A 72089-nucleotide genomic window follows, 5' to 3' on the forward strand; every position below is an offset into this window, starting at 1 on the left:
ATCAGGTCGTGAGCTGTCCAACGCCCAGCCGATGCATTCGTGCTTGATATAACAGCCGATGGGCGTAATATTCCGGCTGTCCTCCGTCTGTACACACTCTTAGACTATCCCCGCCCTCCGACTGGGGCGCCAGTTGCGCCCCAAGCTGGGGCGGGCCGCGTACCATTACTTACAGAGCACTTTGCCAAGCTGTGGAAGTAGAAGACCAAGGCACACAGTCTGACACCAGCTGGTGGTGGGGCTCAGAGCGAGGTCTCGTATCAGGGCTGTATAAACCAATGCATGCTTGCCGTGAGATATGGACATTTTTGTAGGATGCTGGTCTTCATTTCAGGCCACGCCAGATGTTGTCAGCTTTCATTCGAACCCTTCACGGGTGAGATCGCCCGTACCCCGCTCCCGCACTTCCTCCACCCGTGCAGATGTACCCACACCCACCCGCCATCCGCTGCATTAAGACGTTCCCCAACGGCTCGTTCACCCGTTCGAACCATTTTTGTTTTGCTTTTTATAAATTTGTCCGGAATGGTTCGCATGGGTGCCATTGGGTTCGGAGTACCTGGTAAGCATAGCTTATTGCGTGTACCTTGAATCCACCACCCAAGTCGTGCCATCCAGTTCAACGGGTAATATTGCCTCCACCCTTTCGCCAGACAGGGTGGAGGCAAAACGCGGAGGGTTTCACGTGCTGCACCATGCTGCGGCATGGCCGCCTGGGCGTGAGTTGACCCTCGTTGGTCAGTGCCGGCTGACCTTTCCATTCCAGTCGGGCCAATAGTGCGCCGCTCTGCGGCTCTTAACCCAACGCCGCTGGGTTACGGCCCAGCATCTTTCCCCTAGACCACGGAGATGGCCGAGTGAAATATTGATAATATTGTAACGATATTACGTCATGCTACGATGCATCTACTCGTTTGCCCACCAGTTTGAAATGCTCAGATACGGTCTCAGCAGTGGTTATTTCTACGTCAAGTACATTCTGGTCACATGCATGATGATTTCATGTACTTATCATCTCTCATTCACTTTCACTCAGATCTCAAACCACGAATATAGAGGGCAAGCAGCACATTTAAGTAGGTGCCAACACATCTAAGTGTTTAAGTTATTCATCAAGTCAAGGAAAGCCGGATTTGGGTTTCTGGCCGAGCCTGGCTTTGAGGTCCTGGGCCTCACAACGGGCAAATGATGTTATTGTGGTAAGGAGAGTACAGCAGTATGCCTACACGTCCCGCCATAATGTTACTTCTCCAGGTGAACTGATGCGAATGGGCATTGCACTTTTCCCTAAAGCTGCAGCAAGTCCTATTCGTGCATCGAGCTGTATATTTCACCTTGGCTAATCCCTCTAAAAAACTAAGCGCAGGGTCATGTACTTCAAACCAAATAATGCCACCGTGGCATTTGTGCGTCCGCTCCAATTATGTGAAGTAGGACTACTTGGACTACACTTGGACTCAAGGCGATACTGGTGAAAAATGTCCTAAAACGCTGCTGCTGATCAGCTGGTGATGACATAAAGATGCGTGATGAGTGACTAATGATGACAGAAAGTGTTACCCTGTTGGTCAGACTACATGGATATTGACATGAAACACCACTGCGATATACATTTCAGTTGCGCCTGAGTAATTTACTTATCAGGAAAATTATACCATTTCTTGCATGCCATTTTGTAATTAGTGTCCATGGGCTATATTCTCCCGATTTTGAACCCATGGGAGTATGCGACTGGCATGCATGCTGTCACTGTTATAAAACACGAAAACAATCGGAATGGTCACTAGCAACGTAATTTATAGTTAGGAAGTGGAAACAAGATGCAGCTGACCTGTACTTCATATGACAAACGTGTGGCCATTGATGCACTAGGTGATCTGCTCACTTGGAAAACCTTTCATTGCAGTATTGCGGGGTGTATTGCAGTGAAAACTACTTTTCTGTCACAAGATAGCTTCTTAGTGCACAAAGTTGTGGACGTGGATCCGTGCACACGTAAAATCAGGACTAAAGGAACTATAAATAAAATATTGATGGGACGCACAGAGTGCTTTCGAAAGATGTCACGATATACAGGCATTTAATACTTATATGTTTTGGCCGTTTTGCATGGAAAATAATGCCGTGGTTGTCATTCACAGTAACTATGCGTTGTTTCACTGTGTAGTTAGTACCAGGAGTTCAATGGGTATGTGCCATACTACTGCGCTTGGGGTTAAGTATGCGCAACACCATCATCACAAGAGGTGATACGGTTTGGAAAGCCCTCGTGGTAATGCAGTGTATAGAAAATGTAGCAACTGCATTGGTATCAGCGGAGTCAAATTGTCCCAAATAAAACAGCGGGAAACTGCCAACTAGAATATCGAAGCTCAGATGCATAAAACACGTTAACGGTCTTTTCAAATCAACGAACGCAATTTCATGCGTGACCGACCGCAACAGATATCATGTCATGCGTTTGCGCGGCTCAGCCGCACGCCTGGTTGGGCGTGATTGGGACAACGTTAGGCTTCAAGCGGTGCCAGGATCTCATGGCATGGTTGAGCACGCCGGCCACAGCAGAAGCGTGAACAAATTAGCAGAGCTGGGCGTGGGTCGGCCACCTCAGCAAAGGCGTTCGCCGCGTACGCATCAACAACCTGACTCGCAGGCATATGTTCAAGAGCGATGATGATGGGACTAGTGACCCGGTGCCATTCCAAAGATTATTTCGTAAGGGTATTCAGGAGGATCTAACCACGCCGCCTGTTTGGCTCAGTTGGAACCGGCGCAGATACAAGTTCGTGTCTTTAATTCCGAAAGAAGTTCAAAAGGAGATGAACGAAGATCAGCAATCCTCGTGCGACTCGTGCAGGGCACTCCGAGCAAAACCACGGGATATCACGCATCATGTGTTGGCCACAGACCCCGGCGTGATCTTTCAGGTCTGTCGTGTAACACTAGCGAGCAGAAATACTGCGCCTGTACGTGTCGACAGGGGCGCCGACGCCAGCGCTGGTACGTATAATGTTATTTATGCTTAACCAAAATGTCCCTGGCTGGTTCAGGTACAGATTTAGTCTAAGCATCAGTGAAGGGGTGAAAAACCTGTCCTATCTGATTCTTCTGCTAAAAAGTGGCCAGAGAGGGCGCGATGTAACGCGAAAGTTCTTAAAGGGAGCATACCAACTTTTTGTGATTTTCACATTTTGTTACATCAGAAGCGTGCGATATGACCAGTATGCCAATTTCCTCAAAATTCTTCCGAAAGGCTCCGAATTTTGAATCTAGGTAGCCGACCCTGGGGGAAATCGCATTTGACTCCATGCTAATCATCATGAAAGTGACACATTTCATTCCCCTTGATTATTCAGCGTGTTTGGTCCGTACTATTTGCAGCACACCTGCCAAAATATTTATGTAATTAATGCTACGGAAGTCTGCAACAATGTTTGGGAAAAATATTTGTGAACATAAGCTATTATCCCGCGAATTAATGGCTGATTTCCTGCCTATGGCGTTTATCACAGTGGCTCTTTTCGAGACGCACTTTGTCTTTGGTGATGGGAGTATCACATCATCCATGTGACGCACTGGTTCAAACTTCAACCAACCAACTCCCCAGTAGCAAGTCCTTGTCCGCTGGGCCAATCACAAACGCTCTTTTATTCGCATCGGTAGAGGCGTGCACGGTGGATGTCATGACGACGGTGGTCGCGACTGCAGGGGTGGGGCGCGGTGCTGCTACCAAGCATTGACAGTGTAATTTGGACTGCAAAATAATTAAGATTGACGTCCTTATTATGTCTGCACAGTGCTACAGTGGCGCTACCCAGTGTCTATTATTAGACTAACTTTTCCCGAGGTTTCACTTAGAGTGTGCTTTTCAAATATACCACAACGGTGGGACGCCCTTTAACTGCGGCCGGCGTGCTCGTAGAGTGACGGCCAGAATGCGGCGACCGAGGAGAAACACCTTTAATCGCACTCGAAGCGTACCGCCGTGTGCATTCGATAACACTGGTATCGGGCTATGAATTGCAAGCACAAGACACTACTGGTCTGCTTGATTTTTCGATTTTGTCCGTCGACCCCCCCCCCCCCCCTTCCCCCGACGCGCAGTGGATTCAGGCCCAGCGTGAACGCGTCCTGACTGTGATGCTGATCGACGATCAGCAAGAGAGGAGACTGTTGGCGGTGAGTCGGAGCTGATCAAGGCTGGATCAGAGATCGCCGGGCCAGAAGAAGACAGGACCAAGCGTCTTAGAACCAGAACAAGAACCAGATGACATAAGACAGCCGCTCATCCCTGACGTAAACGGCGCTACTGAGGAATACGAGATAGTGATTAGTGGGGAAGATGCAAATGTTCTAATCCGGTTATAGTTATGTCAGGTGAGAGCATCGCTGGTGCCGTGGTTGTTCCGTGAACTTCGGAGATCTTCCCTGTCACTCACAAGCAGTCGAAAGTTGGTAAAACGTGACAGAGGCAGCAGCGAAAAGGTGGAACACGCTGGATGTCATGCGCTGATATTGGCTAATCCAGAACCGATCTGGCAGTGACGGACAAAATGGACTCTTACGACCGGCTTCGACTGAACATGGAGCACTTGGATCGGTCCGTAAAGACGCCTTGATGGATATGGTGAGTTGTGTTCCACCATGCAACAAATAAATCGATACAGTTCAAGCAGATGAACATGCAGAGACGTAGTTACGGTCCAAACGTAATTACAATGAGATGAAGGCGATTTTGAGGATGATAATAGCTACGAGCATGGTATACTTTGATGGTTGCCGACTTAATGCACACAGCGGTGGGGCGAAGCCTATGTCCACTTATGAGCTGCACGATGAAAAATGACCAGGATTCACATCGGACGCGTATTACATTCCTATACGCTCCGCCGTAATGAGCGAAGACTTCAATACTTGGTTGGCTGTTTTGTTTGCTTCGGAAACGCTGCATGTAAAACGTTTTACATAATATTCGGGTCCGAATGCTCCGTTGATAAACGTAAACGCGTACGTGTTTTAATCTCTAAGAGAGTGGTTTTATATTTTTGCTCCACTCTTTTGTAAATATAGATTGGGCGCGAATAACCGCCGTAGATCACGCGTTCTTTAAACCCAGTTCTTGCCCCGTCTAGACGGCGAATGACGTCAAAGGGCGGGGCGGGGCGGAGGCGTCGTATTTGAAGACAAAGGGCGTGTTCGGCCGGCAGATCATGTCGGAAACTGGCCGGAATGTTAGAACATGTTTCGGAATGGCGTTCGGCACTGCCAAAGCGGAAAATTACCCAGATAATTGTCCATACCGAGGGAGAATCTCAGAAATGTTTCGGGGTATGGTCAAGACGGATAATCTTTTCCGCTATGCATAGCTCTGATCGTTGACTACATGGTGCATGGGAGAGGAATTTGGGGGATGATTTCCGGACCTGCCGGAGGTAAATGAAGGATCTCCGTGGATGCTTATCAGAGAGAAATCATTCGCTGAATAATTTTCTCTCGGCCGAACGCGCCAAAATCAACAAACGCTTAAGTGTTTCAAGACCACCTGGTTCGGGTTTTTCACTTCCGTTATGTTTGTAAACAAACAGTTGTAAGGCTCGTAATATTTTTAGATGACACCAATACCTTGGAAAACTTTTCGCTCGGTCATTTTATTGATTTAACATGCATAAATCACGCATTAACTCAGCTGCAAGCCTGATCTTACTAATTTATAATCACCAACCTTCATTCATTCACCAATATTTCCTCATATATCACTTGCTAATCCGAACATTTTGTCACTGCATCTGTTTATTCACATGCCGCGACGCCAACTTCTGACGCAGCAATGTTCGTCGCAAGTGCCGATAAATTGCCTCACGCAGACCATCTTGCACCGAAACGAACCCTGACACAACACAAATCATATTCTTAAGTATTATTTCATATCATAGTTTGACACATTGGTCAACACCACGTAAATACGATGAAAAACGGGTTAAATAGCACAGTATTTCTAAATAGCGACAACCTGTTGATGAAATCGGCTGAGGCAGCTGCGCAACACTTTGCCACAATGGCAAGCGGCTAAATAGATGTGCATGCCAACGACAGTGCAATGTTAGTTACAGCAGTACTTTGCACGTATTGTGCTATATCTATACCCATCCCTTCATCATGGCCCTTTCATAGACCTTTCCGCATCCGGTTCGAGTCCTGAGCGTTCGCAGCGTGTTTGCCGTTAAAGGGAGCAGCCCATCCTTTCTATACTTTTCACTTTGGTAGATCAGACGCGACCGATTCGATCGGTAACACAAGTTTTCTCGGAATTCTTCTGAATATCTCAGAATTTCGGCATGAAGTAGCTGCTGAGTTGGAGTAATGTCATTGGGCTTCCTGTCCACCACCAATAAACTAATACTTTTGATTTGCCTGCTTTTTTCTAACGTGTTCGTTCCGTAATGTTCGCAGTAGACTAATTCATGCACATGTTGATGTACTGAAGGCACGAAAGTTTGAACCACTTCATTCAGAAGATATGTACAAAGATGATACTTGTGGCAATCTTAAACGTTTATTTATACTGACGCTTTTCATACCAGAAGAGATGACCCTTTTATGCCTGCAGGCCCGCTATGGTCGGGCTAAATCGGCCCAAATGTGGTACCTCTAGTTTGTGACAGCTGACGACGGCCCTGAAATAGTGTTCCACATTGGCATGCGGTTTTGAATTGAGATAGCCATCTTGAATATAATTCGGTGCAGTTCACAGTCCTTCGCTTATTAAGACCTAAACCCCTTTTGTTTCCCGGCTAAACGCCCGCGAAAGTGCGCAAACCATTGCGGGGAACTATTTCAAGGCCACCCAGGCATCCAAGACGCCATAACAACGTCATTCAAATCCTGCCATTCCATTAACCAAGCAGTGATCAAGGCCAAGAGAAAAATATAATTGTCGACGGTTCACATCTGGCGTTCGTGGGCACGCTGTCCAGATATAACGGTCGTCAGCTGGCTCCCAGTCAATGTTGTACAAATTACGATGATGCAATAAAGCAATGACGCACTGGGGAGCATATTCACTTACCAGAGAAATTGTGATGTCTGGAGCAGTCTTGTCCTAAAAAGTATACCTAAAGTTATAAGTATATAATGAGCTAATGATACTCATTGGTATCATTAGCGTAATTTGTACTGAGATATCATCAGAGTATGCTTTTGAAATATAGCCTAAAAGCGTGACACTCTATATAAAAGACAAGGACATGAGCGTCCGAAACAATAGCTGTCCACCTCTCCCAAAAACTTTACACCTTTGAATTATTATATGCCGTCACCTCTTTCACGTTGAAAGTCTTCCGCAGAACTAGTCAAAATGCGTCAAAAGTCAAGGCGTTCTTACAATAATTTGGAGTCACTATAAGCTGCCTTGCCACGAGCAGGAGCAAATCAACAACGTTAATGGATCCCAAGCGGGTTGAAAATGACTTAAAGGCATGTTAATGGCATGACATATCTCCCTCTCAGTCTTGAGTGCAGCGCCTCTGACAGTTCATTTCAGAGAAGTTCATGTTTCTGATACAAAGAAAACTTCTAGTCGTAAATACCTGTGCATTATCATGTATTGCAGACTTTGAGCTTGGTTGCTGCGGTGATTTTAAAGGGCATTAGTACATATTCCGTCAATTGTCACCGAAATTGACACGTTCCTTCTCACGTCGCTTTTCTGGTATCGGCATCTTGTTGGAAACATGCATCGAGCAAATGAAGCTTGATTTTACCAGGGCGAACGGAGACTCCTGACCTTTGTGACAATCGCAGGCGCTCGGACACGCTCTTCCGCTGACAGCCGCGCACTGTGGCTCAGCATCGTTCTCCCCTAAGGTGGAATAGCTTGGCAGCAGCCAATGTAACCAAGGAGCTCAGATTCACCAAAGATCATATAGTTCCAAGAACGTTTGACGATAAAGCTTGGTACCACCATCGTCCACAAAATCATCCACTAGCATAACGCCTCTTTCATCATCCACCACAACGCCCTACTGTAGTGTCTTGCGCTGTACACAAATAGCTTAATTACTCCAGAAACACCGCCGTCGGATTCCTACTCCACTCATCTCTCTCAAAACCGTGCGCTGTCAAACTGTGCAAAAATGCATAAATCCGAAACCTATGTATCGTTAATTTATTTGGCGTCATTGTGCGTCCTAACAATATCACTCTTAAGTATCTGCAGTCTATCCTGCAAAACAGCAGCTGGCATCACGAAGTCGAATCATCCTCCCTATCCACGCAGTTTTACATGATCGATTGATTGACAGAACGGCAGGCGCCTTTCTCAGCCCGCCTTTTTCAGCACAGATTCTAAGCGTTGCCTTAGCTGCCTCGACGGCATGGCCTTTCCACGTAAGAGTCAGGTTAATAACCAGGTGATAACCAGCTAATAACCAAACCTGACTCTGGATCCCGTTGGAGGATTTCCTATCAATCGTGGGTGCTGGCGTAAGATTTTCAAATGTAATAGAATCAAACGCTTTAGCCACGGTTGTCTTCCATTTGATGTCAAACCTCACAGTAACAGCTGATCCAATCCAACCTCGATGGCTTTCATGTCCATTTGGCTGCAATTCTTTGTTGCACTAAACAAGACTCCCAGAATCTTGCCTTTTTTAAAGGAAGGCGACCACACACAGAACGTCTCTACAGCGCCCTTTCCCCGAGCCGCATGAAATCGTGTTTTTCCCCGTTAAGCCCCAGGCCCGAAAGTGATCCAGTCCTTCATAATTCGATCATCCAGTCATTCAGTCATTAAGTCATCTAGTCATCTAGTCATTTTATGGCGTTATTTCCCGAAGCCGTAGCCCTTACAAACAAGGTCATGACATCGCAACACTGTGGCAGCATAATAATTTACCGGACATAATTACACCTTACTCTGCGATCGCTTATCGTAATTTTATGACCAAAACTTCCACCACCAACGCAAATAACAGTGTCGGTGCTGGGCGCCCCTGCTGTAGGCTTCGAGAGGGTCGAAACCACTGATAGGTCTATCTTTTGTAAATCACCGCCAGCTCTGTTCCAATATGCAACAGGTACACCCAACTAATGGAATTGTCATCAAAGTTGAGGTCGTTCAGGACGCTGTAAGCAAATCCGTGTTCCACGGTTTTAAACACAGTTTAAAATGTGATGCTATGATGAAGCCATTCCATGTATTAGGCTCACGGCAATATATTACATCAGATATAGATGGCAACTTGCCGAAATGTAGATGTCATTTATAAAATCAGTCTGAACAAGTGCCATCATTTGGTCATTGACCGACATTACTCTATCTGAAATCGATTTTGCAACCGTTTTGTATATTATGTCCAAAAGGCATAATACCGCACATTCCTGACATATTTTTGAGCCCCCTTCTTTTGTATGAGCGTCATTACGCCACTGCGCTGAGCTATAAAAAACTGACCGCCTTCCATCGCCTGATTAATGTAGTCTACATCCATATCCCCATAGTCACTTCAAAAAGAAAAATAATGCATTCGAAAATTCAAAGACCGAAGCAGCTTCATTCTTAAGCGTTCCATTCAACACGAACCAACACTATTGATTGACAATCGCTCTTTCACACACTGCCTCATTCCTCAATTTAGCCTCAGTCAACCGTGGGCCAAGCGAGAGTCTCAAAAGCATGCTGACCGCATCCCAGCTCTCCAAAGTGGCTACGTTTGAAGCATAGATACCCTCAACATACGAGTGACAAGCACTTCATATATTTCTGTCATTCGCAACAACGTCACCATTTGTCTGCTCTAGAACACCTCATGCTTTTTTGCTGTTGTTTCTGCTCGCACCCAGTTTTAGGAAATATTTTGTGGACTTCTCTTGCTTCACTCACCGTACACTAGATCGAATGATTGCTAGCACACTATTTCCTACTCTGCGTTATGCATCCTTTTTCTCAGTACAATATACCTACTAATGACGTCATCAGCAGGCTTGCCACACATATCTTGTTCACATGTATCCAGGTCGTTTACTAATATTTCGGATTTCTATCGTCTTTTGTCTAGCTAGCTTTGTCTATCGTCTTTTGCTTGCTAACCTTTATAATGTGAGCCATTATCTTTCGCCTTCAGTTCACCGTAGGACCAATGGCGTATTGTGTGCGTGACGTTTCTGTGGTCTTATACATCCTTGGTTATCCTTGAAATAGTCTGCACGAAAAAAAATCTGCGCAAGTTCGCGAGCGTCTAGCTAAAAAACAAACGGTTTTAAGTCTTAAGGAAGTGCAGGGCTTTGAGCTGCGTTGGATGATCTTCAAGATGGGTATCTCAGTTGAAAGCCTCACACAAATGTGGAAAACTCCCTTGAATTAACACGTGAGGCCTATGGGTCAGCAGGAAAAGTACGCCGTGGAGCGGATGTGCTACCAACGTATTTCGTTGGAAGCTGACTACTGGGTGTCTGTGGACTGGATGTGCACTCGTGAAAATTTCGGAGATGACTGGGTTGTAGAGTTGCATGGTTTCTCCCCTCTAAATTGTGTTCTTTCTTCTGTGACCGCTATTGAGAGCTGTGATGGGTAGCTCGTTTCGTTGTTTTACAAGAACCAAGAGGGAGAGACGGCGAGAGCGCGAGAGGGCAATATATATATATATATATATATATATATATATATATCTTCATCTTTTTCGTTTCTGCTACTAGTTTTGTGTATGGGTGTATGCTAATGACGACTGAAATGCTAGTTCCCTGTACTTCCCAAATTTTGTTCATCGTGACGGCAAAACAAGCCTGATCACACGCTCTATGGTTTTCGCCTTGTGATTGTGAACTTGTGCGGGAAAAACAAAGCCTTCTTGATGACCTTAACTGAATGTAAAACGTTCAAGTTCGTTCTGTAATATATATATATATATATATATATATATAATATGCATGTTTATATATTTGTATATCTAGACAAAATATCCTCTTTTAAACGTGTTTCACCAAAAACTAAATAAGCGCTGGGCTTTAGCAACCTTTCCGTTCATTCGTTCGATGTTTCCGTTCCGTTTTTTGTGTCAGGTCCAAGTCCAAAGATTGCATCTCCAAAATTATTCACATAAAAGTCGTGAAATAGTTGTATATTCATTAAAGCGTTGCGTTTCAGCTTAATACTTGAACCGTTATCAAGCAGATCTGATATGTTCTACACGATCGAAAGAACACTTCATAACGATTCGATGATTCAGATGAAAACAAACAACGTATCTCGCGCCTAGTTTAGTACGCCGCAGTCAAACATGCTCATTTAAACAGGTTTCAATACATATGCATACCCCTGTCGTGCTCTTTCATACACTTCACATGTACCGAACGTGCCCCACAAATCGGTGACTCCTATCTATCCGCAAAGATCCAGTGTGACGCAAGAGTTAAGTTGTTTGTGAGGTGCTAGGGCATGTTGAGTGAGTAAGGCTCCTAATGTCCTCAGTCGTGCTTTGTTGTGTTTTGATGATTGTTGTGTTTTCGATGAGTTGCTTGCGTGTCAATGTCATTTGGTGGCACTTGGTCATACGTTGTTTTGAAGTCCCGCCTCGAAGATGTATAGTAGTAAGTCGCCTGGGAAGAGAAGCAGTTGTGACGCCAATGCGGCCTATCCCACGAAGCCTACAACCTTCGTACGGACAGGAGAGTTGATAAACGACATTGGCGCACTCCAGCATGTCATTTTTGGCCGCCATGTTGTTTACGATCAAAAGGCTGCTTGTTTTTCTGTCCTTGTAATAGATGGTGAGTTGAAGGCGGCCTGTCGTGCTGGTGCATGTCACATTGCCTTATATGAAATCATGACTGATGCGTTCGTCTGCCTTGGAAACGATGACATGTAATTGCAATAGTAGAGTTAACTAATGTTTTTGACCATGGAACTCAATTTTTTGTTTCTCGTTTCGCATGCTTTTTTATTTTGTCATCGATGTCTGCATTGGAAAATCCCTTGTTAGCGAAAATATGTTTGAGTCCGACAAAATCTGTGTGTTATAATCCCACGTGGAGCAGTTCTCAATAACTATCATGATTTGAGCTCTCTCTCTCTCTCTCTCTCTCTCTCTCTCTCTCTCTCTCTCTCTCTCTCTCTCTCTCTCTCTCTCTCTCTTCTCTCTCTCTCTCTCTCTCTCTCTCTCGCTCTCTCTCTCTCTCTCTCTCTCTCTCTCTCTTCTCTCTCTCTCTCTCTCTCTCTTCTCTCTCTCTCTCTCTCTCTCTCTCTCTCTCTCTCTCTCTCCTCTCTCTCTCTCTTCTCGCTCTCTCCTCTCTCTCTATCTCTCTCTCTTCTCTCTCTATCTCTCCTCTCTATCTCTCTCTCTCTCTCTCTTCTCTCTCTCTCTCTCTCTCTCTCTCTCTCTCTTCTCTCTCTCTCCTCTCTCTATCTTCTCTCTCTCTCTCTCTCCTCTCTCTCTCTCTCTCTCTCTCTATCTCTCTCTCTCTCTCTCTCTCTTCTCTTCTCTCTCTCTCTCTCTCTCCTTCTCTCTCTCCTCTCTCTCTCTCTCTCTCTCTCTCCTCTCCTCTCTCACTTCTCTCTCTCTCTCTCCTCTCTCTCTCTCTCTCTCTCTCTCTCTCTTCTCTCTCTCTCTCTCTATCTCTCTCTCTCTCTCTCTCTCTCTCTCTATCCTCTCTCTCTCTCTCTCTCTCTCTCTCTCTCTCTCTCTCTTCTCTCTCTCTCTCTCTCCTCTCTCTCTCTCTCTCTCTCTATCTCGCTCTCTCTCTCTCTCTCTCTCTCTCTCTATCTCTCTCTCTCTCTCTCTCTCTCTCTCTGCTCTCTCTCTCTTCTCTCTCTTCTCTCTCTCTCTCTCTCTCTCTCTCTCTCTCTCTCTCTCTCTCTCTCTCTCTCTCTCTCTCTCTCTCTCTTCTATCTCTCTCTCTCTCTCTCTCTCTCTCTTCTCTCTCTCTCTCTCTCTCTCTCTCTCTCAGCTCTCAATTGCTATCTCATTATAAATGCCCTGTTCACACTGTTTTGCACCGAAAAGTACACGCGCTGTTATCGTTTAAACATCTTCCCGCATTTGTAGGCTTCCGATAAACTGATTTTGCAAATGTGTTATGGTGGGTGTTGACCGACGCGTCAAGAAAATGTAGTTTATTGTGTACGCAGAGCTCAAACGTGAACTTTAGTACAGAATTGGCTTGTATGCCTTCGATGATGTGGAGATGTGAAATGTTTCTTTATCAACGAAGATGTCATCGACACACCTGCAGTAAATGTGTGGAGCTGTATGCCTTGATCGCTAAGAATTTTGTTTTCAAGCTAGCACATATAGAAGGTGATCCCATAGGTTTTCTGTCCTTTCGGCGGCAGAGCTGACCATCAGGGCCGCGAAGGTGACTCTGATGTGCGTGCAGTCAAGAGTTTTCCGAGCGTTTTTCTGGATAATTTTTAAGGTGGTAAATCAGGATGGCTATACACTTTTACGAGGATTATTTGAATAGCATCGTGTAAGAGAACATCACTGAATAAGCTTTAAATACCTAAAAAAACTAGGAAACCAGTCATTTTTCTGGTTCTGAGAACGTCGGTCAACTTCTCGGTTCTTGGTCCTCGGTCTCTCCGTTCAAATGCCCTCCATAAAGCAGCCAAAGAACTTCAACGGAATGACCGGATTGTAGTTGGAGCCGACAAGTCAGTCATCTATGGAATCATGGACAAGAAAGGGTGTCTGGAGAAGGAGAATGAGACACTGTCAGACACCTCAAAGTTTGAAAATATATCCGAGGACACCACAGATGCTCTGAAAGCCAAAGTGAACAGGTGATAGCGAATATAAATGCCGTCATTGGCATCATCCACCTTACCCAAAATAGTGGGCGAGTATGCTCCAGGATACACACATGACAATGTCCAAACTCACAAACCAAACCATCCATGGAGAACAATCATATCCCGGGTCCCTACTCGAGCATATATGCTAGCCAAAAGACTCAACGATCTCCTCCAGCTGTACCGGCCCCTGGATGTTATAGCTTGAAGCCTACCGAGGAGTTTACCGATATTCTTAGAACCAGACAACCGACTGGTTCCCTAGCTTCTATAGACGCTGAAAACTTATTTACTAATGTCATCGTGGACGACAACACCCAAATAATCCTCGAGAAAGTGTATACCCATCCTGAGTTACAACCTTCAAAACTGTCTAGAAACACGCTAGGAAAAGTCTTGATTACATGCACAACGGAATCACCGTTTCGTGGTCCTGATGGCCACCTGCACCGCCAAAAGGACGAAATAGCTATGGGATCATGTCTAGGACCACTCTTTTTCAGCTTTTAGAAGTTGCAAAATAAGACCATGTGGCGGGATGCCGGTCTCGAGTTACTCGGCTGACGCGTGGCACGCTCTGTATCTTTCAATGTACTCCCGGCTGCGCATGCGTCTGGAGGAAGAGGCGACGCAACTGTGTTTTTTACGCATCGCTGAAAACTAGTCACCGGTGGAAATGTGTGTTTAAGGTCTTATGGCATAGCCAGAGTAATCTGAAAGCTATACTGAAAGGTGAGAAGTCCATGTGCCCCATATGCTGCGAAGCTTTTGGCGTCTGCTTGCCAGGATTTGGGGTAACGCCAGCATTCTTCCGAGATGTCCGTCGATGAGTGTTTTTTTCAGATGCGTATGGGGCATGCTGTAGCAGTGATGTAAAATACCGGCAATGATGCCACTGACCGATTTAGGGTCAATGATTGGCTGACACGATTGCCATGACTTATTGTCATCCAGACAATAAATGAGCACTTGCAATGCCTGTGTAAATCCATTATTCGTACATGAGCAATCGAAGCTGAAGTGGTGGTAGTTGTAAAATAAATGCTGTCTGATTAGAAACGAAAAAATATATTGCAAGTCGCCATCACGACGCGTTACGAAAAAAGCAGAGAAAAAGCAGAGACGAGCTTCTTTTCTTTACGTATCGCACCACCTTCAGCTTCCTTGCGATGCAGCCTACTTCATAAAAACAAAACAACTGTCTACCATGCGACACAACTGACCCGATAGTGGTGCAGGTTGCATCATTTGAGAAAAAGGTTCATTTGGGGGTGATTTATAAAAAAGATAAGTCATTTTCTCCAAAATTATGCCACTTCACATGTACTTAAAGGTGATTGTTGCCTGTGGATATCCGTATCTTTGTTCAATCATCAGTAGTTATATGAGCGATGTGATCAAGAGTAAAGACTGATTCAACTCTCCCTACTCTCCCCCACGAAATGCCAACGTTATGGTACTTTGTACAATGAACCTGTGTGGCAGGGAACAAAGATGCACAGTAAAACAAAGGGGTGATTCTGTTGTAGAAAAGATGGATGAAAATAATAAAAACTTGGCGTGTGATGATTTGAAACCATTTCAGATCTCCAACAAAGCACTGCTTAAACCCAAATGGATTCAGTTCACCGACGCCGATGGTAGAGGTATGCACATGCTTTGATGAAGCCTCACTAGATACGAGAATGCTCAAGCAATTCTTCTTGGCCGTTGGCTGCGTTCCTCAGGAGGAAGTCCGCAACAGTAACTCATGGGACATACGGAAGTGGAATTTACGTTGCTCATCTGGCATCACGCGGCGGAAGCGCCAGGCCGTGCCATGCGCATGCCATCTGCCTTGATGGGATGTTCTGACGGTTTGGACCAGACGGCCTGGCTAGCGTGGCAAACATCCAGGAGCTCAGGCGCTCAGGATTGCGTCCAGTTGTGCACGCCCACGGCCCAGGCAGCCGCAGCTTCCTCTGCTGGGCAGACTGCACCTGCGGGTGGGCGGCTCCCACTGCCAGGCAGACTGCACCTGCGGGTGGGCGGCTCCCTCTGCCGGGCAGACTGCACCTGCGGGTGGGCGGCTCCCTCCTGCCAGGCGGACTGGACCTGCGGGCGGGCGGCTCTCCTCTGTAGGGCAGACGGCACCTGCGGGTGGGCGGCTGCCTCTGTCAGGCAGACTGCACCTGCTGGTGAGCGCGAGGGCGGCCGGGCAGACTGCGCCTGTGGGTGAGCGGCTCCCTCTGCCCGGCAGACTGCAACCACCGGTGGACGGCTCCCTCTTCCAGGCAGACTGCACCTACGGGCGGGCGGCTCCCTCTGCCGGACAGACTTCACCTGCGAGTAGGCGGCTCCCTCTGCCGGGCAGACTACACCTACGGGTGGGCGCGAGGGCGGCCGCGGCTCCCTCTGCCAGGCGGACTGCACCCGCTGGTGGGCGGCTGCCTCTGTCAGGCAGACTGCACCTGCTGGTGGGCGAGAGGGCGGCCGGGCAGACTGCACCTATGGGTGAGCGGCTCCCTCTGCCAGGCAGACTGCAACCACGGGTGGGTCGGGTCCCTCCACCGCACTGACTGCATCTGCGAATGGGCGGCTCCCTCTGCCAGGCAGACTGCATCTGTGGGTGGGCGGCTCCCTCTGCCATGCAGACCGCAACCACGGGTGGGCGGATCCCTCCGCCGCACTGACTACATCTGCGGGTGGGCGTGAGAGCGGCCGTGGCTCCCTCTGCCGTGCAGTCTGCACCGGCAGGTGGGCGGCTCCCTCCGCCGCGCTGACTGCATCTGCGGATGGGCGGCTCCCTCTGCCGTGCAGACTGCACCTGCGGGTGGGCGCGAGGGCGGCCGTGGCTCCCTCTACCGGACAGACAGCACCTGCGAGGGGCGCAGGAGGTGGTCGCTGCTCGGTCGGTGTCGGGCCGGCGCCGGCGCCGCTGTCAGCGCCGCCCGACGCTCACCCCCATTTGGTGCCATCACACGTGCTGCTAGCTTGTCGGCCCGCCTTAAAGCGCGTGTAATCCGCCCTCCCGTCGGGCACGTGCCACTGTTCGGCGCCGGGGTCAGGTTCGTGACCGGTGCAAGGGTACTGGGGGAGGGGTAGGGGGTCTCGGCGGCAGCTGTCCGCCGGGCGACGCGCCTCGCCCGGGACACGTCGGCCCTGCACAGCCAGCTGACGTTTGGCCCGGACGCCGGGGTCATCGACCTCTGGCGGTCGGGTCTGCAGACGATGGCTGGGTCAGAAGTGAACCCTGGGCTGACAATGGCTGGGTCAGAATGAACCATAGACGGACGATGGTTTAGTTGCAGTGAATATAACTGCAACTTTTTGGTATTTGGAATACCCGCATCCGCCCCCACACACAAATTGCAAAGCCCGCACCCAACCCGCAAATCAGGTGTCCCCCGAAGAGTGTCCCGCCAACACAAACAATCCCCGTGATCTGTTTTTGGTATGCCTTTCGGTAAATAAGGTATGCCTTGAATAACAAGAAATTAAGCAACTCCAAACAGCATTATAACTTAAAAACCAAGCCTGGGTTGACATTTACATGGGTTCATGCGATGACTACAGTCCTACATATGTATATATGTAGGCATACCCATGTAAACAAACTTCGGCACGCAAAGATAAGACGCACTTCACACTGGCCAATCAATTTCACGAAGAAACATTGGGATATGCGAAGAAAAACAGGTAGCCTCACACCTAAACATATTTCATTGGAAGAACAACCAAAAGATTGTTCATGGCGACAGGGCACCATAACACCATTTCCAGTTACATAGCAGTGGTTACCTGAATGATGGCTGATTTTACTTAGCTGCATCCAGTATGGAGCTTTAGATTTAAACTGCTAAACTGTTGTTTTCATCCTGGGTGTTTATTCCAAATGCCTTCATTACGGGTGCACACATGGTGTGATATGCCGACTGATCTCAACGTTGTCATGTCACATGACAATTAACAGAAGGTAAGCGGAGCATTTGGTGTGAAAGATGGGTGCGCCATAAATGGCCCTCAATCCTATGCCTTGCCCCATGGACAGCTGATGATCCATTCACATGACGCCAGCAAATACGAGCTCAGTATTAAGGCCATCTCTGCGCATCCGAGCTGTTTGGAACAGCTGACGACCAGTTTTGCGTGCCTGCTTCGTCCTTAAATGAATTTATTTTCAAACTTTGCGGGGATCACTTTGAATGGCTTGGTAATACGTGTTTTTCCGCGGTTTTCTTCTCGGATAAATGCCAAATCAGTCTATGAATATAACAGAAATCATTGCTATGTAATGTTACACAATTTGTAAAGAAGGTTTGAGATTCAAAAGCTGGAGTAGTTTGCTGTTATGCATTTCACAAACATCTAATGGAATTTAAATGCAGGACCATGCTTTTAATTCAATCCAGTCACTGGGCGGCGTTTGCTGTTTGAAGATGTTCTATGTAGTTGCATCCGTCAGATGTACAAATAAGCCCTTGAGTTTTTGCATGCTACCTGTGTTCTGTGTGACCTTTGATTCATTTGATAAATTGTGACCCGTGGCAAAGTCTCCCATTCGTGTGCGATCATTTTAGAATGTTTTTGCTGTTGCTTAGATTTCATCCCCTCAGAATGTTTAGTTAGTTAATTATACTCTTAACTACAAGTGGGGGGATTTTAGATGCAGAATGCCCGCCAATACCTGCAAGGTTGTCAGACATATCCGCCGAAAGCCTTGGGGGGTTTTGAAGGCCGCGCCTTGCGGGCCTGCGGGCTCAAAAGTGGTAGCTCTTATAGTGGACCCTGCTTAGACGATGGCTTGGTTAGAGTGGACCCTGGATGGACCACGGCTTGGTTAGAGTGGACCCTGGATGGAGAACAGCTTCGTTGGAGAGGATCCTGGACGGGCGATGGCCAGGTCAGAGTGGACTCAGGACAGACGATGGCTCTGTTAGAGTGGACTGCGGTCGGGACATGATTGCGTCAGACGGGGTGGAGGTGATTGATCGGTCTGAAGACGATTACGTCAGGACCCTGTACAGACTAGAGATGAAGGTCAAAAATGGTCTAAAACTTGCATACTAATCCTTATAAGGATCTCTCCGTCTCGTGTGGGTCATCGTGACCTTCTGGCCCAGACACCTGTGTTTCATACAGCCCCTTGTGTGGTACCACTGATCGCCAGTTAGAATGCGGGAGCTGAAATGTTTGATTTGTTTGATACGCTTTGAATGACATTATCTACCCAGACACGAACGTTTTCGGTATTCATAAGTCCCAGTTTTTAACCATTTTTGCTTAACTCTGTCACTCGGACCATGAGTACAGCTTAAAACGTCGCGTCTTTTTAACGTAACCCTAGGTTGCTTAAAAAGGCCGCCTGAACTTTAAATGTTGTTTCCAAGCCGGGAACATATAAGCTCAACCTCAGCCATACCTCGTGGAATACTAAAAGTCTGTTGCAGTCAAAATACGAAGTCTTATGTCATGCTGAAAATTGGGTATTTCTTGCTTGTTAGGTAGTCAGGCTCCGGCGGCCCACCGCACAACGAAACGAGATTCGATAGGCGCTGCTTGGTTTGGAAAACTGCTCTTGGAATTGGGACACCCTGGTGAGCAGCCAGCGTCAGTGCTCTGCGGACAGGCCTTTGTAATCACACCAGCTCCATTACACCACACCACACCACCATCACCATCACCATCACCAACCGTCACAAAATCGCAGCTCCACTATAGGACCACCTATTTGTAGTTTTATGCTGGGAGCTTAGGGGCACGCTGTAGCCACCCCCGTCACCGGATTACCAACTCCATGAAGCCATGTCAAAGCTGGCTTCGCGTCTGGGTTTATTTTTAGTCTGTACTGAAAACAGTCAAAGGCTAAAAGATGGCTGCGTTCAGCAAGCTTAGAGATGTAACGTATGTGTGCAATTTTAAGTGGCACTTCTGCCAGTACTGGTCAAGCAATTTTCCACCTTCGCCATTTACAGTCTCATAAATACCGTCACGCTTTGTACGATGTGTGCTGATGTGAATCGATGTTACCGTCTGAAAAAGGATCTAGACATCGGAAACTAAATAACAAGAACAGAAATGAAGCTGCCTTAAAGTCTTGGAGAACACAGCAGAGTATGAGCTTTGAAAAACCAGAGAAAGTTTGAAGCGTGAGTTGAGAGGAATAACGGGGAATTTTTGAGGAACAATTTTGGAGAATGATGAGAAGGTTTGCGAGTCATTTGTGGAGAGCAAAGAGGAGGGCTATGCGAAGCTTTGGGGCCAAACAGGGAGCTTTGGAGGTGGAGTATCGTTGGTCGAAAGGGCAACTCTCTATGTGTGTCTTCTGGAAGAAGAAAATATAAATTTATGCAACAATACAATAATGAATGTGTTTGTAAAGAAACATAAATATGACGCCAAAAATCATATTCCCCCAGCAGGAAACACAGCCATCGTGCACAACGTAAATAACTGTCAGCATGCTTCATTACTGCGGTCATCAATCACCACGTGTGCAACAGCAATACACAAAGTGGGGTCGTCGACCTTCATCTCGTATGGAAAAATGATCATACCTTATCTGACATGAAAAAATGTCTCTAAGCTATCACCTGAAATGGGTGCCAGTCTGATGACTTAATCGGTATCTCCGCTGTCTTGTTTACAAGCCTGTTTATTCGGTGGGTGGCAGAATTTTGGGCGCACACTAATAAAAACGGAACATACTTTGCCTCACACGTCAGAGTCGCCAACCAAGCGTGGTTTTGTGGTCTGCAGCCAATCTGGGTCTTGATATCAGTGGACTGCCAGTTCGATGTATGGCGAAAGTTGCTTCAAATTGTCGTTTGGTATCTAGCCGTGTGTAACGTTAACCGCTAACTGCTACTGACCATCAATAATTCCCACTTGCCAGCAAAGTGACAATGCCTAGAAAGTAATTTTGATCAATGCCGGCCGGGATACCCCAAACTTTCACCAACCATCCGGTTGGGCAATGTTTGGGATCAGCTCCGAAAGTAGGACACTCCTGTTGGGATTCTCACCCTGTTCCGGACCTTTCCCAATATTTCCCCAAGGGGGGTGTCTGGAGCGTGCCTGAGGTGCCTTTGACGATTACGCACCAAAAATGACTTTCCCAAGCAAATCCCAAAGCACACGGTTCTCCAAGCATTCCCGAACTATCACGCCCTTTCCCTAAGCAAATTGTTGACTGGGCAGGGGGAATAGGGTGAATTGTATCATCTCCAAGTAGTAGCAGGGCAATGAGCTCGAAATCTGTGGCAAAGATGGCGTCTTGAGACACTCAGCTGACGTACAGTAACGCCCTTTATCGTTCAGTGTACTCCCGGCTGCATGCGTGCACGCGTCTTGGGTTGAGGGGGTCAAATATGCTTTTTTTGCACATCGCTGAGAACTTTAGCGCTTGGCGGAAATATGTGTTCAAAGTCTTACTGCCTCACAAGACTAATCCGAATGCTATGCTTAGAGATGGAAAACACATGCACCGCATGTACGTCAAAGTATTTGGCGTATACTTGCCAGGGATTTCGAGGTGACACAAACTTTCTTCCAAGATGTCGGACGGTGCACGTTGTATCGGCTGTACGTGGGACGTGTTGTCTCAGGGACATGATGTGCCGACAATAATGCCACCGAATGACATGCTGTCAATGACCGACCGACATAAATTATCAGTACTTACCGTCACTCAGATAATCAGCCAGCATTTCAAGTACCTGTGGAGATTATTATTTGCTACCTAAGCAAACGAAACAAAGGTGGCAGTAGTTGTAACATAAAGACTAGCTGATTAAAGAGAATGTTTCACGTTTGAAGATATTGAAACAGTCATCAAATATAATGAAACAAGCTCACTGATAATCATTGGCATGCTTTTTAAGTGGAAAAGACTGCCCTAGACTGCACAATTCTCTGTTTAGTAAACATGCTCTTGAATGCGTCGTGGTTTGGTTACGCCATCGTATCTCGCACAACGTTGGTTAAGAGCCAGTTGACCGTCATCATATCCGGAAATTGTGCTCACGGACGCCAGATACGAACGATTGGACACTTATATTTCTATTGGCCTTTATCGCCGCATAACTAACGGGGCGGCAGGACTTTAATGACGGTATCATGACTTCAGTGGATACCTGGGTGACCTTGAAAGTCTTCCGACATCGTCTGCACATTTCGCGGGAGTGTAGCTCAGAAACCAGACGGCTCATGTCTTAAGACGGGCAGGGCTCTCAACTGCACCGAATGATCTTCAGCATGACTATTTCACTTCAAAGCCCCATGCAAATGTGAAACACCTCCTTTAAAAAAGCAGAACTATGCCATCTTGCAATGACGGCGAATTACGAAACAGCTGAGATGGGCGTCTCTTGTTTGCGTATCGTAACACATATCACACTTTCAGCTTGCTTGCAATGCATTCTACTGCATGCAAACAATAAAATATGACAACTTCGCCCATTATCTAATACAATTTACATCAGCATGGGTCAGATCTATCATGTGAGAAAGGTTTATCCAGAGCTATTCACAAAAGAAGAAGAAAAAAGACAGAGACGCGCTCTCCATCATCCAACGACCCTTTGTTCTTCCCTTCTCCTTAATACTTTTTGGCGGGTAGTACCGAGGCTTGCACTTTATTTTTGAGTTGGTGTGAGCCTGGATTGATCATTAAGCCGCAGAAATCACAGACTATATAATTCGGGCCGGAATATAATTTTTACTAAAAAAGATAGTTCACACCTTTCAGCAAAGTGTCACCGAAATGACCTCAAGAAAAAGCCCATAAGCCACAAACCGTTGAGGTCAGCAGGAGGCTATAAGGCAGCTATCGTAAAGCCAGGGCGAGGTGCTCGCTATTCGCCACTAACTGAGGTGGCCTGCATCTGGTCGCAGCGGCCGCGCTCAAGGTCGGGTGACACCAGAGAGCACATCGAAAAAACAGTACACATGAAAACGGTATAAGTTTGCGATACAAAACCTCCACCCTTATTTCATTCATTTTACTTCCCTTTTACACCAGGCTTAAACCGTTTGGCGTTTGAAGCCAAGGCTGAAGCAGGCACCGAACGAACAGTTGTAGTCTGGGGAGCAAATCACACGCCTGCTCGACCATTTCGGGGGAGACTCTGCTGGTACCGGTAGTGTAGTGGTTAAGCAGCGCGCCTGGGAAACCAGAAGTACGGGTTCGGTTCTCCGCGACGCCTGCTCTGTCAGCCAGGGTGAGAGGCAAGCGACGCCATATGGCCTCGGCTGTGGAGTCTGTCGTAAAGCTCCCATCATGACGGGCCCAGCGGGTATCAACCAGCGAATATCAAATGCTACAGCTATTGCGAGGTGTATTGTCGTGAGACGCGGCTTAGTAGCACGTCGCCAGTTCACACTCCATGTTGTTTAAGGATTGAAGTACATGACGATACATCATGGCATGCTAGAATAATTGCACTCATTTGGAAGGGGGGGGGGGCAGACTTGAGCCCAGCGAATGTCTTTTTTCATATTAGCATAAAACGAGGGCTTTTAAATATGGACATTGTTCCATACGGCTTTGCATAGTGGTCAACTGCGATCATCCTCTTGCAGCCGTGCTTCCAGTCAAGCCAAGTACCTCGACCGATTACTCTCAGTGCCTGTCATACACGTACTCGGTGCCTGAAATAGCACTAGTGACGTCATCATCCCGCACCTAAATTTGGGGACGAAAGGAACGTCCTAACGATTTCCGTTCACCAGCCTCTGCACGGTCCATTCTGATTTTTCAGGACGTGTGACGTCCTTCGCCCGGTTTACATGCCCATGACCAAGTGGTCCTCAGCCCGTCACGATACACACTCTCCAGGGACACATCATCAGCGTCGTATGCTTGTGACGACGAGTCGCCCGGCCTCGCCGGGCGCGTGCCGTGAGATACGCTGATGAGGTCATCTGTTCGGCACGCGCCCGTCTCTCCTCCGCTGCTGTCCAGACCGGGACCACTTCATCAGCGGATTGCACGCCATCCCTGCCGGTGCGTGAGGGCGGCCCGTGCTCTCGTGCCGCCGCTGTGCCGATCCCGTGCCGCCCCGACCCGCTAATTAACGCGTCCCATTATCGTCCGTAATGAGCGCGTCCGTCGCAGCGCCCCGCCGGCTAATGGCCGGGCACGACGGCAAGTGGTGCCGATGGCGCGCGCGTGGACAGGTGGCGGCCATTACCGGCGGGTTGCAGGCCGGAGAGACGCGCCCGACGCACGGCGGAAACGAGACGCGAGCCGCCTGGTGTCTGGCTTCGGTAGCATCATCCCGACTTGTACCAGGCTTCGGTAGCATCTTTCCGACTGGTGCCAGGCTTCGGCAGCATCTTCATGACCCGTGCAACCGCACACTACACAGCGCTGCAACGACACTCGACACAACGCTCAGGGAAGTGAACATTGCGCAACGATGGCAGCCCGGGTGCCTTCTGTTTGAGGGAGGCCGACAGCCTTGCACCCGAATACTCCCGATACCTGCACCCTCAATATCAAATACCCTTACATCTGTTTACTCAATACTAAGGCTCCATGCCAAGGTAGTAAGGGTGCGGTTCAGGACCTACGCGAACTGTGTTGAATTTTAAAAAGTAATGGTGCTCACCGCAAGCAGCATTTTTTTCGCACATGCTTCCCTGGCGACGGCTGTCAATGGCGTTAGAAATAGTGCTGACCAAAATCGTCCAGCTAATGATGTTCTAGTAGCATGTTCTGCCTTACGAAATATTAGGAACCACAGGAAATGGATTCAGAATATCGTCTTGTATCAGCACATATATTTTCCTGTGGCTCTACAACCAATTTTTCGAAAGGTCGAGAAACAGCACTTTGACACATTAGCATGACGTGAAATGTTCAGGTGGCGCACTTGACAGCAATGGCGCAGTTGCGAAGTGGAGTGGGTGGTCCGATGATTGATTGACACCATGGCTGGGTGTGTTTGATGGCGAGAGTGATAAGGTAGTACTAACGCAGACCGCTGCAGAGTTTCACTGTTTACCGACAGTTTTGCAAAGATCTAGGCATGCAACCGGAGGCCGAGTGCCAAAATATTTGCAGATTTTGATGTAAGCTTAAACGGCCTTGGAAGTGAGAAGGAAATCCACGTCGGTCCGAGATGAATAAAGTATTGTTTGCAACAACGTTCAGACCGGAGGCCAAGCAATGAAAACATAACCTTCATCGCCGTGTCAAAATGGGGGGGGGAGGGTTGTAACACCGTTCCCTGGGGTACCCGCCGTTAACAGCCGCCTGAGCAGGGGACTTTTCATACATTGGCTCGCCATATAAAAGCTGAGCTTCACCAGCCTGCATAAAGAAAGGTGTGCTTTCCGTATCCATAATGTAGTTAAACATAACTAACTTAATTCAAATTTTAAAAAAAGTTTCCTTGGTTTGTTTCAAAGTAAGACCATGATTAATTTTAAACCCTTCCAGAAGCTAGTTTTAGAAGAGATTTTCCCATGGATTTAGGTGCTTGGAAGCAAACCTATGCAGACAAAACTGGCACAAATGGGCTCTCGCGTGACTTATACACTTTTATTTCATCCATTGGAAACCAGTTGTCTCCAAGCGCATGCAACTTCACTTGAGAAATGTGGTTACCCTGCCTCGTCTGGACTTGCTAGGATGACCAACAGTTTAAGGCAACAATAAGTTCCATCAATATTTAGTCCGATTCGTCACGGATCGACTAGGGTCGATGAAACGTACCTGCTTCGGTAGCTGAACATGTCGCAACGTTTGTAGCCAGTGCATGCTGCATGGTACGTTATGCCCTTCGGTATGCGTGATCTGAGCAGACACAACGTAAAACATCTGAAATATACTGAAAATATACAATACTGAAAACTGAACCTATGTTTGCCTAATAACACCGCTTAATCAGTGCCCCCTGGCATATTGAGGGCCAACAAATGCTAGTGTGAAAACTCCCTATTCAAATCGCCAAAAAACAACACGAACTTAAAGCCTGTTTTGTGACTATGAAGTACTAACAGGAGAAGGCTTTTATATCTTTTAAGCGTTCAACATATGCTCTGAGCGATTTCGGCGTGCAATGGCCCACATCGTGCGCTATTATTCACGCGAGCGCGATTTGTGTCAGCACATGCTGTGATTTGGCAGCAAAGTTTAGTATCTGCGCCCAGTATAGTATATGCGCCAGTAGAGAACAAGTTTGAAAACACACCAATGCACGGGCTGGTGCCGCATCGGAACCCGGGGCGTAAAATAGCTGATCCCACTTAGGTCTCCAATTGGTAAATGTTTCTCGTAGTTTCACTTGTTGGTATCACATTTTCGCTACTCTTCGGACATTCGCACTCACATATACTTTTTTCTACTCCTTCGTTCCTATACACATGTTCTTTCTTAGCACGTCCTTCAATGTTCTTCAATAATCACTTGGGGGGGGGGGGGGGGGGATAAAGCTGGTGCGCTGAGAACTAAAGCGATAGCGAGCATATTCGCTGAAATAAAAAGATGGCCACTGCCGCTGCTGTCAAGAACCAGCGCTTGGTCCACGGCAGTATATCTGACGCCGCTGGCCCACTCGGAGTGCGTTCCTAGTGCTATGAACAGTTCTTGTAATGCTTCACCAAACGCCATGCCAGGCTACCGTCCATTAAAACACACGAAGGACGTGATCCCTAGACTGCGCGCAGACCAAGCGTAGCTTAGATGCGTTCCATAGGCAGAAGGCGCTGCTCTGCCGAGTCGAAATGTGCTATACCTGTTTACTTGTTTTGTGGGCCGAAGGAGTCTGATGTGCCAGATCTGGTATAGTAACAGAAATTTGTTCGCTTATCACGCATCATTCGTGATGACTGAATGTGACAGTGTCTTTATTTAGAACTGGCGTGAATACAATACAAAAAAGGACGCATCGCATGGAGTTCCCGAATGCAAGGAATGCTATCTTTCCATCTTTCCGCTGGTTTATGCTCGTCACAGGCCACACTTGGGCCACCGGTGATTCAACCCCAATAATTGAACCGTACTAATAGAGGTGTCATTTTAGCACCAGAAGAAAACACAAAAAAAGAGGGAATAGGAGTGATAAGCTTTCAATTCATACAAAAATTGTGGTTTAGAAGGATGGCGTACACTTGAACAACGCACAGCTTGTTGATTCCTTGCAGGCAATTCAAGAAATCAATTATTTCTGGAACTCAGGAAGACGGTTAGGCTTCTGACAACGTTATCGCAGTAGATCAATGTTGGATTGACCACAATTTAGATATTGTCCGAGAATATATTCACCAGCATGCAGATTCCCACGACTGCCTCCTGCCCTGTGACGTGCGCCGTATGTCACGAGGCAGCTGCGGTAACGCTTTCTCCTCGGCTCCACCGCTGTATCGCAGTATTTCTGTACGACAACTGACAAACCGGTACAGCGGGCTCGTCAGCGGCTTAGCGAGCCGGTTTGCACGAGCGGCGAAGGAACAAGTCCGGGGTATTTACGCCCGTGGTCTATGCTCGGATGGCCGGACTTGGACGCCGGGCCGCTGCCGTGGCTGACGGGGGGGGGGGGGGGGGGGGGGGCAGCTCGCTACCGGCACAAAGCCGTGGCCGTCGCCCGAGCGCTGCGCAGGACCGACAAGGCCTGAACGCAGGGGGCGCCCTGCGAACCGAGCCAGCAGGGAGCAGTGCTCCGTATGATGCCAGACTGCGTCGGCAAATCAAAGAAACTAGTTTTAAGCGGGCTGCCTTTTTTGCCGAATTAGATGTGCGGCTGTCGTGCAGCTCAGCAGAATGTCATACACTTTACCTGTGGTGGTGATGTGGGCCGTGGCAGTTCGCAACACTTGACGCAGCTACGCGTATTGGTGGAGCAGGCAGTAATGGCGACAAATAGCTTTTTCACCAGCAGAAAGAGATGGCGCGTATTAATCTCGTAGATCAGGTGAATACGGAGACATTCAACACTGTACCACGGAGCGGCAACATTTGCAGTTAACCTCAGTTGGATTTTTCGAACATGTTTTGTTAGCATCGTCATTTGGGTTTATATTTTGGCCGTTTACATTTCTTACGTACGGCTGCGGAGGCCAGCAGATGTCTTTGAGTTCAGTGATTTTTTAGATCTAGCAAGCCCACGAGGGTGTGGTTCTCTGCTTAACCCATGCAAATTTATTCGTCTCTTCGTTTCTCTCGTTTCGACGCTCCAAGGAATGCAGCAAGTTGTATCGTATCGCTCATTTCCATGGACAGAGCGGCACAAGGTACTTTCGGTAGCCTAACATCGCTACGCGTCTTTTTGTGCAGACGGTGTATGCCAGGAAGGTTGGATCAAACAGGGCTACTTCCCGACAATGCACTGTCCAAGTCAGAACATCCGCGCTTGGTTGTTTCCGGGCACCTGCAGACCATAGCCTGCGGTGGAGTCGGACAGCCTGGTACTCGCCGTGACTCCAACCAGGCGCGCCTCAGGGTTAAGTGACTCTCTGTCTCCACCTCCCCTGCGGCCGGACACCAGCCTGGTACCCGCCGCGACTCCAACCAGACGCGCCTCAGGGTTAAGTGACTCTCTGTCTCCACCTCCCCTGCGGCCGGACACCAGCCTGGTACCCCGCCGCGACTCCAACCAGGCGCGCCTCAGGTTAAGTGACTCTCTGTCTCCACCTCCCCTGCGGCCGGACACCAGCCTGGTACCCGCCGCGACTCCAACCAGACGCGCCTCAGGGTTAAGTGACTCTCTGTCTCCACCTCCCCTGCGGCCGGACGCCAGCCTGGTACCCGCCGCGACTCCAACCAGGCGCGCCTCAGGGTGGAGTGGCTGTCAGTCTCCGCCTCCCCTGCGGCCAGCTTCGATCCAGAGCGGACGGCAGATGGGCTAGCGGACCGGAATGGCTTCCCGTCCGCGCCCGCGTTTTCGATTAATACGGATCATCTGGGCCCGGGAGCGGGGAGAACATGCACGAAAACCGAAGGTAGAGTGGGCCAAGTGGGTGCCAACTTCGGTGAGGGGGAGGACGTTGACGACACCAACCAGCGGATGGATTGGTGGAAGCGAAATAGGTCAGACGAGTGGCAAGTTACGAGAAGCTTCTAGCCATACCACTACCCTTCACCGGGAGAAGACTGGATTACACTGAAGCAAGCCTGCTAAGTGAGTAAAGCTACTGTTAAGTAAGGCTTCGAGGAAGACTGTTACGGGGATACGCTAAAGTTGGGTTGGTGCCTTGCTGTGGAATGTGTCGTAGTACGTCCAAACGTCCCACACGCACCTCACACGGTCAATGTTTCCTACGCCCGAGTTGTCAACTTCAAATATAGAATCAGCAGAAGTGTAGACTACGTGTGTAGAATCTACTACAAAGGGCATTTTTTCGTAACGTTGTTCCAAGGTACGTTTAGGTCATTCCACGAGAGTTAATCACCAAACCTGCCCTGGTTGCTAATGCTTTGAAGTGATGATTTGGATGGTTTTGACGACAATCGCTGAAAGGCCTTGGAGAACCGGTCGAAAGAACTTTACTTTAATTCAATCGACTTTGTTTTTATCAATTTTTTAGTTTTATTAGTTTTATACTTTATCTAGACCCAGTTAGTCCAGGCCCTGTTGGCCGACATTGGCAAAATTAGGAAGGCGTTGTTTGGATTAGCGTCTAAGGTTATCGCTAATTTAACAAGATATTACAAGCATAGTGCCTTATTATGAAGCTCGGCACTTTCATTATTATGAAGCTCACCACTGTCCTTATGAACTTGCAAATAACGTGACCATGACTAAAAATAGGTTTTGTTCATCTTCTTAGCCTCTATTGCTGGGGAAACAATGCAAATAATACCTGTGTTTCAGCTCAGCAGGTGGGTTTTTACTTCCACTTCTTCGTAAGTTCCTCATGATCCCTGTAAAATGGCACTTCTAGGACACAGCAGGCTAATGTCTCAAGTTTTCTACGACAATGCAACCGATACCGCGGTCGTTACATAGCAGAATTGGGTTCTGGCACCTGTCTTAGCCGAGCTAAGCCCAAACCTCCGTCTGAGCGGGGTTACATCCCAGGCGACCTGGCCGGCGGCAGCGGCGGCGCCGGCGGGCTGGGCGGGCGGCTGTCTGTTGATTTCATGTGAGGCACGCGGCTCGGGCGGGCGACGGCCCACCTGCCGCCGTCAGTAGCGCCGACGCTCCGACGCATCCGACCGGCCGCATACCGGCCCGCCCGGCCAGACCGCCGGCCGGACACACGCCAGGCCAGACCGCCGACCGGACACAGAGCGGCCCGCCCGGCCAGACCGCTGGCCGGGCTGAGAGCGGCCCTCCCGGCCAAACCGCCGGCCGGACACAGAGCGGCCCGCCCGGCCGGACCGCCGGCCGGACCCCTCCGGACCGGCACTGGGTGGCTCGTTGAACCCTCTCGCAAAATAAGACATTCGCCCTGGTCGGCCCTCAACAACTCACTCGGTTAGAGCGCCTGCCTTCCATCCTACCTTGTGGCATGACGTGGTGGATGGGTTTGCTTCAGCGCTTCACTATTTACCCCTGGCTGGGATGACCTGTGGCCGGTGGTGGCGGCAGTTCGAGGTCAAATGAGGTCAGAGAGCGGGTTGGGTGTCGTACCTAGCATCGTGGTACGTTAAGCTTTCACCAAGAAATTTCGCAGTTAGCTGGAACTTACCAGTCTGTTGCTGGTGGCAGAGATTACCCATCAAACACTTTGTACTTGAACTCGAAGGACAGAAATCAATCCGATTAAAACGTTCGGATAAAATAAAAACGATTGGTCGGCCTTCGTTGCTGCTTTTGCCGTAAGCGCCCGCGTAATGTCTGGCGGCGTTGGAGCTGGCTGAGTATGCCGTGTGATGGGCGGAGTGACAGGCTGACCAGGTAAGTATACACAGCATACAGCTGTGTGCCCACCAGCGGCACGGTGCAAAGCGCGCTGCACGGTTCGTCCCAGTAGCCCAGTTCTTTAGAACGCCTGCTTTCCGATCCACCCACCCGTGGCGGGGTGAGTTCGAGTCGCTTCAGACGCTTGTTTGTCGCCCCTGACAGCTAGGCCGTCCGTCGGTGGCAGCGGCCGCGCTTAAGGTCAGGTGACGTCATGGGTCAGGACGGACGGTGCCTGCATTGCAGCGCGATAAACTTCGGCCACCCAATTCTGCCGTTGACCTAGAATTGCGTGATCGGGTGGAAGGGGTAAGGGTTCACACACTTAGCACTGCTTAACGTAGCTCTGGCGCCGGAAATCCACCCATTCAAAATTTTCCGATTAAATCTAACAAGGCACACTCACGCGCATGCCCACACCGCCAGTGGTTCAGTGCCCCAATCAAATGACGGCGCATGTCAAAAGTGTCCACATATTTATCTTTGAAAAGCGTCCAACTTCAGTCCGCCTAGCCCCACTGAGATCTTAAGACACCCGTGAGTCTCCTGGCACAGCTGGCCGAAGATGATCTCTCACGGCTCTGTCGCATGCCCAGTCTTACCGTAACACTGAATCATTGACAGGAAATGCCGCACCGCCAGCGGCCGTCGCAGCCCGCCGACCCAGCTGACTACGCTGCCACCCGGCCCAGCGAGACAGCGCGCCGGAAGATGTCGTGCGACCAAGCCGAACGATCGAGGCGGCTGAAGGAGAAACCAGTCACGACGAGCGTCTGGACTTCGTTAATTACATCAATAAACCTTTGTCGGAGACCAAGTGAAAAGACCGGCGGGGAGCGCCGTGTGGATGCGGGCCGAAGGCTGTCGCTGCTCAGGTCAGATATTCGGCTCGTCTCTCCGCCGTCTGCTGAGCCTGCCGCCGTCCTCAGCCCGCGGCCTCTGAGTGCGCCCCGTGCCGCGGCCCGCCCGGCTGCACCGGCGCGGCGGGTTATGTGCAACGCACGTCAGTGGCCGAGCGGGCTCGGCGTCTGCCGCCGGAGCTGGACACGGGATGACGGGGGTGAAGCGTGACGTGTCACCCGGCGCGGCCCGGCCCGGTCCGGTCCGGTCCGCGCGGCCGTCTCAGCCGGCTGTGGCCGCCCGCAGTCTGCCATATTAGGCCAGCGGCCGGGTATGGCGCTGCCGCCGCCGGCGGGGCGGACTGCGCCGCACGGCCCGCCGCCCCGCCACCGGCGGGTATCGCGGCGGACGCCGCGTGCACCCCCAGCGAGAACCAGGCCGATCGTGGTCCGCGACAGGCGGGTGAGGGTTTGTGTCAAAGCCATCCGTCTGCCCCAGCTCTAGGCACGCCCTACCCCGACCGCGTTTGCATGGAGCCGATGACCCGGCGGGCGGGACTGCGTCGCGCCGTGAGCCGCCGACCCATCGGAGCCTACCACCGGCCCATCGAAGCCCACCTCTGGCCCACCGGAGCACACCACCGACCTACTGGAGCCCTTCACCGGCCCACCGGAGCCCACCACCGGCCCACTGGAGCCCTTCACCGGCCCACCGGAGCCCACCACAGGGCCACCGCAGACCATCTCCTGCCCACTGAAGCCCACCACCGACCCATCGGAGCCCACCTCCGGCCCACCGGAGCACACCACCGGCCCATCGAAGCCCACCCCCGGCACACCGGAGCACACCACCGGCCCACTGGAGCCCTTCACCGGCCCACCGGAGCCCACCGCAGACCCACCGCAGACCATCTCCTGCCCACCGGAGCCCACCAACGGCCCATCGGAGCCCACCTCCGGCCCACCTCCGGCCCACCTCCGGCCCACCGGAGCACACCACCGGCCAACTGGAGCCCATCACCGGCCCATCGGAACCCACCACCGGCCCACCTTAGCCCACCTTCAGCCCACCGGATAGCACATCAAGCCCACGAAAGCCCGCCACCGAACCACCTCCAGCCACCGGAGCCCACCACCGGCCCACTGGAGCCCTTCACCGGCCCACCGGAGCCCACCACCGGCTTTCCGTTGGCTGCGGCCGGCCGCCCCGCCAGCGGACGGGGCCGGTCCAGGCAGCGGCCGGTCTGCGTCCGTCCGGCCGGTTTTTGTGCAATGTATGAAAGATGGCGGCGATTGGCTGGGTCGGTAGGACGGCCCTTATCAGACTTGACGCTGGCCGGTGACGAGTTTTTGTCGAGCCGACCGGCGGCTCAGCAGGGGCCACCTGCGTGCGCGGCCGGCCCCTGCGACCTGGGGCAGCAAGGAGCCACACCCGACGGGCGAGCTGAGGTGACACAGAGCCGCGCCTGAGGGACGAGCTGGGTTGACACAGAGCCACAGCTGAGGGCCTGGTTGGGGTGGTACAGGGCCACAAATGAGGCCGGGTTGAGATGGCACAGAGCCACGGATGAGGCCGGGTTGAGATGGCACAGATCCACGGCTGAGGGACGAGCTGATGTGGCACAGAGCCACGGCTGAGGGACGAGCTGAGGTGGCACAGAGCCACGGCTGAGGGACGAGCTGATGTGGCACAGAGCCACGACTGAGGGACGAGCTGAGGTGGCACAGAGCAATGGATGAGGCCGGGTTGGGGTGGTGCAGAGCCACGGCTGATGGGCGAGCTGAGGTGGCACAGAGCCACGGCTGATGGGCAAGCTAAGGTGGCACGAATCCACTGTGTCGGTATGTGGTTCAAGCAGGAGTGAGCTGCTTCGTCCCACAACGCTGTTGGTGGTAGGTAGAGTTGTTTCGAAGGTCTTAGACCTTTCAGAAATTCAAGAACTGTTCATGCATCACAAACGAATAAACAGTAAATATATTTAATGCCATACATGATTCAGTTATGTACTCCATGATGCCACTATCAAGACATTTGCTAAAAAAACGTCACTATAAACACCAGGTTTAATTACTTGAGCAGACACAGCTTCTTGTTAGGTCCATGCCGTCTGTCGCCGACCGAAGCAAATTAATTTGTTGCGCAGTTTGTTTAGGGGATTTTAATTTCGTAACGCCTTCAGATATCACTTTTTTGGTATGCCGGACCTGCAATGACGCAATGGCAAAATCGTTGGGTGGTTTGGTACTGCAAGACCAATGTCATTTCATGGTGAAGGTATCATAAACCATGAAAGTCGTTCTGGCGTAAATGCTACTGACTTCGATGGATGGTAGATTAATCATCAGGCCTGCAGTCGGCGGCCATTTTTAAATGACAGATTGCGCTTCGAAATCGATCGCCAGCCTTCAAAGTGCGTGGTCTTTTGCCAACCGACTCACGGCGCCCGTTTTACTTGAGCGTCCAGGAGAGCCAATCTCAACAGCGGCCAGTGACGCACGGCGCTGGAGGCGCGGGCGGCGCGGCCAGGTCCCACGGCGCCGCCGCCACCCTGTTTGTCGCCGCTCCCGCAGCTCATTGGGAGGCGCGCCGCCGTCGCGCTGTGCACCATTGTTTACAAATGGTGCGGCGGGCGCGAGCCCGGCAGCGACCGGCGACGCCCGGCCACAGCGCCATCTCCCGATGTGGCCACGCATCCCCAGCCACCGGCGCCCGCTCACGCTGCGGCAGACAGCAGTGGCCTCTTGTGCGCGCGCTGTGAAGCTCTGGTACCGAAACTTTCCATCGGAGGCACGTGATCCCGTCGCTTGCAGCCTTACGTCGGCCGACCCTCGTAGCCATCTGCAGGCCAGACGCAGTGGCGGAGGCGGGACTCGTCACGCGGGGGCCGGGACTGTGGACTCGCCGAGGACGCCCTCCGTGATGTTCCTTGACCAGCAGGACAGCGCTCTTGATGAGAAAAAGTCGGCATAGACGTTGTCCTGCAGGCAAAGCCACCACGCTCACGTCTATTTGCGGGGTTCAGCCACAAACAACACAGCTGCGATCGAAAACGGAGCCAGATGATCCTGCCCGTCAGAAGGATCATAATGACTCGTGGCCGGCAGCATGGAGTTTTGGAGGCATCGTTCACAAGAATGAGAGATATGTTCTGGCGACTATCGGTTACGCCGCGCTATTCTCAAGCCGAATGTCTGCCGGCGTTTTTATCAACCGTAATCAAACGAATATAAGGCTTCAAGCTTTCTTGGAATCATTCTGCTCAGAGGGTTCTTTGGCCTTTTTACTCCTCGCGAGGAGCCAGTGGGCGGTCGTCACACACCGTCGGACAGTTACATTGGTTGTACACGCCGGTGACGTCACGCCTACCGGTGACGTCACGCTCGTCAGCAGAGCGGCGTCGTGCAGCACTCACGTATATCTGCGGGCAGTTGTGTCGGGCGTACCACTCGGCTGTGTAAAAAGTCATGTCGATGCCAACGCCGAGCGACAGGGTGATCCAGAGCAGCACGTTGCCAGCCGCGCTGCGCACGTTCATGAAATGCAGCAGCACTGCGCACAAGCGAGGTCAGAGGTCAGGCGTACGCTTCCGGCGCGGCCCGCGCCCCACCGGCGTGTCAACAGATCTCAAAAGATGATGCGTGCCGCCATCGACGAGACAACACGGACACAGTCTACAGGCATTGTGCTCCGAACACAGTCATGGACACTCCCTCACCTGATGGCGTTCACTGGCATTGCGTCTTGCGCGGACCAAGCATACAGGCATCGTGTCTTCAATAGACTAGGTCCACAGGCATCGCGTCCGCGACAGATTCGGTTCACAGGCACTGCGTCCCCAACAGATTCGGTTCACAGGCACTGCGTCCCCAACAGATTCAGGCCATAGGCATGGCGTCCCCAACAAATTCAGTCCACAGGCATGACGTCCCCAACAGATTCAGTCCACAGTCATCGCGTCATCAACAGATTCAGTCCACAGGCATGGCGTCCCCAACAGATTCGGTTCACAGGCACTGCGTCCCCAACAGATTCAGTCCACAGGCATGGCGTCCCCAACAGATTCAGTCCGCAGGCATCGCGTCCTCGACAGAGGCAGCCTTCGAGTAACCACAGTTTCACAAGTAGCTAGCACTCACCGCCGAACACGCCGAACTGAAGGAACAGTATGGGGAAGAAGAAGTTGAAGACAAACATGAGCGTGTACTCGTGCACGATTGACGAGACGACGAAGACGGCCAGCGTAGCCATCAGCTTGCCGCGGTACCGGACCACGTCCTGCGGATCAGGGGTACCGTACAGCTCACCACCGTACTCCAGCCGCCGGCTCACGAGTGCTGTACAGACCCGTCATGTTCACAAACAGCTCACTCACTGACAATGTGGCGCAGGTTGTTCCGTTACATGTTGCACATGCGCACAGCTGCAAATGTCAGCAACTGCCAATGGAACCTTGGCAGCTGAACAAGTGTCTCTTATCTTTAACTCTTCGGTATGGTTCATGTTCATGAAATGGAGTGAGTTAAAACCCGGTCAGTCAGCGAACATCACGTGCAAAGTCACTCATATTCAGATTGAAATGTTCATTTCGTACTTAAGGTAGACAAGCAAGACCTGTAGCTTCCGGGGTTTTCAGCACCAGTAATCTTCGCAGGGTCCATGACATTGCCGAAATTATCGTTAGCTCAAGAATGATCTTTAACATGACAATGATTGTACCTTTTCTACTTAAATTCGACAAGCCACCAACGAAAAGTTTTTCCAAAACGTCCGTTTTTTTTTTTACTTGTTTGAGTCACGGTAAAAATACAGTCTTTGCCATTTTAAAGGCAATTCGTTACCAGGGGTACTGGTTATGCGGCGATATCAAGCAGCCATTCGGATGCATCATGAAACACGCCAACGTTTCAAGGTCGTGCTCATGGTCACATATCAGCATCAGCCATCACTCGTGAACTTGGACACTGCTTTGAAACGTTGAGCATTTTCACCACATGTCCTAATAATTGCTTGATGTCGTCGTTAAACCAAAGCACCCTAGCATACTGAAGACAAAATATTTTCAGTACGCGATCTCACAATGCTTATTTCGTGGTGAGGTGGCTGGTGGAAGTTGTTCAACCATTGTCAACATAAGCCAGATTTTGACCTTGCATTCCAGCCAAGAAGCCTTTCCAGTTTTTTGCCTGCTTGAAAACCCCACTATGCACCCGATTCTTTCGCAGACTCATTAGTTGCAGCATCACTCACACGCCTAAGAGAACTTTCAAACAAACAGAAAGCTACGCAATCAAACTGTGTTCAGCTGCACTTCGGCGCAGTTCTCACCGAGTAGATGTATTCATACAGCCAGTCGTGGACCACAATATTCCACGTGCGGTAGAAGCTGGCGTAGTTGGTAACATTCCACCAGTCCTGAGGAACATACGCGAGCGAATGTTAGAATCCAACTCACACATCGCCAAAGGCTTCATGCTCAGTCAAACACGTAACCAACCGATAAAACTTTGAAACACCAGCATGCGCGCAAATCGTCATAAAAACGGCATAAACGCTGGATGTGGTTCTAGAGATAAATATTTCGTTGTTTTGAGGATTTCGTTTAATAACCATAAGCTCTTCAACATTATTTTATGAGAAACAGGGGCGGTGCCACAGTTTTGAGTTAGAGTAAGGGGGTAGGATTTTCCGGGGGCCTCCTGGACAAAATGGGGCCTCCCCGCAGGGGTCCTCCCGTGCAGTGCGATATTCAAGGGAAAAGAACACCGAGGGCTTATGCCCCCTGATCAGATTGCTACATAAATCATATCCGAAAAAAAGAACTATAATTATCCAACAAATGGCCTCGCTGACTTAAAACATGGCCTCCTGTTCCGGAAAAGAGCCTCCCGATGCATAGAGGGGCCTTTTTATCCAGACCAGGATGTTTACGATTCACGAAGGGCCTCCAGATCTAGCCAAGTGGCCTCGCTATCCCAAAACCGCATCCTGATCCGGAACCCCGGCCATGTGGTACATAAAACGGGCCTCCTGCTCTAAACATAGGGCATCTTGAATATGGATAATATGAAGTCGCAGTGCGTGCGTGTAAATTAGCGCCGAAAGTATGGACGTATATATGCGGAATTGATTTAAATACATTAGGCGCTAGAGCAGGTCCTGATTATAAGAGAGGAAGCGAGAAATGCAAGCGAGGAATCAACGTGGTGCAAGGGAACCGTAATCAAATCAGCTATTCAAGCCCTGGTGCCGTGATCGGTAACGTATGCACAAATCTTCACTTCAAATTGCTGGCAAAAATGCTAGACTTCCCGATTTGATACGGCCCGATATATGTTGGGACGTGCAAGGTACCTGATGTAAGTTTGGTTTTGAAGATAACGTACGCTGCCATTTCTTCTATATCACCGGTTTAGTGCACCGCATTGCGGTCAAAAACCGTGCTGGAAGGCTGAGCCAGTCGCGTGAGCCAGACGGGAAAATTACGTATTTTGTTTGCTTTCACATTCAGTAAGGCGTTAATAAATCACACGGAGGGCGGTCGTCGTCAGTTATTTGACAGGAATTGGCTTGATCTTCTGATTAACTGATTCCATATGTTCGCTTGGTGCCGAAAACAATATCGTTGGGACGATTAATGGTAAGCCGGCAAACAATAATCATCGATACACATCGCACGAAGTTGGCTTAAATTCCGCCCAGTTCTAATTGAATGCTTTTGCACGTAGGATAGATATCCAGCAAGACAGTTACCGTCAATAAATCGATCAAATGTTGATGACATCTGGCATAGAAACCGGCCACCAGCCTAGCTGAAGCAGGGCGCATTTAAGGCATACATGTGTTATTTCTTCGAACCGTCACACACAGAGACGCGCGGGCTGTCATGTCGGCACTGCACACAAGCTCAGTGTTGGCCAGTGTCTTCGTGTCACTATTCTGGCAGCTTAAATAACAGGAGCATGCCAGGACGCCAAACTCAGAGTAACTTCCGCAACAAACCTTCGTGCCGGGGTCTCCGACATATGGCTCACGTGGCTGATTATAATTGGCTCTCGGGCCAGTAATACGAATCTGCTTGATTCCTAGAGATGCAAAAACGACGTCAGTCAATGAGAGCCAAGACGCTGCTCTCTAGAGTTCTTGTTCATGAAGCTCAGGGCTGCCTCAGGGATGTGCGCTCCCGACCTGAACAAGGGGCTACATTCAAGGGGGGCTATTGGAGACAATGAAATGACGATTACAATGACGAGTTTCACTCTGCGTCTCAGTGCGCAGGTCTGCCTGAACAACGTAATGAAGTGGAGAAATATCGGTGAAACCTTCACTTGAAAATGCGAATTCTTAGGCAGCAATACAGGACGGACGAAACAAACTGCATTTTTCAATTCAATTGGCATTTAAATTTCAATAGAAATTATGATAATCCAAACTCGACTATGTGTCGAAATTTCAATAGCATTTCAACAATAGGTCGCAGTATATTTATACTGTTGCCTTGTTTTTATTAAAACCACTTAGTGTTAAACCGACTCGGACATTTCGCAGCGTCAGGTGCACTGTCCTGGAAAATTATAATCTATGACGCGAATCATAACCAATGGTTGAGCGAGCGCTTAGCGGCGCACGGACGCCTCAGCTTCACTTCTTCAGTCAGTCTTGTCGTCGTCTTGACTGTCGTCGCTGGATATTGCGTCATACAAACTAGGACTGAGGAGGCAGGTAGCTGCGTGCGGTCTGGTCACTGTGTCACCAGTGGTTTAGGCGTGCAAGAGAGCGACTAAGCCTCATTACGCCGAGGGTCCCGCGCCGTGATGGCCTCAGTGCGTCAGGGTATGTCCTGCGGAAGAAAGCAACTACCACTCACTGCGTTGAATCCGATGTGATCCACATAAAGACGAAGTGTGGCTTCCATGTAAGCCAGGTTAATGAGGAGGGACAGCTGAACTTTAAGACCAGCCGGAAGCCTGAGACGGAATTTCTCAAAGGGTACCAATTAGATATGATTAAATTTGATTTCACACGTTTGTCTGTTCACGAATATGGTGGTGGAAGCAACAATAAAAAAACCCAAAACAACCAAATGATGTGCATGTAAACGAAGCATAAAATAGCTCCGAAAAGCCATGTGACGTCAAATCAGTCAGTCAAATCAAATCGTCAGTCAAATGTCATGTGACGTCATATAACTTTCCTCGGGGCCCAAAACGAAGCGATATTAGGCAAAGAAAGACACATCTACCATCGTGCTACTTAAACCTTGCTAACCAATGAATCCTCAAATGTACATTTCCCCCTTATGCTATGCATTTTGGCTCATCTGTACTAACCAGATCATGCACTTGTGACAAACAAAACGTGGTCATGTTGACAACTTTTGAGCAGCCCCAGAATGCAGTCAATTTTGAAGACCCTGATGTCGCAACAAATCGCATTAAATAATGACTGCTAGCATTTTAATGAATGCTCAGTAACATGCTTTGGAATCAACTTCATTATTTAAAGAATTTGTTACAAAATCCACGAAACAAAGTAAAGCCGTGGCAATGCCGTAATAGACACCGGAATGCTGCCAATAATTTTTCTTACACTGGCGGGCGGTGATCACACAAATCCTGTCAGTTATTACCCACCGTTTTGATTCAATTTCTTTCGCTTCAGCCAAATATTGCTACGCTTTCCAAAACATTTTAAAGACAACGCTCTGGGACGATCGTCGCGAATTCCAATCATGCACGGATGACTTCGACTGAAGACGCTGTTGTCGTAATCAAATCCCAGAAAGTGACGCGATGGCCGATTCCTTCCACCATAATCTTCGGATTCTGGTAACGGATCCCAACACAAGCTGAATGAGCGCCGCTAGTCCTGCGAATACACATCACAGTGGTCTCAAGGCTAACGGGAGCAACATCAGGATATCCTATGATGTGTGTTCTTTTGCCCTCACGGTCCTCAGCGGCTAATGCAGGCCCACGAATCAAAGGGTGGCTAGTAGTGTTTTAGTTACGAGTCACAGCCTTGTATTGGCAACTTCATGGTTCAAGTCAACCGCTTAAGGCAATTCTGGATCTTCAAGTGCACGAGCACCTCATGGACCACGATAGCCACGCGCGAAGGACCGTCCACATAGGCAAGGCCCACGCCGGAAGTCCCAGCTGAGACGGCCGATGCCTTTTGACGTGAGGGAGAAGGATGATCATGTGACGCTGTCATCTTCCGAACAATGACTCCAGCCGTCTGGAGCCGTCTGTCCGGACCAGCGAGGAAAGGGGCCGACCACTGCCGGTAGCATCGGGGACGGGCCGGGCCAGGCGGTAACGACCCGGCATCGGCGCGCGGCCCGGGCAGCGATGACCCGGCATCGGCGCGCGGCCCGGGCGGCGATGACCCGGCATCGGCGCGCGGGCCCGGGCCGGTCCGGAGTGTCGCACTGAGGCAGTCCACACGGCTGCGATCGCATCTGCACTGTGCGAGCGCACGGGGAGTCGCCAAGTTTGTATTGATGATTTGCGGATGATTTGATTTACTGATGGTTCGGAATTGAACTGCGATTCCACGCGTCGAGGTCTGTACAGACGACTCCAAGGTGACATCTGATTTGGAAGTTACATTTTGGGGGTGAACAAACATTTTCTTTATTTCATCACCCCAAATATTGTATTGGCTAATATCATCTTTTCTGCGCCGGCAAAACTGCGATGCAGTTGCAAAACATTCATTTCATTGAGCATATTTCAGTCATTATGCCACTTTCTGACGTCATGAACGACGGGCAAGAGCAGGGCGCTGTGGTCTTGAGGCCTCAGAACCACAATTAAAACACAACAAACCTTCAACGCCAGGTTTCGCTCAGATCTGAGAATGTTAAATCGCACTTCTATTGGTTCAGTTTACGTGGAATAACCTGCTAGATGTGCTAAACTGCATGAGGCGGCTCCGACACAGGCATGTTTTTATGCAAGCCGTGCAGGGTGTTCCGAGCCACTTTCTTTTGATGGGAAGGAGCGCAAAAGTTTTTTGGAGCGGCCCATGTTTGCATCGTCGGCATGATGCAACTTACTTATAGAACCATACACCAACTGCAAAAATGTGGTGGCTTTTCGTCCCGTTGTTTGAGGCTGTTTTGAGCATGTGTCAGACTCAGAATATCTTGACGTCGCACGTTCCCAAAGTTAAGGTGGTGACGTCACCAGTATAGAGCTACTGACAAAACTGCAGATTCTGCATCGATCGCTTGACGCTACCAAGAATCAAGACTTCAGAGACCGAGATTGGTTGCAATTCCTCAATATACCTCAGGTGGCTTTTCAATCTTATTGCCCCAACTTACTTCCCATAGTGGATGCACACAAAAGTATTGGGTCTTTGCTTACGGCAGTTTTAGACTTGGCTGGACGTTCAATGAAACACTTCTAGCTGCGGACGACTAAGCAGTATCCCATTGTGCGGTTTTAGCTCAAACATAAGGAATAGATTACCTCTTGAACAGAACGCACGCCATATAAACAGCCCGCCTAGTAGTCTCCAAACGTTATTTCCAGACGTAAATTTGCTTCACTAGATGTTTAGCATATCGAGTAACTCACGGATGAAGGGAAAATGCTATAAGTGATGGGGTATCATATTTAGGCAACACTGGGCACTTCACCCTATTTGTGCGCGGCACACTACCCGAATATGACGCGGGACCGATTCGAATTCCCATTCCCTTACCCAGATCCAAGCATGGCCTGGTCGGATCTAGACGGGAGGGTTCTGAGCGAAAGCTAAACAAATCCTAAAAACTCCGCTTTTAGCCGGGCTTAGCCATGTGCACGCCACGCCATTTGGCGTGTTGGCTTCCGCACAGGTGTCTGGACGTTCAGCTACTTCCTAGTACTGGCCGTTCCCTGCGACCCCAGCCTCGATCCACGCCTAGATCCGGTCGTTCTCCAGCTCCTCGTCCTCCCACTCCCAGGTCTCCAGCTCTTGTAGCTTCCCCAGCCACCACGCCTGACACGCGAGTCCGATGGCCGCCTGGGCGACCCCAGGTCCGCGTCCGCCAGTCCTGCCGCGCGCCCAAGCCCTCACCTGGTAGGAAACCATGCGGTCGGGCGAATCGGGTCATCTCGGCGAAGGCGTTCATCCAGGGCGTGCAGCAGAGCCGAAAGAAGCCGCACAGGTAGTTCAGAGTCATGCCTGGGCATAACGCTGCCCGGAACACGTGCCTACCACCAGGTGGGCGCAGGGTCACCGGACCCAGACCGTACCGCTGTGGAAGGGCGGCATGGAAGAAGCGCTCCAACAGGACGATTGTAGACCACGCAGCCGACCACCTGCGCCAGGGTGCAGCACGACGCGCCCCCAACGCACCCGGTCCGTCCTGAGAGGCGGAGGGGGCCGGTCACAGGGTCAGCATCAGCCCGGCCCGTCCTGAGGTAGACCACGCAACCGACCACCTGCGCCAGGTGCAGGCACGACGCGCCCCAACGCACCCGGGGCCGTCCTGAGGGCGAGGGGCGGTCACGGGTCAGCATCCTCTCGCCCGGCCCGTCCTGAGTAGACCACGCAACCGAACCACCTGCGCCAGGTGCAGCACGACGCGCCCCCAACGCACCCGGTCCGTCCTGAGGGGCGGAAGGGCGGTCACAGGGTCAGCATCGCCCGGCCCGTCCTGAGCAGTGCAGGGGTTATCACAGGAGCGACATCAATCGCCCCATCCTGACGGGTGGAGGGCCGGCCATCAACAACCAGGGCTGGATACCGTTCGGCGTCTGAAAGGCGTGGCACAAGCTTAGTTTCCAGCTGGAATGTCATTTGATCATTGGAATGAATGGAATGACATTCAATCATGTGTGTGATCTATGGTTTGGCTCTAGGACGCCATCGTGCAAGGCCCATGTCGTGGTTCGAGAGCCTGCGTCGAGAGGCCCGCCCGTCCGCCAGCGAGCAAACGGGTGACATTCGCCTCCAGCAGGAGCGGAATCCGACAAGTTCTGCACTCTGGCTGGTGTCAGGCGCACCAACACCGGGAATTTCAACACCGGCGAGCTCGCTGCCGACATGTTCATGAACACGAATGAAAGCGTATTAGCTGCACTGTTGCAGCAAGGAGAAAACATACGTGCACGCTGCTGCCGAGAAAGCCGGAGCTCAATACCAAGTCTCACCTGGGGTAGCTGTCCCTGTACACCAGAGTGGGTACGAACATGAAGAGGAGGAATGTGCTGAAGTTGGGACATCTGTCCAAGTCCTTCGTCTCAGGGGCTCTTGCCCGAACCACAATGGAACGAACGAACGCATACACTTTCATGAATAGACGAATCTGTGAATAAAAGAAGAATGCAACGATTTAGCAAAAATGCGTCAGTTTGTAATGCTGCAAGATGTTCGATACGGCAGAAGGCATTTCAGTGAAGTAAAATTTGCTGCTTCTGTCGTTGCATTCGCACACTCGAGGCTAACCGTCTGGACTCCTGGCGTTTATGCTCCGCTGCAAAAGTAATGAAGGCACGCTTTTCACCGTGCAAGTCCTCTCGCACAACTTGGCACAGCAAAGTTTCTGGTCTGAAAAGCTGCGACTACCCAGCCCAACACCTTCAAACCTGCTCCAGTAGAACGATGAAGGAGGAGGCTGGCGGCAGCCTGTGCTGCATTACCACGACAGCAGGCAGGTAGAGCAGACAGCCACAGTACGCCACGAACGTGGAGGAAAACAGCCAGTCGAACAACACTGCAACGCGGGCACCGGGTTATGAACGTTTCAAAAAGATGCAGCGCGTATCCGGACTTAAAATAGAGCACAGACGAACACTCTATCTGTCTAGAGCGTCAAGAGTCTATCTATAGACTACCAAGAGCGTCATGTCGACATCCGCTAATGGTGGCGCCAGGTCGTCAGCGGCGCCAGGTCGTCAGTGGCGCCAGGTCGTCAGTGGCGCCAGGTCGTCAGTGACACCGCCGCTGCGTCACCTGCCTGGGCTGGACGAGCGGTGTGTGGCCCAGAAGTGGAAGGTCGGGTACACGAGGAAGATGACGGAGCAGAACATGAGCAGCCAGGTCTCGGCCGTCACCCGGACACCTCCGAACGCGTACACCAGCAGGCTCGGGCTCAGACTCAGCCTGTCAGACACACGGCACTCGGACACCTCCGAACGCGTACACCAGCAGGCTCGGGCTCAGGCTCAGCCTGCCGGACACACGGCACTCGGACACCTCCAAACGCGTACACCAGCAGGCTCGGGTTCAGGCTCAGCCTGCCGGACACACGGCACTCGGACACCTCCAAACGCTCACACCAGCAGGCTCGGGTTCAGGCTCAGCCTGACGGACACACGGCCGCGCCGGCAGTGTCGGCAGTTATACGGAGATAACGCGACTACCGCACTCGCCCCCGAGAACGCCGGCAGCTTTATGCAGATGTCGATTATCAACGACAGGCTGTAAGCAAATGCCCAACGTATCGTGGCGCGGCAATGGAAAACATACGCACGGTAAATGAATTAATGACAGAAAGGCTGATCTGGATTGCATGACGCCGAATTTCCAAGACATGTTTCAGGTGACCCATTATCACTGCGTCACCATACAAACGCCACACTCACGTGCCGTGCTCCACCATGTCGATCAGGATGGCGTGCGTGAAAAGCAGCACCAGCATGGCCACGAAGATGTGGTAAATGGTGCGGATGTGGCTGATGTGGAACAGCTCCGTAAGCAGAGACTCCCGCGGAACAAACCGTTTTCCGTGATCCCTGTCAAGCGATCAGGTCATTTCATAACTGAGAAAGGTCGCGCGCACAGCAAGTCATGTAAGGTGCTATTCTGGCGCCTGCCTGATGGTTGTGCGGATGTATTGTCTGGACCACTAGGCTGCGGCTTGTGAGGCTTTGGCGTGTGGATTGTGTGGGTCGTAACCGTCGTGAACCATGAATTAAAAGCACAAAAGTGTCGAACAGCGTTTAGTTATCGAATAGCGTTTCCTGAGATCGAACTTGTCATGATGGAATCCAGAAGAATCGCCATGAATGACTTGTCACTAGTTTAAAGAGCACCATTGGTGATTTCTTTCCCGCCATCTTTGCACTCCTCCACACCCAAATCACGAAATTTTATACCAGACTGACAAACCAGCAAACAAAAAATTGCTGCATACGCTAATTTTCTATTTTTCATTTACCTCTTTTTCGCTTACGAATAGCTGTCTCGCCCCCGGCAAAACACCAATTCACGACAAAATTAGACTTTATTAACTGACACATATTGCGGTCCAGGCAAAAGTTAATGTCACTTTCTAAAATCAGTTGTGGTGGGACGTAGTCGATAACGTTGACCTCACCTAAACTCCCTCCCCCCCCCCTCCCCAACCAGATTGCTACCCGCATCGCATCGACTTCAGCTTACGTTCCGGGAGTTTCGAAGAAATATTGCTGATTTTTTGTCGGTTAAAAATTGCTTTGCCGCGGGCAATGCAAGGCTTTGCATTCTGCAGCACAATTTGTTCATTTTATTTCATTTCATTGCATTGAACTTGCATTCCAGTGTCAATTACAAGCCTTAGCTGTAATTATGTGAGAAGCTTGAAATGTGTTGTGATTCACAGCAAAACATATAATTTAAACGGCACAACACGGTCGACGAAATGGGTTATATCTGACGTTCACTGCATGTGGTCCGAGACGCACAAAGACGGTTTTGTTCCAAGTGGCCTGGTCTGACACATGCGGACGAAAGGATAAGGACCATATGCTGATATATCTGTGTCTTAAGGGTGCAATGGAACCCCATGGGATGGACCCCTAGGCCCAATGGTAGGCATGGCTGACATCACAGACCCCATGGCAGACATGCACCATATAGCGAAAAATTCACCATGGCCCAAGTGTATTACATACCGTTTATTTAACCCATGTTGTACCATTTCCCCTTTTATGCACCATGCCTTTATAAGAGAATCAAATCTGTTAGGTGAAATATTCCAGTGTGTCCACAATGTACCGGGTTGAAAGCTGCTTTTGACGTCATAATGTTCTGCTCATTTCAAGAACAACAAGGAAACTGTTTTTGGTGTACCAGACACATTCACTGTTTTTTTGTAGGCTGATTAGCATTGGTGTCTGCCTGTTTCACTCCCTCACAAGTTACCCACTGTACACAGCAGCAGTGCAGCTGCGCCTCACACTCTGGCCACGTGCGTGGCGTCAGTCACCTTCTGGAGCCGGCGACGTGCCCGTTCGCGAGCGGAGGCGCGGCGGTCGCCTGCAGGCCGGACACGTGCCGCTCCATCAGGCCGGAGAGGTGGCTGGTGAACTCGGCTACCGTCCGGCCCTGCAGCTCCTGCGCCACACACAGCCGACGTCTCAGTCCGGGCCGGCACTCTCGGCCACGGCCGGCATGGCTAGCGGCCGCGCAGTACGAGTCCCACCAGACCGACCGCATCACACCTCGAGCACGGAAGTTCGTTACGCATATGATCGTGAGCGCTAATGGGCATGCATGCTAATATTTAAACCGCAGATGTTCGTATCGCAGGTGTTCGCTATTACTAATGTTCGTAGAGCTAATGCGGGCAAATGCTAAAGTTTCCACGCGCTTATGCATGCGTGCTTGTGAACGGGAATGCTCGTATCGCAGATGTTTATTATGCAAATGTTCGCAAATGCAAATGACCGTGTGATAGATATTCGTAACTTGAGCCCTGAGAATGCTCTTGGCAGATATCAATTATTATGCGTCCTGCCTTCAGCGGCCCTTGAGGCCTTCAGGGGCTGTATCTGCCTTTTAAATCGATGACACCGTAAAACTGCTACGGGCAGAAGCATTGATGATAAATCTATCATGTCACAAATCCTTCAAATAAAGTCCCTACACAATCTAATTGTCACGCGACAACAGGCTACAAGCAAAAATTTTACGCCACACTGCCGCTGAAAAACTACCACGGACCAAACTTTTACACGACAAACATCTACAAACAAAACACTCAGGCACACCAACCCTCCACAGACAATGCTTCAAAGCCGATTATTCCTAAATAACAATGCTTCCCCCGACAAAGTTCTACACAGGTTCACTTCTGCCGAAAAAACTTCAAATATAAAGCAATTACGTTACGAAATTTCTCAGACATTTCTACCCAGTCCTCTGTCGTCCTGTCGGTAGTCATAAGGCCACTTATTCCACTGACGTCATCATCTCCTGTTCGATCAGATGACTCCTGGACACCTCGTGGCGCAGCTCTCAAACCAATATTACGGAAGACCGATGACGTCACGGGACCACGGGACTTGGCGGTGAAATAGCCGGATGACCGTACCTGGCATACAGGGTCTCACTCCCATCGGCATTATTCCAACACGACACAAACGTGTAATAAGTAGCTATCTAAATGCTCAAGCATTTAGAAAGCTACTTATGCACACTCACATATGATCAGTTCTACGCACAATACTTCTGCCATAAAACCTCCCATGCGATTAAGCGTCTGCAGGAAAAATCGTCCAGAACAAACCCTCGAAACGTTTACGCGACATAGCCCCAACACGGCAAAACTTCCACGTGCAAAACCTCCCCAAAACAAAACATCTCTGGATAAAACTAAAACGGTCTAGACATTAAGGCCGCAAATATGCGTGCTAGCAAAACTCCGACGCGACACGTGACTGCAGCTAGAGTTGGAGATTTCCCGTGGAAGAGAGGGGAGTGTGAGAAGAAATGGGTTCAGAGTGCGGAACATATAGCGCACCCAGTCTTATAGTAGTCTTGGAGGGAGAGTGCGGACCGGGGTAAAAGATGCCGGTCTGGAAGGTTCGAATGACCGCTACACTACGTTAGGAAGTACTGCTGATCTGGCATCGAAGCGACAGAGCCACTGTTGGTTGTTTAAGATGTTTTGTGCGTACGGCAGCAAGCTCGCAAGGCTGGGCTGAAATAAATTTGATTTGTAATAGCTCAGCAGAGGTTGATGTTGATACCCGGAACCCAACGCATCAGCAGTAGTGTCATCTCAGAAAAAGGGCAGGTTTTTACATGCACCTTTCTTGTAGACCCATAACCTTTGCACATGGTTTTCGTGCCATGACGTAGCGAAGCAAGACTTCAGGTCGTCGAGCGAATAAACAGCTTTGTGCGACAGATAGTGGTGCAGATCAGCAACATGCACGAGCCGTCGCGTCCAGAACAAAACTATGCACGCAGCCATCTGGCGGCTATGACCGCGAATGGCTCGACCCACCAGTGGGTGACCCTTGATGGGGGCACGAGCCCTCGAAGACCCTTCGGCCCCTCGGGGCAGGCGATCAAAGGCTCGATTGAGTGCCCGAACAGCTGGCCGCAGGTGGTATTAACGGACCCCCGACCGGAGGGGTCCGCCCTCAAATGTCAGTCAGAGGGCGCTTTGAGGCAATCGGAGACCCCCTGGATCGACGACCGGCCTCTATGTCGGCCAGGCGTCATCAGTACCGCACAGTAGGCTCCGTGTCGGTCTGAGTCTGAGTGTTTATTTCCGCCGCAAGGAAATAGACGTTGGGGACCCTGAGTCAATGCGCGGCCCCGTGTATCGGTCAGGGGATAGTATGTTGGCAAGGGGTCCCAGAGCCGATCAGGCGCCCAGATTCGACCAGGAGCAGTGGTAGAAAGGGCCGAAAAGGGGTCAAAAGAGTCATCGCGACTGACGTTGAACGGCACGATTGGAGGGCACGAACCTGCGACAGCCTGACTAAAGGTCATATAAAGAGCCCTGGCCGGTAAGGCCGGGCCTTCAAATGCCAATCAGAGCGACTCCTGCACCCACTGGGGGTCTCCTGTGACGGCGCCAGCATCTAGGCTCTATGACGGCCAGAGACCACCAACAGCGAACAGCCGGCTCCGCCCGCGTCGGTCTGAGCCCCGGGCGCCCATTTCCAAAAGAGGGGCAAAGTCAGGCCAGCGATTTGCGTCGGTCGGAACCCTGCAACATTGCAGGATGTTTGCTGAACGAGAACGGGGACGGGACCCCAAATGTCACATGACGTCTTGCGTTAGTTCGGGCTCTCGAAAATGGAAGATGATGCGAGAGCTTACGATGAAAGCTCAAAATGAAATAATGTGAGGGTAATGTGACAGTCAGGGGTCTCAGTACGGAAAGAACCCCCCATCCCATTTCAGCCTAGGACCTGTGAAGCCAAATCGAACTCTCTGTGCCAGTTATGGCACCCCTGCGGCTATAAGGCATCTTTTTGCGTCAGTGAAGACCCCGGCGTCGATCCGGGGTCAACTGCCCGGGTCAGAGGGCCTCTCGCGCTAGGGAGGGGACCAATACATGATGCATCCTTGTAAGGCTCTCCGGATGGACATAGGACCCCGCCCTGTGTCGCCAGAATGACAGCCGGTAAGCATCCCGCGCTGAGACGGAGTTATCCTTCATCCCTTGACCAGGAAATATGTGCCTCTAGTGTTCTAACCACGGGATCCCTCGCCCGGAAAAGGATAAAACGTCTCCTTGGTGTTCAAAAATATTAACCAAAATGGGCAAAAAATAAAAAAGGCAATCCCATGCTTGCCTGAGGACGGCCATCCTTTCAGAATGACCTAGTGAAAAAACGTAGAATGTTTTGAGCCTGCGCGCTGGCAATCTTGGAGCAAGAACGCCATTGGCCGGCGCGGAAGCTGCCGTCAAACCGAATGGCGTGGACCGCTACTTTCCAAAAATCTTTCAAAACCGAGTCGCACCGTTCAGAAATTAGACTGGGGCACCAATGTCTCCTGAAAGGTTTTGAGATTGTCCTCTGGACAGATAAACAGACAGGGTAACACTTAAATAGGGATTCTTCGACTACTTCTCCGGTTCCACCACGAGATTCCAGCTACGGTTCGCGGCGGTGTGAGAGATGCTCCCTTCCTATTATCAACCTAAAACCGCATTGGTGAAAGATACGCCCAGAGTACCCTACTAAATGTACTACAGAACCCTCAATACATCTGGAGAAAAAATCCACCCAGCCTCTCACTGCTGTTGGTTTACAGAGTCTAATCAACCACTGTAACATGATTTGCGTCGGTGGTTCATTCCATGCAGCCATTTACTAGTTACTCCCAGCTACTCCAGTACATTGTCTTCAAAATGCAAAAAAAAGAGTCATCTGGTGGGTTTTGGCATCCTTTCCAGTTAAAGAAGGTAAAAATAAACACGAAAAGGACAATCGTGCACCTTACGTGAGCAAAAACAGCGTTAGCAGGTGACGTCATAACCACGGTCTCGTGAGATTCGGACCGAAACCAACGTTCCTTTCACTCGCTCATACATCTTCATTGCTTTACTAACCAAACCTCGATTGGTACACTACCGTCACGCATAATGGTCGTTAAAAACCTGCAAATCTCATGTTGTAATGTCTGAAGGGTGTCGGTCCTTTTGAGCTTACGAAAATCTGTAACGCGAGCATCGACGCTTAGAAAGATATACTATAAGAACACTGGTGTCGACAAACGTTGCGCTGCGAACGGACTCGCGCGTGGCGAACAACCGCGATAAAAACATCAGTTTTTACGAAAAATCGCACGGATAATTTGCATAGATAAATATCCGCGGACAGGGACACATGTGATACGAACATTTCCGCCACGAGATCAGCGTTTCCGAACACCAGCCGTCACGCACCTTTACGAAATTGCTTCGGCTTGCGAACAGCTATGACACGAACGTATCTTTCGAACATTTGCTCGGTCAGCGTGCGGCATCCCCCCCCCCCCCACAAAAAGGCAGCAGGCTATATTCGTTCCCTTAGAGCCATTGTGCTGCAGCTGTTCAGTGTGCGTTGACTGTAAGGTTGGAATGAGTCACCTCCCTGCAGGTTGCGTGATCACCTCAGTCGGCTCAGTAATTGCCCCTATGGCGTGCTATGTACAGTGCTGGGGTGCTGTGCTGAAGTGGCGTCCGATCTGCTGAACTGGGGGCAACGGTGCGCGCAACTTCACCTTCTTTCTTTCCATGCAGCTCACGTTTACGCTATTTTTTTCAGAAATGGGGTTGGCTGCCCTTGTTCTGCTGGCCCCAGTGCTTTGCGGATATACTGGGAGTGGTGTGTCAGTGACCGTTCAGATATCAGTGGCCGCGTCACGTCCTGTGGGTTCGAATGTTTCACTGTCTTAGACGTACCTGTAGCTGGCCACGAAGCTTTTCAATTTCCAGTCCCTTTTCCATTTTCTTTGTGACGTAAACGTAGTTCTGAAAGGCAGACGTCCGGTTAATGCCCAGTTGTACCCGACAAAACGCTGGGATTGTCGCGAGAGTGCAACAGTTGAGAACCCAGGAAGCATCAATCTCGTCGCTGGAGCGCCGACTGCTCTCAACAGAACTCATCCCACAGTGTTGAACACGTGGCCGTCTAATGCCTCCTGTCATGTAAGCTTTAGGGCGCAGCCGCATCGGTACGCCTGCAAGATAAGCCACTTATCTGGGTTACGTGCTTGTTGTTAGGATGGGTCTCGCAGCAGGCTTTTACGAGCGTTCCCAAATTAATAATGAAAATATTGTGACAGCTGAGGATATAGCTGATGTAGCGGCATTACGGATGGTATAGAGAGGTCTATGGCTCTGCATTGTTACAACTGTTCATGATTTTGGTGATACGAACAGTTTTAAAGGTGGCCTCGTCGGTTTCCCGTGATTTCCGACGAGTATTTTCGTTGAAAATTTAACTTTAACTTATATGTTAACTTTCTTTGAAGACATGATTTTCAATTTCTTTGCATGCCATTTCAGTACGGAAGTCGTTTCTGTATCTTTGTCAAAAATAACCACACAGCTTCTCTGTAATTCCCATAGGGATTTTCACACAACCACTCGCACCGCCATCTATTGAACAAACGTGTAACCGAAGTACCGGAAGCAGCCCTCACTTCTAAAGGCTTGCAGGTTGGTTTTATACGCGGTTAAACGGAACATGAGCAAGTTAATTTCATGGAAAATCGTTTGGAAGTGCTTGAGAAGAGGCCTGTGTTACATAGGTGCTGCACCGTCGGCCTGATTCACCCGTCTGGTAACTGCTTCGCATCAAAAACCTACCGCCTGCTAGACGTTGCCATTGAGAAAAAGGAAAACTGGTTGTAAAAACACTTTCTTTATGTTTTCTAAGCGGATAGGAAGGTCGCACTGAAAAGGCGGTTGATATAATTTCATTTCATTCACACACATTTGACCGCACGCCACTGATCTGACGCACACGTATTAGACTCACTGGACGGGTGCCGACGTTATTAACCCTATTTGAAGAATGGGTTGTCTACACGTCCGTCGAGCAGCCATAGTGTGTCCGTGTGACCTCCAACGGAGGATTTTTCAAAGACAGACGTCATCATCGACTTTGTTATCCCTACTGAGCGCTCCATCCTGTATCTCCACAATGCCACGCCTCTCTGGGTGAGCGTAAGATGACGCAGTTGTCTACCCTTGCAGGAGCCCTTCAGGAGACCCGTACAAAGCTCCGAAGGTGGGTCCCTTTGCGGGGTGAAACCTGTCAACGAATGCATCCACGATCGCCGCATTATCGCCCCACGACCCGCCTTCGTCCTTCATACGACAACTCTGAAACGGCCCGTGCCGGCCAAAAAAGCTCTAAGCTCCCCGCCCTCAAAAGCGGTAGTTTTGGAAACGCGGCAGTGGTCAAATGGGATGGGATGGCATGCGCACTAACCAAGTGGGCTATCAGAACGAACACCGATACCGACGACCAGCGGTTACAGCTGTGTCTCAAAACTACATGCTGCTTTGACGCAAACGCGATTTCGTTCCGCCGGCGCTGCATTTTTGCGCATATTTACTCGTGGCGCGTGTCCCGTCCGACGAGTGCGGACGCCAACCCCCGCGACGAGCCGCCCTCCTCGCCCTGCGGCCCGTGTATATGGTGTGGGGTAACGTGTGACCCACAGTCTGCGGCTCAGTGACGCTCAGTCACGTCATAAGCGGCGGCTCGGTTATATAAACTCCTTCGACCACTCGAAGAGATCGGCGTTGAAGCTGGCGTCAAAGCTGACGCCGGGGTAACGGGTACGGCCGCCCTTCCTCCTAAACACGTTCTCTTGACGGATATCGTTGACAGCATGGTCAGACGAGAGACCTGCAGACGAGCCATTCCCCTGGACAACTAGTCAATGCATTGGGGCGACAAAGCCAAATCTTTAAGTAGCTGGACCAATTTTTAAGCACTTTTATGACGCGGTGACGCTCAATCTCGGATCATGCAGGTATGCAGCAGCTCACAATACATTTCGCATGGCTTGATTGGCTCAAGGTTAAATTTCAGTCGTACTGTAAGAGCGGCTCTCAAACTTTAATCCGCAGTGTCCCGCTGCTCAGAGGTTTGGCCGCTTCGGTCCAACGCACAGTCCGGTGGGTTATGCTGCGGAACGTCTATCGGGCTTACCCGGAAGCAATACTCTTCGCCATGCTTCTGCCATGCTTGTCGATCCCGTCGGGGGATCCGACAGGGAGTCGCGGGGTTCGTGGAGGAGTCATGGGGATCTGTAAAAGAGTCGGGGGATCCGTCAGGAAGCCGCGGAGATCCGTCAGGGAGTCGCGGAGATCCGTCAGAGAGCCGCGGGGATCCGTGAAGGAGTCGTGGGGATCTGTCAAAGAGTCAGGGAATCCTCCAGGAAGCCGCGGTGATCCGTCAGCAAGCTGGGGGGGGGGGGGGGGGGGGGGGGGGGCGGGATGATCCGTTAGAGAGTCGTGGAGATCCGTCAGAGCGTCGGGGTTGGGACTGTCCACTGCTAAGATCACGACTGGGATGGGGCGCAACCGTACCAGCTGCCCGACATGAACTCTGACGCCACCGAATACATTGATCCCTTTGAGATACGCGCAGACTTTCGCACTCCCGCTAGGCAAGGGTGAAGAAGTGAATTTTCTGTCACTGACGGAATTTGGAGCAAAATATGTTGCAACATAACTCTAAAAATGATAACCCACATAAAACATATGAAGTGCAGCGCGTCTTAAATATAATGAATATTTGCGTTTCCCAAGTGTCCACTTGTATTGAAGTACCATTTGCTGGCCATGGTTAAAGTCCCAGTGGTTGGGGCATAGTTCATTGTGCAATAGTGACCGACGCAGCAGGCTTAAGGTAGGTGAGCACGTCGGTTCGATTCAAACCTAAGGCGTCGCATATACGTAGGAAGGCGAGAACGTGTTTGGTCAGCGGCCGCACCACAGCCATAAATGACACTTAACAAACCTCATACATTACCCAAAGTCCCCCATGGGCAATACCCGTGTTGGAGAAAGTGCTCCTGCACCGTTTAATCCATCCATAAAAATCACTCCGCAACTTTGCTATCAGTTGCACGCTCATTTTGATGTTACAAGCTGCGTGATTCCGGCGGTCGTGTTTCCGGCACAGGAACAGCCGTGTGTCTGCCACAGGAGAGGTCATCCAGCATTGGAGAGGGCGTACCCTTCGACACAGGAACTGCTGCGTGCACATAAGCATCATGTCAGGTGCAGGAGAGGTCGCGTGTCCAGCACTGGAGCAGGCCGCGTGTCCGGCACAGGAGAAGCAGCATGCCCGGCACAAGGGAGGCTGCGTGTCCAGCACTGGAGTGGGTCCAGGCTAGAGTGGGCTCATGTTCGGTACTGGAGCGGCTGCGTGTCCGGCGCAGGAGAGGCCACGGTTCCAACGCAGGGCTGGGAAGCGCTGGCGTAGGACTGCGGAGCGTTTAAGCCATGCCTTGATTCGCTGTTCTTCATAGGTGTGGAGTGGGAGGAGGGGGGGGGGGGGGGGGGCTCGATGAGACCCCTGGAATTTCCAAGTTAGGACAGAGTGGGCCTCGCGGAAAAACAGTGAATTGGGCCCAATAACATCTCGCAATTAGCAATAAGTTGCATGCTACTGACTCAGTAATTAACCCCATTAAACCAAGTCAGACATCAAATTTTCCTTAAATTTATACTTTCTTAACTTAAACATACCTTAACGTGCGGCATCATGATCTGACGTGACACGGAACAGCTGTGTATATACGCATATTTATGATGCAGGGATCCGTTAATGTAACTGTAGCTGTGTCAGCACGTCGCGCGCGGTACGCGAAATCGTCGGTTGCGGCCCGTCACCCGCGCCAGCCGTGGATCGCCGAGCAGTGTTTATAGACAACAGCAGCTTCTCAGAAACCAGAACTGCTAGGGGCATGTTTTTGCGTCAAGACACCTCCACTGAATGCCCCAGAGGATACCAAAAGTTTGGGCACGATTGCACAACATGCTGGCGAGGTATCCGCCGAAACTTCACGGGCGTGTGCCAAGCTGATCGTTATTTGGAAGCGCGGGAGGTTGTGCGCACTTGCACAGTCTGCCGGCCTGGGACCTCAAGCGTATCCACGAGACCCGGTCCATGGCGGATCCAAAATAAAGTCAGCATGTGTGGTGTGTGTGTGTGTGTGTGTGTGTGTGTGTGTGTGTGTGTGTGTGTGTGTGTGTGTGTGTGTGTGTGTGTGTGTGTGTGTGTGTGTGTGTGTGTGTGTGTGTGTGTGTGTGTGTGTGTGTGTGTGTGTGTGTGTGTGTGTGTGTGTGTGTGTGTGTGTGTGTGTGTGTGTGTGTGTGTGTGTGTGTGTGTGTGTGTGTGTGTGTGTGTGTGTGTGTGTGTGTGTGTGTGTGTGTGTTACAAACCATCTCATACGTATTATCCGCTATCAGCCGAAATATATAGACCGGTGCACGCATTGTACGACAAACTCACTACGTGACCCTGAACTGGGGACTGGTTCATGCCAATTCCAGTCACTGGAACGGAGCTGCTGACTGCCCGGCGAACAAAGTGTCAGTTTTGGACCAGGCCACCAATCCCGCTGACCTGACCAGGGCGAAGGCGGTGTCAGATGCAACACTGTTGACCTGCCCCATGCCAGAGGCGTGGTGACCTGCGCCAAAGTGCCGCATCCGATGCCTGGGTCTGACACGCAGGGGATCATCACCGTCTCTCGACAGTGGATGCACGCGAGTTAAGTATGTGGACACATGACATTCGATCCTTGGTCAGGACGTAAGATTTGATCACCTTCTGGAATAGGCCCATTAATTATCCCAGAAACCTAGATGTGGAGTGGCAGCCACTTGTGCTGCCTACAGATGGGTGATACCCTCGCAACAAACGAAAACTCTTTAAGACAGAGCCCTTGACTTTGAGCCCGTCCCCTCACGTCCATGTGATTTGCAAAACTGTATCCCCGTATTGCTTCATGTGCCAATTAAAATGGTCCTACGGGCATGTGAAGCTAGCATCACACAAATTTGAACAAGCTCATGCATTCTGGTAACAGCGACATAGGCCTCGCACTTCGAGGCGGGTTTTGGGTGCTTCGGCTGCACCACCTTATTGCCATAACACGGTCTCAGTCAAAGGCATCTGGTACGAAGCCCCTACAATCTAGACATCAGTAGATGTGCAAGATATTTCTGAACGCCTCTAGCCCCTTCATTTATCTCCATATACAATATCATGGCAATAAAAAGCGTGTTATCTCACGTCTGTCAACCACACAGTTCACCAAATCCGCGGTGCGGCGGGTAGTGTGCGAGGCCTACGCCGGCGATACTAATCCTCTCACCCTAAAGCTGCAGTTCTAATCAGCAGCAGAAACCTCCGGATTAATCCTCGACATGTGTCGCTTTAACATCCGTCGTTGACCTCTGAAAATACAGGTGAGATGCTCACAAACATCGGCCCGCCAAGATCGGCAGGGCTTTCTAACGCTTCTACCAGGGACGCCCTGCATGGTAGATGCTTAGAAAAGCCGCACAGCGTCTAGCAGAAACTGACGATGAACTTCGTCCTTCGAGCCAGTGAGCTTCTCACGATGCGAGCCCAACCAATGGCAGCCTAGCCAGCCGAGCAGTCTGTCTCAAAAGGCATGGCTCGCAGCAAACTGATCGCGCTCGTTGCAAGCTGCTGAAGCTAGCCACGATTCTTACAGCTAGTAATAAGCCATCTTATTTGCTAGTTTATACTGTGGAGTGTGTGAAGTGAATCCTGGCTGAAAACGGCATGAAAACACTGTTCTGAGAGGCATTGGAAAATCTCTGTGTCGCCACTGATCTGGAGCCGGCAGCACTGATTAATTACAGTTTGCAGCATAACTCTTTAACCTGCTAAAAATTCTCCTGATTTTACTTACTATTTTGGAAGCATGCTGTGGCTCAACTTTCTCATACAGCGAAACATCAATGCTTTGTCACGTGGTCTTCACAAGCTCACGCTGCAAGCGTTAACGAGTGCAGACTAGGACTAAGCTTTAAGCTTGGTCTAACTGGGAAGGTCTGTTGAAATGGATTTCAACTTTCACGAATTTATCACAGAATGGCTCAAAAGGTCTCCAAAAGATCTCCATACTTCTGTCACCGATCACATCCTGCAAATCGGTAGCTTTTCACCCCTGCCGCTAAGCGACACTGCAGCCCACCCATGGCCGGTACATGCAGCTCGCCCGGGAAAAGCGAAGCGCTTCGAAGATGGAGGAGGGAGCGTGAGGGAAAAAAGAGGGGTGAGGGTTACCGTCTTTAGAGAACAAAGTCTAGATGTGACACGGGCGCACCATGGGTGCAAGGTCGGCTTGCTGAGGCAGTCCATTTTTTGATTACATGTATGCTAAACTGCTCACTTGAGCTCTAAATGCGCTTGAAAGAAACAGGCTAGTTCAGCGTATTTGCAACAGGTCCTTCCCATTTGCTTACGTAGCTCAAACAAAGTCCTTTGTACATCCGGTTTACCTTTTTAGACATACAGAGGCGTCGCCAGGCAGTAGACATTCCGTGCGCAGCTTTGGCTGGGAGAGGCAAATCAAGCCAATGCTGTCAGATTTAGGTGTCACTGAACTTGTTCCCAAATAATTTTCAACCAATTTTCCATGAATTAAAATATCTGGTATTTTGAATGGGCGCGTGTAAAACCAGTCCGCAGGCCCAGCCGCAGGAAACTGCGTTGGGCCGGTTCTCGTACTCTTCGCTCAGTAGGTGGCGTTGTGAGCGCATATCTGAACATCCCTAGCGCAAGTGTAGAACATGGCAATATAGCAGAATAAGCTGCACCAGAACATCTTCACTGGCGAGACAATATACAAAGGGCGTTAAATAATGCATACAAATGACGAGATATTTCCCCCGGAAGTAACAAACAGCTTCTTCTGAACAATAACAGTGAATGTCGGTGCCAGATGCACCACGTGATATTCCATGAAAGCAGGGACAGCATGCAAGAGGGCAAGCTAACCTGCAGGCGATCACGCTCCATGAATGCACTCCTGGACCTTACCTTGCCAATGCCGCGTGCACCAAGAAAACCACACCGGTCAATCCGTCCGTCCTCACTGACCTGCGCCACTCAGCGGCGGGTGTATCATTTATCGTCTGCAGCGCTGGGCGGCACAAGACCCCGTGCACTGCGCCGGCACTGGCTCGTGAGCAGCGGACAGGGCAGGACGCGCTGGCACAACCCTCCCCACCGAGCACTCGCCGCGCACTGATAAACACCGGCCGGCGGGCGTCAGGCCAGCGGCAGGCCGCGCTCCGCCGTCCCCCGGCACTCCGGCCGGTGTCCAGCGCGCTCCCCCTGCGCTCCGGCCGGTGTCCAGCGCGCCGGCCAGCCTGGGCACCTTACGGCGGGGCAAGCAGGAAACAAGCAAGCAAAGCGGGGCAAAAAGGCCGTGCGGAGCATCAGCGTCATATTTCATCAGCGTTTGACGGCTCGACGTCCTCAACAACCCGCTGAATATGACGTCACAGATTGCCACGTCACATCCGCACACGAGCGCGGGGCGTAAAGCTGTTGTGACGTAGTTGTCGGCGACGTCACTGATAGCACTGGTGGTCGGCGTTTGTCTCTGATCGCGTGCCGTTTATACGTATTTTCGTCTGCGCTCTGCAGGTTTTCCTGGACTGATCGAGGGGAGCCCTCCCAGAAAGCCATCGCATACGCGGCTCGTCCACATTGAGGCCACGGAGCCGCAACTGCCCACTTTGCACCGAGGCGTAACAACCAGCGGCTGGATCAGGCCGGACACTCCGTGGCGGCGCTTTCCTCAGAACGCCGGCTGGAAATTCTGATGTTGCACAACAGGCGGCTGACGCTGCCGCGCAGCCGGCGCTGCCGCACAGCGCACGCTGCGTCACGAGAGGCGTCCCCGGCGAGGGCACGCCACCCTTCCGGGACACGCGCACCCGGCAGTCACACGGCCGCGGCGCCTGCTGTGTCGCAACGGCAGGACGGCTGGACACTGGAGCCGACGCCGCGCCGGAGCGGGAGCGGCGCCGCTGGCACGTGCCGCCTGTCCGCCAGCGCCGGCTCCGTGGGCTCGCTGGAGCTGCGACCGGGCGCGTGTCAGATTAGTCAATCAACGCCGAAAGGGGGGGGGGGGGGCTCCACGCGAACGGGCAACGCACTAGCCCAACTGAGTTTTTACTGTCCTGGTCGATGTCATAGCATGGACTCATGCATACTGCTCTTCATATCACAATCAATCAAAATCTGAGGGCAATGCTGCTAATAAACCTAGTCAACATAAGGCTTTAGTCCTATTCCAGGCAGGCAGGGCTAATTCCGTCCTCCTGCCCACTTCAGGGTCTTTCACTGATTGCTCTGAAACGGTTTCGAGCAGATCGTTCAAGTTTCATAACTTTTCCTGGACATGGTCTACGTACCGCGGATAAATTTCCGGTAGATGCCATGTTCAGGGGCAATTCTAGGGCCCAGTACTGGGAACCACTCTCAGTAAAATTTTGCGGTAGTGCTGAGACGGTGATCAACCTGGGATCGTGCATACGACAATGCCTTTGCAGCGTAACTGATGCTTCAGTCTGTAAGGAGCCTTGTAGTGTCCTTTTTAAGTGATTGAAAATACGCGATGTGCACATCATTGTTGCATCTATCGCTAATCCAGAGAAGCTCACCGCAAAAATTAAGAACACCTTTTGGTGAACTTCCAATGTCTTCTCAGTGCAATCCAAACATAACTGACAGTCACTTTTATCTATTTGAAATATATATATATATATATCTATATATATATAGATATAGATAATATAGATATAGATCTAGATATAGATATAGATATATAGATATAGATTCTAGATATATATATATATATATAGATAGATAGATAGAAGGTAGAGAGAGAGAGAGAGAGAGAGAGAGAGAGAGAGAAGAGAGAGAGGAGAGAGAGAGAGGAGAGAGAGAGAGAGAGAGAGAGAGAGAGAGAGAGAGAGAGAGAGAGAGAGAGAGAGAGAAGAGAGAGAGAGAGAGAGAGAGAGAGAGAGAGAGAGAGAGGAGAGAGAGAGAGAGAGAGAGAGAGAGAGAAGAGAGAGAGAGAGAGAGAGAGAGAGAGAGGCGATGAGAGAGCTATATATATATATATATATATATATATATGCATATGTATATATATTGTGTGTGTTGTGTGCTGTGTGTGTGTTGTGTGTGTGTGTGTGTGTGGTGTTGTGTGTGGGTGTGTGTTGTGTGTGTGTGTGTGGTGGTGTGTGTGTGTGTGAGTGTGTGTGTGTGTGTGTGTGTGTGTGTGTGTGTGTGTGTGTGTTGGTGTGTGTGTGTGTTTGTGTTTGTGTGTGTGTGTGTTTGTGTGTGTGTGTGTGTGTGTGTGTGTGTGTGTGTGTGCCTAAACCGTTGCCAACAACTTTAAAAAACACGCCATATTCATGTATATAGGTAGCTACTCCATGACCCCACACGCGTTCCCCAGCCTTAGCTGGTCTAGCGCCGTCTAGCCTCATAGACGCCACTCTTGTTGAATGGTCTTCGACGGTAATCTGCAGGCAGGCCGTGAGATCTGGGCGAGAACGGGGCAGAGGCGGCCTTGTCACGACACCGCGCGGAACCTGCGACAACCGTCGTCGGCACAGATTGTCTTCGATAGACTGGAATTGCTGTCGCCGCCTGGGGCTGTGGTCAGATTCTTCGCACTAAGCTATGCTTAGGGAGGATTCCGAGGCCATCCCCTACGAAAGAAAGCAATCCAACTCCCTTTTAAAACATCACTGTGTTTACTAAACGTGGAAAACATTCCACTCAATTCGCGAGCATAGACTTGGTGATCCACTCCCGCAGCCAGTTCAGTGGACTCGGAACGGAGGCTGGGGCTGTCGCTCACAGCATGTGTTCTCGTCGATAGCAGCGAGGGCCCAAGTCGGTCAGACCACCACACTCACGCAGCCAGTCGGTGGACGCGGACGAGGCTGAGGCGTCGCTCAACAGCAGTGTTCCCTCGATACCAGCAAGGCCCAAGTCGGTCAGAACCACCACACTCCCGCAGCCAGTCGGTGGACGCGGACGGAGGCTGAGGCTTCGCGCAACAACAGTGTTCGCTCGATACCAGCGAGGCCCAAGTCGGTCAGAACTACCACACTCCCGCAGCCAGTCGGTGGACGCGGGCGGAGGCTGAGGCTTCGCGCAACAACAGTGTTCGCTCGATACCAGCGAGGCCCAAGTCGGTCAGAACCACCACACTCACAGCAGCCACACAGAGCTAGCTTGGAGATGGCCGCCGGCCGGCTGTCACGTGACGGACGCGTGCGACTCGGGCTCATGTGCCGACTGGGAGGGCGTTATCAGTGACGATGGACAGCAGGGCTGGGCCGTATCAACACCAAGGATGATAGTGTGATGATCGGTGGCGGGCTGCCGACGTCTGCAGACACTAGTGCTGCCGCAGAAGCCAGAGTAGCACCTGTCAACAGTCAGCTCGCACCAGCCACGTGATCTGGCAGTCGCACTGGTAACGGACCACCTGATTGCCCTGCCCATAGCTTTGCGTCAGTTCTCAGGGATGAATGGTGCTAGGGACGACGCTCAGAATGATGCCGGAGGACGGAAAGGGAGCTAGATACAATAACGGAACACACAAGCACGCGTCAATGCGCGTGGTAGGAGGCTTGTGTAAAAGGGCTGGGTCATGGACATGCGATGAAACGCCATGAACTCAGGAAAATATTTTTGAGGCAACAGTTACAAAATCATGCTGTGACTAAACTTGGTGTTGTGGGCTCTATTCGCATTCCGTTTCCTGAGTTGGATGCGCGTCACCAGGCCGTAGTACGGCAAGGACCGCATCCACGACCTTTGGCGCCCGGTCATCAAAAGTCACTTCAACGGGGTAGCAGGGAAGGAGAGATCGGGAGTCCCAGTCGACCTTGTTAGCAAACTTAAAGTTGATATGCTTCGCAGCTGCACGCCTACAACGGTCATCATTAAAATGTTAACCAACGCTGACAACTTACTTTTTTTGCACAATCGCTTGCTACCAGATACCACTACTAAAAGTAATCTCCACCGGCAATCTCGAAGCGGTCCGACTCATAGCGACCCCAGTGCTCGACCGAGAAGCGGCTGATGCAACCTTTGTCGACACCACTCTCGGATGTAGCGTGCTCTGCCGGGAGATAAATTGTTATCATGAAAAGTACATAAGCGAGCAGCCTAGATTACTGTGGCCAATATCAATAAGGAATACCTTTGTTTTGACACTGCCGGTTATGTTCGCACCACGATGTTTATACGGCTATGGGTCGTAAACACAAATGTTCCTGCCTCTGTTGCTCGTTACGCGTAAGCCCATGCGTTAACGCTAACGTTCGCGTCGTAACATCAGTCAACGCCGTAATTCATGTTTTCCTGAAATAAGCGCCTGAAGAATGCATAGGTGGATCACTGTCAGGTAACGACTCATGAATAGCGGGCATTCTAATGCAGTAGGCAAACCCGTCGGTACATTTTTCGAACGGTCTCTGGGTCCATCAGGTTAGGTTTGCATTTATACGATAATAACTGATAAATCCTGTCACATGTGTTACCGCTTCGTTTCTCTCACCACGCACAAAGCGTGCTGCATGCAGACAATTGCTAAGACATTTATTTTTTCACGAACGTTGAGTCTTTGAACTGCCATGCATACGTTGACGAAAAAAAAAACACTCAATCAGTTCCAAGCGAGTTCCACGTTATTCCAGATTGAGGGGGCGAATTCCACCCCGTCTTTTCTTGAGACCGTCAGAACTACCTGGCCAATTTTGAAGGAAAATCTTAACGGCGTTGCGCTAAAAATGTACGCTAAAGATGAGGCACGGTGCCCATATAGCGTACCTGCGGAGAGGTCTCATGGGCATATCCAGTTTTCCAAATGACGTGAGTAGGGACACGTGATTAGAGCTGTCCGCTGACGACAGACGTTGGTGGCCACGATCTCCTTGTGAAGCAATAACCCGTGTCTGAAGTGTCCGGACTCGCCTCTGGAATAGGTTTACTGCAGCGTAACGAAGGATGGAATACAACATTGGCCATTTTAGGTCCTCATGTGACAAAAAAACAAGACAAAAAACAAAAGGTGATATGAGCCCCGCACTCCCATCCCTGGAGGCGCCTCTGCTAAATGTATTTCCTTTCCTTCCTCCAACTTCGCATTGGTCGGTATTTTCCTGCTGTCGGATGGGAGATCTGGTTCTCATAATAATCGTCCTTGCATCCTCCAGCCTTCCTAAAGTGCAGAAATTCCGGGAGCGCGACATAAAGGCGTCTAGGACTCTTCGCCAAGTTGCTCAGCTCTCGTTCCAGCTTTTCAAAACCTACAAGAGCAAAACCCAAGAGCTAGACTTCTGGAGCCCCTACAACCCATACAAGGTCGGGGGTCAGGTCAGTAAGGTCAGTAAGGTCAAGGGATACCTTCATTTTATGCATGGCGAGACACATGGCATATCAGTAAGGTCGGGACCGGGACATGATCCACTTGAAGTCGGGACCGGGACACTGTCTACTGGAAGTCGGGACCGGGACACGGTTCACTTGAAGTCGTCGGATTGTACTCCGAATATAACACACATCATTCGAAAGGACATTACTCTGTTCTCCGACGTACGCATTTTATTCTGAGTTCAGTCGAGCCCTTTATGTTGAATTATTCTTAAGTCTGTCTCTCATCGTCTATCATCAAGGCAATTTATTCTCGGTGCAGCGTGTTATGTAAGTCAATCACCAGCCAGTTTAAACTTCTTGGCAGCCTGCTGGGTCAGAGCTAGTGGTCAAAGTTCATACAAACTCAATGGGCTTACACCTACGGAACGCTGGGATATGACTAACATGATCTGGCAATTATAAAATATGTCAAGACCCATTCTGCATCGTTTTAAAATATGAATGAGTTTTTATGTCTGCATTGAGTCGACCTTAGACCTGAAGAAAATGAATACAAAATTTGAAGGCAGTAGTTTCTGCCACCCCTGTTTTTTTCTGCAACTGTCCTATAACATGCCTGAATGTGATTCGACCGTAATAAAGGACATTTGGGAGTAACTACAAACAGTTCCTATGCCCAGCTTATGTATTTCCCCCACGGGCTTTTGTAAATTTAACCCCGCCGATTCCGTGGCCCACAAGCCAGTTGAGCTAGATGAATGCAAATAACCACTGTAAATAGCATAATCAATAACAAACATTCCGTTCATATTCCGCAACACTTACACACTTCTGCAAATGAATATTTTGAGCGACCTTTCAGACCACGCTTAGCACAGCAATGAGGATTTGCCTCAGATTCTCGGTTGTGCACGGAGCGGAGCTGCACCTCACTCGCTAAGAACGTGACACAAGGTTACATATTGCCTTGACTTTGAGCTACCTTGACCGGGAATGAATGCTTACAAGTTTTTGCGATGTGCATGAATTAGATTACGAGATCAACGTTTTCTAAAACAGTTTGCAACACCCTGCGTCGGTAAAATTTTCATTCAAGTTTTGCATCATTGTTCTGCACGCCCCATTAATGCATTGGCTTGCTGAGCTTTTGGGTAGAATGTGCTTCTGTGGGTTGTTTCACTAGGAGCGAAGCGACAGGTCCAGTACTATGTCCAGGAACTTTAACCCAGTCAGTCCATGCAGTCCAGTCAGTCCGGGTCCTTCGTGGTCCCCTCCGGGTCGTATGGAATCCCTTCCACTGACGCGCATCTGTACATTCCTTGGTTCCTTTTTGTAACGCCCCTTGCTCAGCGTTTTTCTAAAGGGATAGAGCGCTGCTCGGGGATGATCATTTATCTTGGTGCACGCATCACTGTATGCAGTATGCTATTCCCGAATGCCAGCGATCTCATTCTTTCCCAGTATTGCAATATCTTACACATCAAAGACTAACAATAATCACCAGACTGGTTGCCATGCGAACACTGCATAAAAGTGCCCTCCACAATACTTGCCCTGTAGCCTTATTCAAGGTCAAGCGGCTATGCTCGCTAAAGTTTTGTATATCAGGGCCTGTATTGCCCTGTAAACTGGATGGTGTTGACTTGCTGACGGAACACTAGCACTATCTTGCTTTTTAATCGGCCCAACTTGACATAATACTTGACTCATCCCTGCTCTATACGCAGCATCACGCTCACAAGAAAGCACGCAAGGCTCTGTGTCTGAGGCTGAAGAAGTCGCTATCAGTGACAATGTCCTGCCTGCCATACCGCTGTCTGACATTGTCCTGTCAGTCACACCAAAAGCTTTCACTGAAATTCTCCTCCCTACGCCCACACCGTACCATCGCGGTATGCCAGTAGGTTGGTATGCCAGTGGGTCGGTATGCCGGCAGTTGGCAAGGCAATAGGTCGGTTATGCCAGTTGGTCGACGTGCCAGTAGTTTGGTATGCCAGTAGGTCGGTATGCCAGCAACCAGCATGGCAACAGGTCGGCATGCCAGTTGGTCGGCATGCCAGTTGGTCGGTATGCCAGCAGTCGGCATGGCAATAGGTCGGTATGCTGGTTGGTCGGTATGCCAGTAGGTTGGTATGCCAGTAGGTCGGTGTGCCAGCAGTCAGCATGGCAATAGGTCGGCACGCCAGTTGGTCGGTATGCCAGTGGTCAGCGTACCAGTAGGTCGGTTTGTGAAGCTCCATGGTCGGCCAGTGCGCAGCTGTGGTATTTAAATGATGGAAGCGTTTCGGTCGACAGCGTTACAACCGAGAGCGAAATGAGTAAGCGGCGGTATTTTAACATGTTGGGTTGTGAGTTTTATCCTGACCATATTGGAACTTCAACCTACCAGGAGGTACTGGTTAGATGACGTCATCAAGCAAGCACTGGCTATAATTTCCCAACTTCGACGTTTCGAACTGAGCCATGGTCTCGGGTGGACCATGAGTTCGGGACCACTGGCGATTCAAAGACAGCTTGAAAGGCCTCTTTGTGCGGGCAAAACCAAAGTTTGCTTACTAGCGTCGCCTTACAGGTACCGTGTGGTATAATGAGGATCGTTAACCGGCAGCATAATAACTCAGAGCTGATAACTCCCTCCCCACAAAAAAACAAAACATGCGTGCGCGTCCTTTCTCGCTTGTACCAATAACATGATTAAGTTGTTTCAGGTGTTGGGACACGGGAATGTATCTTTTGAAAAAAATATAATTATTTACATGCTGCATGAAAACCAATTTGTTTTGTAGCGGGCCCGATCTCATTATTGTGGTCACTTGCTGATTTAACCATGCCTTAAACGGTGGCAACACACGTGCAGGTGTCAAAAGAGCGCACGCGCGTAACTACCTTGTACTGGCTGTTCACTCACCATGCCACACCCTGGCTGCTAACGTGCAGCGACACCACTGTGGGTCGACCGAACCCACGTGCACCACGGGCGGAAGGGGCCGACCAGCGCCGCGTTACCACACGCCGCACCCCCCCCCCCCCCATCCCGCGTCACACCCGCGGCGCGTAAACAGGATCTCCCCTCCCGGCGGCGTCGGAACTTTGACCTTGACCCCTGAGCTGAACTTTGGCCTTGACCTCTGAGCTGAACTTTGGCCTTGACCTCGATGGAAGACGGCGGCGAATCTCGGCGCTGAGACACCGCACTAACCATGGCCACACCAACTGCTCCTGGACGCGGCTTCCTGCGGTACACTTCATGTGGTCCACGCGCGTTTAAGCTGGTGGTGTTGCTCATAACAGTGCCTGTGTGCGCGTTAGCGCGCACAGGCCTGCGTTTGAAAAATGACTCGCATGACATAAAAGTTTCCATCCGCAGCTGCCAAGCAAAGAAGAACATTAACCCTATATGGACTGGTAAAAATATAATGAACCAGCTTACTGCACCAAGTAACCACCATTAGGGTATGCATTTTCTATTTTTTGTGGTATTTTACTTCCAATTTGGGATATAAGAGATGTAACAAAGAAGAACATTAACCCTACGTGGACTGGTAAAAATATGATGAACCAGCTTACTGCACCATGTAGCCACCATTAAGGTCTGTATTTTCTATTTTTTGTGGTATTTTACTTCCAATTTGGGATATCAGTGTAGATAAGATCAATGCATACATCAATGTAAATTACATCAATGGACACATTGTTGATAACATCAATGGAGATATCAATGCAGACATCATTTATTTCATTGCAAAATGAGTCCTTGCAACACAAATTTGAAACGGTGCTCAGTGAAACGCAGTGACCTTTTCGAAACGACCTTTCTGCATCGGTGGCTATCTTCCAGACGCGGCAAGGTGACCTGTCTCACACCTGCAGCATTCCCGTCACACGTAACTCTCCTGCCGCTTCCTCCTGGAGCGATGGCTGCCGCCGCTCGACCTCCGACCTTCGCCTCGGTGTCTGCCTGAGGCGGCTCCGTTTGTCGGAGAGATGGTCCTGGAGAGCACGCGCAACAAGTCCATGGCCCGCAGCGGTGAAGGCGCCCGCTCGCTGTGGCCGCCGTCGGCCGACCTACAGGGGGCGCTGCCAGCGGTCGAGCGCCGGCCCGCTCAGTATAGGTGGCAGATCTGTCGACGCTTTGCGGCTGGGCGGCTGGACGTGTATCACAGGCGGCGCCGCCGACGGCACGTCGCAGCGCAGAAACGAGACGGACTTGGTCGGGAAGCCGGCGGCGGCTGGCAGGCTGTGTATGACGATCTCGTCCGGCCGGAGCCGACCGAGCGGCGGCGGCGTCTCAAGCGTCCGGCCGCCGGCCGGGGGCGTGGACGGCAGCCGGTCGTCGGCCGGTCCCCGCCGCGAGTGCACCGACAGCCGGTCCAGCTCGCGCAGGCACTGGAAGCTGAGAGAGCGCGACGGCGGCCCGGACCGGTCTGTGGTGGTGGCGCGGCCGGCCGAGTCGTCCGTGTCGGCGCGCCGCAGGGCGTCCAGTTCGCTCTCGCTCGAGCTGAGGCCGGCCCGGACCAAGTGGCCGCGGCCGCCGCGCGGCATCGCCGGCTGCCGGCTCCGGCGGACACCCGCCCGGCTGCTGACGTGTCGCACGGCCAGCTGCAGCAGCTGGCGCCGGCGCAGCTGCAGCCGGTGCTCGGAGGCCGGGCCGGGAGAGTGGGGGCGCCGCGGCCGGCGCCGGGCACGCAGGTGGGAGGCGTGCGCGGGCGTCGCCTCGCCGGAAAGCTCCGCAGCGGTGAGCGAGCCGCGGCTGCTCGCCTCTGCCGACGTCCTCATCGCATCCGACTCGGCGCCGGAGGCAGACTCGCTGTGCCACATCACAGACTCGGCCTGACGACAAAGAGCCACACTGACAGCACGCCGGAACGGAGCAAAACGGGACAAAAGCAGCATCTCACGCCAGGGCCAGGCGCGCTAATAGAGCCAGACAGCCAGACAGACAGACGGACAGCACGGAAGCCTGAGGAACACAAAAAGAAACAGCCTATCTGAGAAAGGCTAATGCGCGTTAATGAAAGCCGACATCCTTAACACCGGAGAACGGGGTGCGTTTGTATGGAACCGCTCACGGACAAACGGTTGTGTGCGACAGTTAACATGTTGACACCCACACCCACATATTGACACCCTAGTCGTGCTTATTTGGGACCGATTAGGGCTTCCGGCTGGTATGAAGCCCTTACCTAATGTTTGACGTTTATTCAGTTGACGGAAAACCTGTATGTGATCGGGCATCTTCATATATTTGAATTAAGTGATCGCTAAACAGCATACGAAGGTGATAAAAAACTGACGTGGACGTATATGGGACGGTGCGACAAGGACAAAAGTTGGGCACCGAGAAAATCAAGGAGTCATAAATTTTCAGCCGTACGCCGTGTTTAAGGTACAACGAAGCGGAGGGGATGACAAACGGGGGCGGGAGGGACGGACAACGCGAGCGGAGGATGGGCAGCGGTTGAAATTCGTGAGCACCTGCTCTTCTCTCTGCTCAGCTTTCGCCTTCGTCTTCGACTTCTTTGCGTCTAAGTCAGTCATTCATCACCTTTATGTAGGGCTCAACAGCCTATTTTAGCCTTACTCTTATGGTTATCTACATTGTGTCTACTCCGTCAACAAATGGTGTTAAGAAAATAAATGTTTGCATCCTTGTGATCCGTTTCCACATCAAAACTCCTTCAGAAGGGATAAAGAACGCAGTTTGGAGGTAGAGCAATCTACATTTCAAAATGGCACAGATAACTACGTTTTGGGTAAGGAAGTTAAGTGCATGTTTGGATGTGTTGTATACAAAGCACAGCTGCTTTTCATGAACTCATCAGATCACTCACAAATGCGTTCAACAGAGACCACCAGAAGCTACATTTGATGGAGTGGCAAACCGTTTACACAGGTAGAGGTACGAAAGAAGACATCAGTGGCCAGTGTGCAAAAATATATCTTTCTGAAGGAGAATTATATAAAATATTTTGCAAAATCGAGACAGTTGACGTTTACAAAGACTCAGGTTGAGAGCAGGAGAACTTTTTCGCTCAAGAGTGACTATGCTATCTCCTATCAGGGCTTAGAAAGGCATTGTCGACAACTTAAATTAAAATTTTCCCTCTCCTGTCACTTTTAAGGCTATCTTACGGCAGCACAAGTGAGGTCACACGTATAGTGAAAAGCGTGCGACGAAGGAGTTCTGAAATTAAAATTGTGGACTTAACAAAGCTTGATAAATTAATATACCCTGTTTTATTCACTGAGAATGCCACGTGCTAACAACGATATGTCACAAGATCATTCCGCAAGGCACACCTGGCGATTTAGGGAATGAACGACTTTCCTCGACCTAAGAATATATTTGTCATCACGATTCCGGTAAAAAACACTTACCAGACCATGAGGCATTCGCAGTCTGAAGAACCAAAAAGAATGCTAAGCACGCGTGAAACGCAAGCAGAAGTGACTCCATGCATTTTTGAGGAAACAGCAACCAACGCTTTACGCTTCATGTCAGTTGGTCATAATTAAGCAAACAATAGTCCATAAGCATAACCTTATCATATATCAAAAATACATCTAGATGGTAATATAGTCAATCACATTATGTGTAAAACCACAGACAGTTAAAAGCTGCTGACTTGAAGGCAAAATACAATTCGCTGATGCTTTATGAGGCAACTAAGGTCCTCTGACGTACTTATACGGCCTTGCTGTGATATGTTTTCGTAATGCATTGTGATGTCTTAGGTTTAGTACCAGGGGCTATGGTATTTAAAACGCAGGTAAGCTAGGAAAGAACAGAACAAGAACAAACAACATTGATACGGGACGGTGCAGTCAAGTTGCTTTGATCGTGCTTTTGGTTTTATTTATCATATATATATAATATATTTAGATATAAACATGATTTGTCCACAATTCACCCAAACTATATGCATATACACATGCTTCTTTTTTGAAGCCATGAGCTGACCAGCGAACATTTTTCAAAATGGCCACAGACAAGTGGTAAAGTCAATTTACCACGATGCCGATAAAAATGCACTTTTATCATTAGTGCTCGCAGGCTAAGGAACAAGACGAAGTCATACTCTTTAACAAAGATAGGACCGTAGTATTAGCCTTACTCCTCGAAACAAAACCAGGAGAATAGAGATATGGATGGTTTGACATTTTGAGATCACTTAGCTCATGAAATTTAGGAAGCATACAGCATAAAATAAACAGTATGCAGCATTAGCTATAAACCTTTTTGCCAAATCAGCGCAAGGTTTCTTTGTCAGCACCTGAACAGGACAGTCATTAAACAACTTTGTGACTTGTAGGCAGCATGAAAATGCTAACTCCATAACAGCCAAAAAACACCTTTGTAAAAATCAGACTCGTGTTCGACTCGAGCTGGGTCGCGTATGGGCTCACGAGCCATTGTTTTTGGCGACCAGCGAACTGAGTCGGCTCGTCGGGAAATGTGCCGCTTTGAGCATAAGCACCCTTTCATTTAATTCATTCATTCGCATTCTTCTTAAATTTCATGAGCTAAGTCGTGAACCGATTACTTACAACAATGTCGTTTCCGTGAGCCATATGGCTCAAACTACAAGAGCAACGATAAAACACAGCACGCCTAAGACATATTAACGGACCATTTCAGTACTAAAATGAATAGTACACAGCATTAGCTATGGGCCTTTTTGCGAAATCAGCACGAACTTTTTTATTGCAATCTCTAAGAAGCAGGCACACTTTGTTAATCATGATCTAAGGTTTGCCAAATCTCAGCCAGGAACCAAAGGCTATTGCGTGGTGACGACATCCTGTATGGATCTACACTACTGGGTCTGGGTCCGTACAGGCCATGTAGAATGCTAACCAAGAGCCGATGCTTGAGAGGGCTGGTATGTCTATCTATCTATCTATCTATCTACCAGGAACATTCTACATATTAATAAGACAGAACTAATAAGTTTTCCCCCAGTAGAATACCAGGGGAATGGACAGCTAGATGTAATT

The 72089-nt window shown here is 50.3% G+C and overlaps 1 protein-coding gene across 1 annotated transcript; it reads right to left on the reverse strand.

Moving 5' to 3' along the window:
* Positions 1-34108: 34108 nt before the first annotated feature.
* On the reverse strand, positions 34109-58907 carry LOC119096541 (sterol O-acyltransferase 1). The gene is made up of 12 exons (XM_037219448.1): positions 58773-58907; positions 51566-51634; positions 46640-46767; positions 45036-45185; positions 44408-44553; positions 44037-44164; positions 43602-43756; positions 42691-42814; positions 36778-36864; positions 35589-35727; positions 34865-35001; positions 34109-34430 (listed from the first exon to the last, which is right to left on the reverse strand). The coding sequence occupies exons 2-12, from the start codon at positions 51608-51610 to the stop codon at positions 34326-34328; spliced, it is 1344 nt and encodes a 447-aa protein (XP_037075343.1). The 5' UTR covers positions 51611-51634; positions 58773-58907; the 3' UTR covers positions 34109-34325.
* Between the last annotated feature and the right edge of the window lie 13182 nt (positions 58908-72089).

The sequence above is a fragment of the Pollicipes pollicipes genome, unplaced genomic scaffold, assembly GCF_011947565.3.
Source record: "Pollicipes pollicipes isolate AB1234 unplaced genomic scaffold, Ppol_2.1 Scaffold_4295;HRSCAF=5057_pilon_pilon_pilon, whole genome shotgun sequence".
NCBI lineage: Eukaryota > Metazoa > Arthropoda > Thecostraca > Pollicipedomorpha > Pollicipedidae > Pollicipes > Pollicipes pollicipes.

What these genes read in the sequence shown, in the direction of transcription:
- LOC119096541 (XM_037219448.1), bottom strand. Translation starts at nt 51,610, where the DNA reads ATGGAAAAGGGACTGGAAATTGAAAAGCTTCGTGGCCAGCTACAG. An exon ending in TACAGGGACAGCTACCCCAG is followed by an intron (nt 42,815 to 43,601) that starts GTGAGACTTGGT and finishes TCCGCCTCTCAG; the next exon opens with GACGGACCGGGTGCGTTGGG. An exon ending in TCCACAGCGGTACGGTCTGG is followed by an intron (nt 36,865 to 42,690) that starts GTCCGGTGACCC and finishes TATGTTCCTCAG; the next exon opens with GACTGGTGGAATGTTACCAA.